Here is a 70,503-nt window from a genome sequence, read left to right as displayed (position 1 = left end):
TCACTCTTTCATGCTATTCTTTTCCTTCTCCACCTCCTCCACCCCTCTCCCACTACCCCCCCACTCTTTCATGCTATTCTTTTCCTTCTCCACCTCCCCCACCCCCTCACTCTTTCATGCTATTCTTTTCCTTCCCCAACTCCTCCATCCCCCTCTCGCTTCCCCACTTACTCTTTCATGCTATTCTTTTCCTTCTCCACCTCCTCCATCCCCCTCTCGCTTCCCCCTCACTCTTTCATGCTATACTTTTCTTTCTCCACCTCCTCCATCCCCCTCTCGCTTCCCCCTCTCTTTCATGCTATTCTTTTCCTTCTCCACCTCCTCCATCCCCCTTTCGCTTCCCCCCTCACTCTTTCATGCTATTCTTTTCCTTCTCCACCTCCTCCATCCCCCTCTCGCTTCCCCCTCACTGTTTCATGCTATTCTTTTCCTTCTCCACCTCCTCCATCCCCCTCTCGCTTCCCCCTCACTCTTTCATGCTATTCTTTTCCTTCTCCACCTCCTCCATCCCCCTCTCGCTCCCCCCTCACTCTTTCATGCTATTCATTTCCTTCTCCACCTCCTCCATCCTCCTCCCGCTTCCCCCCTCGCTCTTTCATGCTATTCTTTTCCTTCTCCACCTCCTCCACCCCTCTCCCGCTTCCCCCCTCACTCTTTCATGCTATTCTTTTCCTTCTCCACCTCCTCATCCCCCTCTCGCTTCCCCCTCACTCTTTCATGCTATTCTTTTCCTTCTCCACCTCCTCCATCCCCCTCTCGCTTCCCCCCTCACTCTTTCATGCTATTCTTTTCCTTCTCCACCTCCTCCATCCCCCTTTCGCTTCCCCCCTCACTCTTTCATGCTATTCTTTTCCTTCTCCACCTCCTCCATCCCCCTCTCACTTCCCCCCCATTCTTTCATGCTATTCTTTTCCTTCTCCACCTCCCCCACCCCCTCCCGTTCCCCCCTCACTCTTTCATGCTATTCTTTTCCTTCTCCACCATCCCCCTCTCACTTCCCCCTTCTCTTTCATTCTATTCTTTTCCTTCTCCACCTCCTCCATCCCCCTCTCGCTTCCCCCCTCACTCTTTCATGCTATTCTTTTCCTTCTCCAACTCCTCCACCCCCTCCCGCTTCCCCCTCACTCTTTCATGCTATTCTTTCCCTTCTCCACCTCCTCCACCCCCTCCCGCTTCCCTCTCACTCTTTCATGCTATTCTTTTCCTTCTCCACCTCCTCCATCCCCCTCTCGCTTCCCCCCTCACTCTTTCATGCTATTCTTTTCCTTCTCCACCTCCTCCATACCACTCTCGCTTCCCCCTTCACTCTTTCATGCTATTCTTTTCCTTCTCCACCTCCTCCATCCCCCTCTCGCTTCCCCCCTCACTCATTCATGCTATTCTTTTCCTTCTCCAACTCCTCCACCCCCTCCCGCTTCCCTCTCACTCTTTCATGCTATTCTTTTCCTTCTCCACCTCCTCCATCCCCCTCCCGCTTCCCCCCTCACTCTTTCATGCTATTCTTTTCCTTCTCCACCTCCTCCATCGCCCTCCCGCTTCCCCCCTCACTCTTTCATGCTATTCTTTTCCTTCTCCACCTCCCCCACCCCCTCCGGCTTCCCCCCTCACTCTTTCATGCTATTCTTTTCCTTCTCCACCTCCTCCATCCCCTCTCACTTCCCCCTTCTCTTTCATGCTATTCTTTTCCTTCTCCACCTCCTCCATCCCCCTCCCGCTTCCCCCCTCACTCTTTCATGCTATTCTTTCCCTTCTCCACCTCCTCCACCCCTCTCCCGCTTCCCCCCTCACTCTTTCATGCTATTCTTTTCCTTCTCCACCTCCTCCATCGCCCTCCCGCTTCCCCCCTCACTCTTTCATGCTATTCTTTTCCTTCTCCACCTCCTCATCCCCCTCTTGCTTCCCCCTCACTCTTTCATGCTATTCTTTTCCTTCTCCACCTCCCCATCCCTCTCTCGTTTCCCCCCTCACTCTTTCATGCTATTCTTTTCCTTCTCCACCTCCTCCATCCCCCTCTCGCTTCCCCCCTCACTCTTTCATGCTATTCTTTTCCTTCTCCACCTCCTCCATCCCCCTCTCGCTTCCCCCTCACTCTTTCATGCTATTCTTTTCCTTCTCTACCTCCTCCATCCCCTTCTCGCTTCCCCCTCACTCTTTCATGCTATTCTTTTCCTTCTCCACCTCCCCATCCCCCTCTCGTTTCCCCCCTCACTCTTTCATGCTATTCTTTTCCTTCTCCACCTCCTCCATCCCCCTCTCGCTTCCCCCCTCACTCTTTCATGCTATTCTTTTCCTTCTCCATCTCCTCCACCCCTCTCCCGCTTCCCCCCTCACTCTTTCATGCTATTCTTTTCCTTCTCCACCTCCTCCATCCCCTTCTCGCTTCCCCCTCACTCTTTCATGCTATTCTTTTCCTTCTCCACCTCCCCATCCCCCTCTCGTTTCCCCCCTCACTCTTTCATGCTATTCTTTTCCTTCTCCACCTCCTCCATCCCCCTCTCGCTTCCCCCCTCACTCTTTCATGCTATTCTTTTCCTTCTCCATCTCCTCCATCCCTCTCCCGCTTCCCCCCTCACTCTTTCATGCTATTCTTTTCCTTCTCCACCTCCTCCATCCCCCTCTCGCTTCTCCCTTTACTCTTTCATGCTATTCTTTTCCTTCTCCACCTCCTCCATCTCCTCTCGCTTCCCCCCTCACTCTTTCATGCTATTCTTTTCCTTCTCCACCTCCTCCATCCCCCTCTCGCTTCCCCCCTCACTCTTTCATGCTATTCTTTTCCTTCTCGACCTCCTCCATCCCCCTCTCGCTTCCCCCCTCACTCTTTAATGTTATTCTTTTCCTTCTCCAACTCCTCCACCCCCTCCCGCTTCCCTCTCACTCTTTCATGCTATTCTTTTCCTTCTCCACCTCCTCCATCCCCCTCCCGCTTCCCCCCTCACTCTTTCATGCTATTCTTTTCCTTCTCCACCTCCTCCATCGCCCTCCCGCTTCCCCCCTCACTCTTTCATGCTATTCTTTTCCTTCTCCACCTCCCCCACCCCCTCCGGCTTCCCCCCTCACTCTTTCATGCTATTCTTTTCCTTCTCCACCTCCTCCATCCCCTCTCACTTCCCCCTTCTCTTTCATGCTATTCTTTTCCTTCTCCACCTCCTCCATCCCCCTCTCGCTTCCCCCCTCACTCTTTCATGCTATTCTTTTCCTTCTCCAACTCCTCCACCCCCTCCCGCTTCCCCCTCACTCTTTCATGCTATTCTTTCCCTTCTCCACCTCCTCCACCCCTCTCCCGCTTCCCCCTCACTCTTTCATGCTATTCTTTTCCTTCTCCACCTCCTCCACCCCTCTCCCGCTTCCCCCTCACTCTTTCATCCTATTCTTTTCCTTCTCCACCTCCTCCATCGCCCTCCCGCTTCCCCCCTCTCTCTTTCATGCTATTCTTTTCCTTCTCCACCTCCTCCACTCCCTCCCGCTTCCCCCCTCACTCTTTCATGCTATTCTTTTCCTCCTCCACCTCCTCCATCCCCCTCTCGCTTCCCCCTCACTCTTTCATGCTATTCTTTTCCTTCTCCACCTCCTCCACCCCTCTCCCGCTTCCCCCCTCACTCTTTCATGCTATTCTTTTCCTCCTCCACCTCCTCCATCCCCCTCTCGCTTCCCCCTCACTCTTTCATGCTATTCTTTTCCTTCTCCACCTCCTCCATCCCCCTCCCGCTTCCCCCCTCACTCTTTCATGCTATTCTTTTCCTTCTCCACCTCCTCCATCCCCCTTTCGCTTCCCCCCTCACTCTTTCATGCTATTCTTTTCCTTCTCCACCTCCTCCATCCCCCTCTCACTTCCCCCCCATTCTTTCATGCTATTCTTTTCCTTCTCCACCTCCCCCACCCCCTCCCGCTTCCCCCCTCACTCTTTCATGCTATTCTTTTCCTTCTCCACCTCCTCCATCCCCCTCTCGCTTCCCCCTTCTCTTTCATGCTATTCTTTTCCTTCGCCACCTCCTCCATCCCCCTCTCGCTTCCCCCCTCACTCTTTCATGCTATTCTTTTCCTTCTCCAACTCCTCCACCCCCTCCCACTTCCCCCTCACTCTTTCATGCTATTCCTTCCCTTCTCCACCTCCTCCACCCCTCTCCCGCTTCCCCCCTCACTCTTTCATGCTATTCTTTTCCTTCTCCACCTCCTCCATCACCCTCTCACTTCCCCCCTCACTCTTTCATGCTATTCTTTTCCTTCTCCACCTCCTCATCCCCCTCTTGCTTCCCCCTCACTCTTTCATGCTATTCTTTTCCTTCTCCACCTCCCCCATCCCCCTCTCGTTTCCCCCCTCACTCTTTCATGCTATTCTTTTCCTTCTCCACCTCCTCCATCCCCCTCTCGCTTCCCCCCTCACTCTTTCATGCTATTCTTTTCCTTCTCCACCTCCTCCATCCCCCTCTCGCTTCCCCCTCACTCTTTCATGCTATTCTTTTCCTTCTCCACCTCCTCCATCCCCCTCTCGCTTCCCCCTCACTCTTTCATGCTATTCTTTTCCTTCTCCACCTCCCCCATCCCCCTCTCGTTTCCCCCCTCACTCTTTCATGCTATTCTTTTCCTTCTCCACCTCCCCCATCCCCCTCTCGCTTCCCCCCTCACTCTTTCATGCTACTCTTTTCCTTCTCCACCTCCTCCACCCCCCTCTCGCTTCCCCCCTCACTCTTTCATGCTATTCTTTTCCTTCTCCACCTCCTCCACCCCCTCTCGCTTCCCCCCTCACTCTTTCATGCTATTCTTTTCCTTCTCCACCTCCCCCACCCCCTCACTCTTTCATGCTATTCTTTTCCTTCTCCACCTCCCCCACCCCCTCACTCTTTCATGCTATTCTTTTCCTTCTCCACTTCCTCCATCCCCCTCTCGCTTCCCCCCCACTCTTTCATGCTATTCTTTTCCTTCTCCACCTCCTCCATCCCCCTCTCGCTTCCCCCTCACTCTTTCATGCTATTCTTTTCCTTCTCTACCTCCTCCATCCCCCTCTCGCTTCCCCCTCACTCTTTCATGCTATTCCTTTCCTTCTCCACCTCCTCCACCCCTCTCCCACTACCCCCCCACTCTTTCATGCTATTCTTTTCCTTCTCCACCTCCCCCACCCCCTCACTCTTTCATGCTATTCTTTTCCTTCCCCACCTCCTCCATCCCCCTCTCGCTTCCCCACTTACTCTTTCATGCTATTCTTTTCCTTCTCCACCTCCTCCATCGCCCTCCCGCTTCCCCCCTCACTCTTTCATGCTATTCTTTTCCTTCTCCACCTCCCCCACCCCCTCCGGCTTCCCCCCTCACTCTTTCATGCTATTCTTTTCCTTCTCCACCTCCTCCATCCCCTCCCGCTTCCCCCTTCTCTTTCATGCTATTCTTTTCCTTCTCCACCTCCTCCATCCCCCTCTCGCTTCCCCCCTCACTCTTTCATGCTATTCTTTTCCTTCTCCAACTCCTCCACCCCCTCCCGCTTCCCCCTCACTCTTTCATGCTATTCTTTCCCTTCTCCACCTCCTCCACCCCTCTCCCGCTTCCCCCTCACTCTTTCATGCTATTCTTTTCCTTCTCCACCTCCTCCACCCCTCTCCCGCTTCCCCCTCACTCTTTCATCCTATTCTTTTCCTTCTCCACCTCCTCCATCGCCCTCCCGCTTCCCCCCTCTCTCTTTCATGCTATTCTTTTCCTTCTCCACCTCCTCCACTCCCTCCCGCTTCCCCCCTCACTCTTTCATGCTATTCTTTTCCTCCTCCACCTCCTCCATCCCCCTCTCGCTTCCCCCTCACTCTTTCATGCTATTCTTTTCCTTCTCCACCTCCTCCACCCCTCTCCCGCTTCCCCCCTCACTCTTTCATGCTATTCTTTTCCTCCTCCACCTCCTCCATCCCCCTCTCGCTTCCCCCTCACTCTTTCATGCTATTCTTTTCCTTCTCCACCTCCTCCATCCCCCTCCCGCTTCCCCCCTCACTCTTTCATGCTATTCTTTTCCTTCTCCACCTCCTCCATCCCCCTTTCGCTTCCCCCCTCACTCTTTCATGCTATTCTTTTCCTTCTCCACCTCCTCCATCCCCCTCTCACTTCCCCCCCATTCTTTCATGCTATTCTTTTCCTTCTCCACCTCCCCCACCCCCTCCCGCTTCCCCCCTCACTCTTTCATGCTATTCTTTTCCTTCTCCACCTCCTCCATCCCCCTCTCGCTTCCCCCTTCTCTTTCATGCTATTCTTTTCCTTCGCCACCTCCTCCATCCCCCTCTCGCTTCCCCCCTCACTCTTTCATGCTATTCTTTTCCTTCTCCAACTCCTCCACCCCCTCCCACTTCCCCCTCACTCTTTCATGCTATTCCTTCCCTTCTCCACCTCCTCCACCCCTCTCCCGCTTCCCCCCTCACTCTTTCATGCTATTCTTTTCCTTCTCCACCTCCTCCATCACCCTCTCACTTCCCCCCTCACTCTTTCATGCTATTCTTTTCCTTCTCCACCTCCTCATCCCCCTCTTGCTTCCCCCTCACTCTTTCATGCTATTCTTTTCCTTCTCCACCTCCCCCATCCCCCTCTCGTTTCCCCCCTCACTCTTTCATGCTATTCTTTTCCTTCTCCACCTCCTCCATCCCCCTCTCGCTTCCCCCCTCACTCTTTCATGCTATTCTTTTCCTTCTCCACCTCCTCCATCCCCCTCTCGCTTCCCCCCTCACTCTTTCATGCTATTCTTTTCCTTCTCCACCTCCTCCATCCCCCTCTCGCTTCCCCCTCACTCTTTCATGCTATTCTTTTCCTTCTCCACCTCCCCCATCCCCCTCTCGTTTCCCCCCTCACTCTTTCATGCTATTCTTTTCCTTCTCCACCTCCCCCATCCCCCTCTCGCTTCCCCCCTCACTCTTTCATGCTACTCTTTTCCTTCTCCACCTCCTCCACCCCCCTCTCGCTTCCCCCCTCACTCTTTCATGCTATTCTTTTCCTTCTCCACCTCCTCCACCCCCTCTCGCTTCCCCCCTCACTCTTTCATGCTATTCTTTTCCTTCTCCACCTCCCCCACCCCCTCACTCTTTCATGCTATTCTTTTCCTTCTCCACTTCCTCCATCCCCCTCTCGCTTCCCCCCCACTCTTTCATGCTATTCTTTTCCTTCTCCACTTCCTCCACCCCCCTCTCGCTTCCCCCCTCACTCTTTCATGCTATTCTTTTCCTTCTCCACCTCCTCCACCCCCTCTCGCTTCCCCCCTCACTCTTTCATGCTATTCTTTTCCTTCTCCACCTCCCCCACCCCCTCACTCTTTCATGCTATTCTTTTCCTTCTCCACTTCCTCCATCCCCCTCTCGCTTCCCCCCCACTCTTTCATGCTATTCTTTTCCTTCTCCACTTCCTCCATCCCCCTCTCGCTTCCCCCCTCACTCTTTCATGCTATTCTTTTCCTTCTCCACCTCCCCCACCCCCTCACTCTTTCATGCTATTCTTTTCCTTCTCCACCTCCCCCACCCCCTCACTCTTTCATGCTATTCTTTTCCTTCTCCACTTCCTCCATCCCCCTCTCGCTTCCCCCTCACTCTTTCATGCTATTCTTTTCCTTCTCCAACTCCTCCACCCCCTCCCGCTTCCCCCTCACTCTTTCATGCTATTCTTTCCCTTCTCCACCTCCTCCACCCCTCTCCCGCTTCCCCCCTCACTCTTTCATGCTATTCTTTTCCTTCTCCACCTCCTCCACCCCTCTCCCGCTTCCCCCCTCACTCTTTCATGCTATTCTTTTCCTTCTCCACCTCCTCCATCGCCCTCCCGCTTCCCCCCTCACTCTTTCATGCTATTCTTTTCCTTCTCCACCTCCTCCACCCCCTCCCGCTTCCCCCTCACTCTTTCATGCTATTCTTTTCCTCCTCCACCTCCTCCATCCCCCTCTCGCTTCCCCCTCACTCTTTCATGCTATTCTTTTCCTTCTCCACCTCCTCCACCCCTCTCCCGCTTCCCCCCTCACTCTTTCATGCTATTCTTTTCCTCCTCCACCTCCTCCATCCCCCTCTCGCTTCCCCCTCACTCTTTCATGCTATTCTTTTCCTTCTCCACCTCCTCCATCCCCCTCCCGCTTCCCCCCTCACTCTTTCATGCTATTCCTTTCCTTCTCCACCTCCTCCATCCCCCTTTCGCTTCCCCCCTCACTCTTTCATGCTATTCTTTTCCTTCTCCACCTCCTCCATCCCCCTCTCACTTCCCCCCCATTCTTTCATGCTATTCTTTTCCTTCTCCACCTCCCCCACCCCCTCCCGCTTCCCCCCTCACTCTTTCATGCTATTCTTTTCCTTCTCCACCTCCTCCATCCCCCTCTCGCTTCCCCCTTCTCTTTCATGCTATTCTTTTCCTTCTCCACCTCCTCCATCCCCCTCTCGCTTCCCCCCTCACTCTTTCATGCTATTCTTTTCCTTCTCCAACTCCTCCACCCCCTCCCGCTTCCCCCTCACTCTTTCATGCTATTCTTTCCCTTCTCCACCTCCTCCACCCCTCTCCCGCTTCCCCCCTCACTCTTTCATGCTATTCTTTTCCTTCTCCACCTCCTCCATCGCCCTCCCGCTTCCCCCCTCACTCTTTCATGCTATTCTTTTCCTTCTCCACCTCCTCATCCCCCTCTTGCTTCCCCCTCACTCTTTCATGCTATTCTTTTCCTTCTCCACCTCCCCCATCCCCCTCTCGCTTCCCCCTCACTCTTTCATGCTATTCTTTTCCTTCTCCACCTCCTCCATCCCCCTCTCGCTTCCCCCCTCACTCTTTCATGCTATTCTTTTCCTTCTCCACCTCCTCCATCCCCCTCTCGCTTCCCCCCTCACTCTTTCATGCTATTCTTTTCCTTCTCCACCTCCTCCATCCCCCTCTCGCTTCCCCCTCACTCTTTCATGCTATTCTTTTCCTTCTCCACCTCCCCATCCCCCTCTCGTTTCCCCCCTCACTCTTTCATGCTATTCTTTTCCTTCTCCACCTCCTCCATCCCCCTCTCGCTTCCCCCTCACTCTTTCATGCTATTCTTTTCCTTCTCCACCTCCTCCACCCCCTCTCGCTTCCCCCCTCACTCTTTCATGCTATTCTTTTCCTTCTCCACCTCCCCCACCCCCTCACTCTTTCATGCTATTCTTTTCCTTCTCCACCTCCCCCACCCCCTCACTCTTTCATGCTATTCTTTTCCTTCTCCACCTCCCCCACCCCCTCACTCTTTCATGCTATTCTTTTCCTTCTCCACTTCCTCCATCCCCCTCTCGCTTCCCCCCCACTCTTTCATGCTATTCTTTTCCTTCTCCACCTCCTCCATCCCCCTCTCGCTTCCCCCTCACTCTTTCATGCTATTCTTTTCCTTCTCTACCTCCTCCATCCCCCTCTCGCTTCCCCCTCACTCTTTCATGCTATTCTTTTCCTTCTCCACCTCCTCCATCCCCCTCTTGCTCCCCCCTCACTCTTTCATGCTATTCTTTTCCTTCTCCACCTCCTCCACCCCTCTCCCACTACCCCCCCACTCTTTCATGCTATTCTTTTCCTTCTCCACCTCCCCCACCCCCTCACTCTTTCATGCTATTCTTTTCCTTCCCCAACTCCTCCATCCCCCTCTCGCTTCCCCACTTACTCTTTCATGCTATTCTTTTCCTTCTCCACCTCCTCCATCCCCCTCTCGCTTCCCCCTCACTCTTTCATGCTATTCTTTTCCATCTCCACCTCCTCCATCCCCCTCTCCCTTCCCCCTCACTCTTTCATGCTATTCTTTTCCTTCTCTTCCTCCTACATCCCCCTCTCGCTTCCCCCTCACTCTTTCATGCTATTCTTTTCCTTCACCTCCTCCATCGCCCTCTCGCTTCCCCCTCACTCTTTTATGCTATTCTTTTCCTTCTCCACCTCCTCCATCCCCCTCTCACTTCCCCTCACTCTTTTATGCTATTCTTTTCCTTCTCCACCTCCTCCATCCCCCTCTCGCTTCCCCCTCACTCTTTCATGCTATTCTTTTCCTTCACCTCCTCCATCGCCCTCTCGCTTCCCCCTCACTCGTTCATGCTATTCTTTTCCTTCTCCACCTCCTCCATCCCCCTCTCACTTCCCCTCACTCTTTCATGCTATTCTTTTCCTTCTCTTCCTCCTACATTCCCCTCTCGCTTCCCCCTCACTCTTTCATGCTATTCTTTTCCTTCACCTCCTCCATCCCCCTCTCGCTTCCCCCTCACTCTTTTATGCTATTCTTTTCCTTCTCCACCTCCTCCATCCCCCTCTCACTTCCCCTCACTCTTTCATGCTATTCTTTTCCTTCTCCACCTCCTCCATCCCCCTCTCGCTTCCCCCTCACTCTTTCATGCTATACTTTTCTTTCTCCACCTCCTCCATCCCCCTCTCGCTTCCCCCTCTCTTTCATGCTATTCTTTTCCTTCTCCACCTCCTCCATCCCCCTTTCGCTTCCCCCCTCACTCTTTCATGATATTCTTTTCCTTCTCCACCTCCTCCATCCCCCTCTCGCTTCCCCCTCACTGTTTCATGCTATTCTTTTCCTTCTCCACCTCCTCCATCCCCCTCTCGCTTCCCCCTCACTCTTTCATGCTATTCTTTTCCTTCTCCACCTCCTCCATCCCCCTCTCGCTTCCCCCTCACTCTTTCATGCTATTCATTTCCTTCTCCACCTCCTCCATCCTCCTCCCGCTTCCCCCCTCGCTCTTTCATGCTATTCTTTTCCTTCTCCACCTCCTCCACCCCTCTCCCGCTTCCCCCCTCACTCTTTCATGCTATTCTTTTCCTTCTCCACCTCCTCATCCCCCTCTCGCTTCCCCCTCACTCTTTCATGCTATTCTTTTCCTTCTCCACCTCCTCCATCCCCCTCTCGCTTCCCCCCTCACTCTTTCATGCTATTCTTTTCCTTCTCCACCTCCTCCATCCCCCTTTCGCTTCCCCCCTCACTCTTTCATGCTATTCTTTTCCTTCTCCACCTCCTCCATCCCCCTCTCACTTCCCCCCCATTCTTTCATGCTATTCTTTTCCTTCTCCACCTCCCCCACCCCCTCCCGTTCCCCCCTCACTCTTTCATGCTATTCTTTTCCTTCTCCACCATCCCCCTCTCACTTCCCCCTTCTCTTTCATTCTATTCTTTTCCTTCTCCACCTCCTCCATCCCCCTCTCGCTTCCCCCCTCACTCTTTCATGCTATTCTTTTCCTTCTCCAACTCCTCCACCCCCTCCCGCTTCCCCCTCACTCTTTCATGCTATTCTTTCCCTTCTCCACCTCCTCCACCCCCTCCCGCTTCCCTCTCACTCTTTCATGCTATTCTTTTCCTTCTCTACCTCCTCCATCCCCCTCTCGCTTCCCCCCTCACTCTTTCATGCTATTCTTTTCCTTCTCCACCTCCTCCATACCCCTCTCGCTTCCCCCCTCACTCTTTCATGCTATTCTTTTCCTTCTCCACCTCCTCCATCCCCCTCTCGCTTCTCCCCTCACTCATTCATGCTATTCTTTTCCTTCTCCAACTCCTCCACCCCCTCCCGCTTCCCTCTCACTCTTTCATGCTATTCTTTTCCTTCTCCACCTCCTCCATCCCCCTCCCGCTTCCCCCCTCACTCTTTCATGCTATTCTTTTCCTTCTCCACCTCCTCCATCGCCCTCCCGCTTCCCCCCTCACTCTTTCATGCTATTCTTTTCCTTCTCCACCTCCCCCACCCCCTCCGGCTTCCCCCCTCACTCTTTCATGCTATTCTTTTCCTTCTCCACCTCCTCCATCCCCTCTCACTTCCCCCTTCTCTTTCATGCTATTCTTTTCCTTCTCCACCTCCTCCATCCCCCTCTCGCTTCCCCCCTCACTCTTTCATGCTATTCTTTTCCTTCTCCACCTCCCTCACCCCCTCACTCTTTCATGCTATTCTTTTCCTTCCCCACCTCCTCCACCCCCTCCCGCTTCCCCCTCACTCTTTCATGCTATTCTTTTCCTTCCCCACCTCCTCCACCCCCTCCCGCTTCCCCCTCACTCTTTCATGCTATTCTTTTCATTCTCCACCTCCTCCATCCCCCTCTCGCTTCCCCCTCACTCTTTCATGCTATTCTTTTCCTTCTCCAACTCCTCCACCCCCTCCCGCTTCCCCCTCACTCTTTCATGCTATTCTTTCCCTTCTCCACCTCCTCCATCCCCCTCTCGCTTCCCCCTCACTCTTTCATGCTATTCTTTTCTTCTCCACCTCCTCCATCCCCCTCTCGCTTCCCCCTCACTCTTTCATGCTATTCTTTTCCTTCCCCACCTCCTCCACCCCCCTCCCGCTTCCCCCTCACTCTTTCATGCTATTCTTTTCCTTCTCCACCTCCTCCATCCCCCTCCCGCTTCCCCCCTCACTCTTTCATGCTATTCTTTTCCTTCTCCACCTCCTCCATCCCCCTCTCGCTTCCCCCTCACTCTTTCATGCTATTCTTTTCCTTCTCCACCTCCTCCATCCCCCTCTCACTTCCCCCTCACTCTTTCATGCTATTCTTTTCCTTCTCCACCTCCTACATCCCACTCTCGCCTCCCCCTCACTCTTTCATGCTATTCTTTTCCTTCTCCACCTCCTCCATCCCCCTCTCGCTTCCCCCTCACTGCTTCATGCTATTCTTTTCCTTTTCCACCTCCTCCATCCCCCTCTCGCTTCCCCCTCACTCTTTCATTCTATTCTTTTCCTTCTCCACCTCCTCCATCCCCCTCTCGCTTCCCCCTCACTCTTTCATGCTATTCTTTTACTTCTCCACCTCCTCCATCCCCCTCTCGCTTCCCCTTCACTCTTTCATGCTATTCTTTTCCTTCTCCACCTCCCCCCACCCCCTCACTCTTTCATGCTATTCTTTTCCTTCCCCACCTCCTCCACCCCCTCCCGCTTCCCCCTCACTCTTTCATGCTATTCTTTTCATTCTCCACCTCCTCCATCCCCCTCTCGCTTCCTCCTCACTCTTTCATGCTATTCTTTTCCTTCTCCACCTCCTCCCTCCCCCTCTCGCTTCCCCCTCACTCTTTCATGCTATTCTTTTCCTTCCCCACCTCCTCCACCCCCTCCCGCTTCCCCCTCACTCTTTCATGCTATTCTTTTCCTTCTCCACCTCCTCCATCCCCCTCTCGCTTCCCCCTCACTCTTTCATGCTATTCTTTTCCTTCTCCACCTCCTCCATCCCCCTCTCGCTTCCCCCTCACTCTTTCATGCTATTCTTTTCCTTCTCCACCTCCTCCACCCCCTCCCGCTTCCCCCTCACTCTTTCATGCTATTCTTTTCCTTCTCCACCTCCTCCATCCCCCTCTCGCTTCCCCCTCACTCTTTCATGCTATTCTTTTCCTTCTCCACCTCCTCCATCCCCCTCTCGCTTCCCCCTCACTCTTTCATGCTATTCTTTTCCTTCTCCACCTCCTCCATCCCCCTCTCGCTTCGCCCTCACTCTTTCATGCTATTCTTTTCCTTCTCCACCTCCTCCATCCCCCTCTCGCTTCCCCCTCACTCTTTCATGCTATTCTTTTCCTTCTCCACCTCCTCCATCCCCCTCTCGCTTCCCCCTCACTCTTTCATGCTATTCTTTTCCTTCTCCACCTCCTCCATCCCCCTCTCGCTTCCCCCTCACTCTTTCATGCTATTCTTTGCCTTCTCCACCTCCCCCCACCCCCTCACTCTTTCATGCTATTCTTTTCCTTCCCCACCTCCTCCACCCCTCCCGCTTCCCCCTCACTCTTTCATGCTATTCTTTTCATTCTCCACCTCCTCCATCCCCCTCTCGCTTCCCCCTCACTCTTTCATGCTATTCTTTTCCTTCTCCACCTCCTCCCTCCCCCTCTCGCTTCCCCCTCACTCTTTCATGCTATTCTTTTCCTTCCCCACCTCCTCCACCCCCTCCCGCTTCCCCCTCACTCTTTCATGCTATTCTTTTCATTCTCCACCTCCTCCACCCCCCTCCCGCTTCCCCCTCACTCTTTCATGCTATTCTTTTCATTCTCCACCTCCTCCATCCCCCTCTCGCTTCCCCCTCAATCTTTCATGCTATTCTTTTCTTTCTCCACCTCCTCCATCCCCCTCCCGCTTCCCCCTCACTCTTTCATGCTATTCTTTTCCTTCTCCACCTCCCCCCACCCCCTCACTCTTTCATGCTATTCTTTTCATTCTCCACCTCCTCCATCCCCCTCTCGCTTCCCCCTCACTCTTTCATGCTATTCTTTTCCTTCTCCACCTCCTCCATTCCCCTCCCGCTTCCCCCTCACTCTTTCATGCTATTCTTTTCCTTCTCCACCTCCTCCATCCCCCTCCCGCTTCCCCCCTCATTCTTTCATGCTATTCTTTTCCTTCTCCACCTTCTCCATCCCCCTCTCGCTTCCCCCCTCACTCTTTCATGCTATTCTTTTCCTTCTCCATCTCCCCCTTCCCCCTCCCCCATCCCCCTCTCGCTTCCCCCCTCACTCTTTCATGCTATTCTTCTCCTTCTCCACCTCCCCCACCCCCTCACTCTTTCATGCTATTCTTTTCCTTCTCCACCTCCTCCATCCCCCTCTCGCTTCCCCCTCACTCGTTCATGCTATTCTTTTCCTTCGCCACCTCCTCCACCCCCTCTCGCTTCCCCCCTCACTCTTTCATGCTATTCTTTTCCTTCTCCACCACCTCCATGCCCCTCTCGCTTCTCCCCTCACTCTTTCATGCTATGCTTTTCCTTCTCCACCTCCTTCATCCCCCTCTCGTTTCCCCCCTCACTCTTTCATGCTATTCTTTTCCTTCACCACCTCCCCCATCCCCCTCTCGTTTCCCCCCTCACTCTTTCATGCTATTCCTTTCCTTCTCCACCTCCCCCCACCCCCTCACTCTTTCATGCTATTCTTTTCCTTCTCCACCTCCTCCATCCCCCTCTTGCTTCCCCCTCACTCTTTCATGCTATTCTTTTCCTTCTCCACCTCCTCCATCCCCCTCTCGCTTCCACCCTCTTTCATGCTATTCTTTTCCTACTCCACCTCCTCCATCCCCCTCTCGCTTCCCCCCTCACTCTTTCATGCTATTCTTTTCCTTCTCCACCTCCTCCATCCCCCTCTCGCTTCCCCCCACACTCTTTCATGCTATTATTTTCTTCTCCACCTCCTCCATCCCCCTCTCGCTTCCCCGCTCACTCTTTCATGCTATACTTTTCCTTCTCCACCTCCCCCCACCCCCTCACTCTTTCATGCTATTCTTTTCCTTCTCCACCTCCTCCATCCCCCTCTCGCTTCCCCCTCACTCTTTCATGCTATTCTTTTCTTCTCCACCTCCTCCATCCCCCTCTCGCTTCCCCCTCACTCTTTCATGCTATTCTTTTCCTTCCCCACCTCCTCCACCCCCTCCCGCTTCCCCCCTCACTCTTTCATGCTATTCTTTTCCTTCTCCACCTCCTCCATCCCCCTCCCGCTTCCCCCCTCACTCTTTCATGCTATTCTTTTCCTTCTCCACCTCCTCCATCCCCCTCTCGCTTCCCCCTCACTCTTTCATGCTATTCTTTTCCTTCTCCACCTCCTCCATCCCCCTCTCACTTCCCCCTCACTCTTTCATGCTATTCTTTTCCTTCTCCACCTCCTCCATCCCACTCTCGCCTCCCCCCTCACTCTTTCATGCTATTCTTTTCCTTCTCCACCTCCTCCATCCCCCTCTCGCTTCCCCCTCACTCTTTCATGCTATTCTTTTCCTTCTCCACCTCCTCCATCCCCCTCTCGCTTCCCCCTCACTCTTTCATGCTATTCTTTTCCTTCTCCACCTCCTCCATCCCCCTCTCGCTTCCCCCCTCACTCTTTCATGCTATTCTTTTCCTTCTCCACCTCCTCCATCCCCCTCTCGTTTCCCCCCTCACTCTTTCATGCTATTTTTTTCCTTCCCCACCACCCCCCCACCCCCTCACTCTTTCATGCTATTCTTTTCCTTCTCCACCTCCTCCATCCCCCTCCCGCTTCCCCCTCACTCTTTCATGCTATTCTTTTCCTTCTCCACCTCCTCCATCCCCCTCTCGCTTCACCCTCACTCTTTCATGCTATTCTTTTCCTTCTCCACCTCCCCCATCCCCCTCTCGCTTCCCCCTCACCCTTTCATGCTATTCTTTTCCTTCCCCCTTCACTCTTTCATGCTATTCTTTTCCTTCTCCACCTCCTCCATCCCCCTCTCGCTTCCCCCTCACTCTTTCATGCTATTCTTTTCCTTCTCCACCTCCCCCACCCCCCTCCCCCATCCCCCTCTCGCTTCCCCCCTCACTCTTTCATGCTATTCTTTTCCTTCTCCACCTCCCCCCACCCCCTCACTCTTTCATGCTATTCTTTTCCTTCTCCACCTCCTCCATCCCCCTCTTGCTTCCCTCCTCACTCTTTCATGCTATTCTTTTCCTTCTCCACCTCCTCCATCCCCCTCTCGCTTCCCCCTCACTCTTTCATGCTATTCTTTTCCTTCCCCCCTCACTCTTTCATGCTATTCTTTTCCTTCTCCACCTCCCCCATCCCCCTCCCCCATCCCCCTCTCGCTTCCCCCCTCACTCTTTTATGCTATTCTTTTCCTTCTCCACCTCCCCCCACCCCTCACTCTTTCATGCTATTCTTTTCCTTCTCCACCTCCTCCATTCCCCTCTCGCTTCCCCCTCACTCGTTCATGCTATTCTTTTCCTTCTCCACCTCCTCCATCCCCCTCTCGCTTCCCCCTCACTCTTTCATGCTATTCTTTTCCTTCTCCACCTCCTCCATCCCCCTCTCGCTTCTCCCCTCACTCTTTCATGCTATTCTTTTCCTTCTCCACCTCCTCCATCCCCCTCTCGTTTCCCCCCTCACTCTTTCATGCTATTCTTTTCCTTCACCACCTCCCCCATCCCCCTCTCGTTTCCCCCCTCACTCTTTCATGCTATTCCTTTCCTTCTCAACCTCCCCCCACCCCCTCACTCTTTCATGCTATTCTTTTCCTTCTCCACCTCCTCCATCCCCCTCTCGCTTCCCCCCTCACTCTTTCATGCTATTCTTTTCCTTCCCCACCTCCTCCATCCCCCTCTCGCTTCTCCCCTCACTCTTTCATGCTATTCTTTTCCTTCTCCACCTCCTCCATCCCCCTCTCCTTTCCCCCCTCACTCTTTCATGCTATTCTTTTCCTTCACCACCTCCCCCATCCCCCTCTCGTTTCCCCCCTCACTCTTTCATACTATTCCTTTCCTTCTCCACCTCCCCCCACCCCCTCACTCTTTCATGCTATTCTTTTCCTTCTCCACCTCCTCCATCCCCTCTCGCTTCCCCCCTCACTCTTTCATGCTATTCTTTGCCTTCCCCACCTCCTCCACCCCCCTCCCACTTCCCCCTCACTCTTTCATGCTATTCTTTTCCTTCTCCACCTCCTCCATCACCCTCTCGCTTCCCCCTCACTCTTTCATACTATTCTTTTCCTTCTCCACCTCCTCCATCCCCCTCTCGCTTCCCCCTCACTCTTTCATACTATTCTTTTCCTTCTCCACCTCCTCCATCCCCCTCCCGCTTTCCCCTCACTCTTTCATGCTATTGTTTTCCTTCTCCACCTCCTCCATCCCCCTCTCGCTTCACCCTCACTCTTTCATGCTATTCTTTTCCTTCTCCACCTCCTCCATCCCCCTCTCGCTTCCCCCTCACTCTTTCATGCTATTCTTTTCCTTCTCCACCTCCTCCATCCCCCTCTCGCTTCCCCCTCACTCTTTCATGCTATTCTTTTCCTTCTCCACCTCCTCCATCCCCCTCTCACTTCCCCCTCACTCTTTCATGCTATTCTTTTCCTTCTCCACTTCCTCCATCCCCCTCTCGCTTCCCCCCCTTACTCTTTCATGCTATTCTTTTCCTTCTCCACCTCCCCCCACCCCCTCACTCTTTCATGCTATTCTTTTCCTTCTCCACCTCCTCCATCCCCCTCTCGCTTCCCCCCTTACTCTTTCATGCTATTCTTTTCCTTCTCCACCTCCCCCCACCCCCTCACTCTTTCATGCTATTCTTTTCCTTCTCCACCTCCTCCATCCCCCTCTCGCTTCCCCCTTACTCTTTCATGCTATTCTTTTCCTTCTCCACCTCCCCCCACCCCCTCACTCTTTCATGCTATTCTTTTCCTTCTCCACCTCCTCCATCCCCCTCTCGCTTCCCCCCTTACTCTTTCATGCTATTCTTTTCCTTCTCCACCTCCTCCATCCCCCTCTCGCTTCCCCCTCACTCTTTCATGCTATTCTTTTCCTTCTCCACCTCCTCCATCCCCCTCTCGCCTCCCCCCTCACTCTTTCATGCTATTCTTTTCCTTCTCCACCTCCTCCATCCCCCTCTCGCTTCCCCCCTTACTCTTTCATGCTATTCTTTTCTTTCTCCACCTCCTCCATCCCCCTCTCGCTTCCCCCTCACTCTTTCATGCTATTCTTTTCCTTCTCCACCTCCTCCATCCCCCTCTCGATTCCCCCTCACTCTTTCATGCTATTCTTTTCCTTCTCCACCTCCTCCATCCCCCTCTCGCTTCCCCCTCACTCTTTCATGCTATTCTTTTCCTTCCTCCTCACTCTTTCATGCTATTCTTTTCCTTCTCCACCTCCTCCATCCCCCTCTCGCTTCCCCCCTTACTCTTTCATGCTATTCTTTTCCTTCTCCACCTCCTCCATCCCCCTCTCGCTTCCCCCTCACTCTTTCATGCTATTCTTTTCCTTCTCCACCTCCTCCATCCCCCTCTCGCTTCCCCCCTTACTCTTTCATGCTATTCTTTTCCTTCCCCACCTCCTCCACCCCCTCCCGCTTCCCCCTCACTCTTTCATGCTATTCTTTTCCTTCTCCACCTCCTCCATCCCCCTCTCGCTTCCCCCTCACTCTTTCATGCTATTCTTTTCCTTCTCCACCTCCTCCATCCCCCTCTCGCTTCCCCCTCACTCTTTCATGCTATTCTTTTCCTTCTCCACCTCCTCCATCCCCCTCTCGCTTCCCCCCTTACTCTTTCATGCTATTCTTTTCCATCTCCACCTCCTCCATCCCCCTCTCGCTTCCCCCTCACTCTTTCATGCTATTCTTTTCCTTCTCCACCTCCCCCATCCCCCTCTCGCTTCCCCCTCACTCTTTCATGCTATTCTTTTCCTTACTCCTCACTCTTTCATGCTATTCTTTTCCTTCTCCACCTCCTCCATCCCCCTCTCGCTTCCCCCCTTACTCTTTCATGCTATTCTTTTCCTTCTCCACCTCCTCCATCCCCCTCTCGCTTCCCCCTTACTCTTTCATGCTATTCTTTTCCTTCTCCACCTCCCCCATCCCCCTCCCGCTTCCCCCTCACTCTTTCATGCTATTCTTTTCCTTCTCCACCTCCTCCATCCCCCTCTCGCTTCCCCCTCACTCTTTCATGCTATTCTTTTCCTTCTCCACCTCCTCCATCCCCCTCTCGCTTCCCCCTCACTCTTTCATACTATTCTTTTCCTTCTCCACCTCCTCCATCCCCCTCTCGCTTCCCCCCTTACTCTTTCATGCTATTCTTTTCCTTCTCCACCTCCCCCCACCCCCTCACGCTTTCATGCTATTCTTTTCCTTCTCCACCTCCTCCATCCCCCTCTCGCTTCCCCCCTTACTCTTTCATGCTATTCTTTTCCTTCTCCACCTCCCCCCACCCCCTCACTCTTTCATGCTATTCTTTTCCTTCTCCACCTCCTCCATCCCCCTCTCGCTTCCCCCCTTACTCTTTCATGCTATTCTTTTCCTTCTCCACCTCCCCCACCCCCTCACTCTTTCATGCTATTCTTTTCCTTCTCCACCTCCTCCATCCCCCTCCCGCTTCCCCCCTTACACTTTCATGCTATTCTTTTCCTTCTCCACCTCCCCCCACCCCCTCACTCTTTCATGCTATTCTTTTCCTTCCCCACCTCCTCCACCCCTCTCCCGCTTCCCCCCTCACTCTTTCATGCTATTCTTTTCCTTCCCCACCTCCTCCATCCCCCTCCCGCTTCCCCCCTCACTCTTTCATGCTATTCTTTTCCTTCTCCACCTCCTCCATCCTCCTCCCGCTTCCCCCCTCACTCTTTCATGCTATTCTTTTCCTTCTCCACCTCCTCCATCCCCCTCCCGCTTCCCCCCTCACTCTTTCATGCTATTCTTTTCCTTCTCCACCTCCTCCACCCCCCTCCCGCTTCCCCCTCACTCTTTCATGCTATTCTTTTCCTTCTCTACCTCCCCCCACCCCCTCACTCTTTCATGCTATTCTTTTCCTTCTCCACCTCCTCCACCCCTCTCCCGCTTCCCCCCTCACTCTTTCATGCTCTTCTTTTCCTTCCCCACCTCCTCCATCCCCCTCTCGCTTCCCCCTCGTTCTTTCATGCTATTTTTTTCCTTCTCCACTTCCTCCATCCCCCTCTCGCTTCCCCCTCACTCTTTCATGCTATTCTTTTCCTTCTCCACCTCCTCCATCCCCCTCTGGCTTCCCCCTCACTCTTTCATGCTATTCTTTTCCTTCGCTTCCTCCTCCATCCCCCTCTCGCTTCCCCCTCACTCTTTCATGCTATTCTTTTCCTTCCCCACCTCCTCCACCCCCCTCTCGCTTCCCCCCTTACTCTTTCATGCTATTCTTTTCCTTCCCCCCTCACTCTTTCATGCTATTCTTTTCCTTCCTCCTCACTCTTTCATGCTATTCTTTTCCTTCTCCACCTCCTTCATCCCCCTCTCGCTTCCCCCTTACTCTTTCATGCTATTCTTTTCCTTCCCCCCTCACTCTTTCATGCTATTCTTTTCCTTCTCCACCTCCTCCATCCCCCTCTCGCTTCCCCCTCACTCTTTCATGCTATTCTTTTCCTTCTCCACCTCCTCCATCCCCCTCTCGCTTCCCCCTCACTCTTTCATGCTATTCTTTTCCTTCTCCACCTCCTCCATCCCCCTCTCGCTTCCCCCTCACTCTTTCATGCTATTCTTTTCCTTCTCCACCTCCTCCATCCCCCTCTCACTTCCCCCTCACTCTTTCATGCTATTCTTTTCCTTCCTCCTCACTCTTTCATGCTATTCTTTTCCTTCTCCACCTCCTTCATCCCCCTCTCGCTTCCCCCTTACTCTTTCATGCTATTCTTTTCCCTCCACCCTCACTCTTTCATGCTATTCTTTTCCTTCTCCACCTCCTCCATCCCCCTCTCGCTTCCCCCTCACTCTTTCATGCTATTCTTTTCCTTCTCCACCTCCTCCATCCCCCTCTCGCTTCCCCCTTACTCTTTCATGCTATTCTTTTCCTTCCCCCCTCACTCTTTCATGCTATTCTTTTCCTTCTCCACCTCCTCCATCCCCCTCTCGCTTCCCCCTCACTCTTTCATGCTATTCTTTTCCTTCTCCACCTCCTCCATCCCCCTCTCGCTTCCCCCTCACTCTTTCATGCTATTCTTTTCCTTCTCCACCTCCTCCATCCCCCTCTCGCTTCCCCCTCACTCTTTCATGCTATTCTTTTCCTTCTCCACCTCCTCCATCCCCCTCTCGCTTCCCCCTCACTCTTTCATGCTATTCTTTTCCTTCTCCACCTCCTCCACCCCCCTCCCGCTTCCCCCTCACTCTTTGATGCTATTCTTTTCCTTCTCCACCTCCTCCATCCCCCTCTCGCTTCCCCCTCACTCTTTCATGCTATTCTTTTCCTTCTCCACCTCCTCCATCCCCCTCTCGCTTCCCCCTCACTCTTTCATGCTATTCTTTTCCTTCTCCACCTCCTCCACCCCCCTCCCGCTTCCCCCTCACTCTTTCATGCTATTCTTTTCCTTCTCCACCTCCTCCATCCCCCTCTCGCTTCCCCCTCACTCTTTCATGCTATTCTTTTCCTTCTCCACCTCCTCCATCCCCCTCTCGCTTCCCCCTCACTCTTTCATGCTATTCTTTTCCTTCTCCACCTCCTCCATCCCCCTCTCGCTTCCCCCTCACTCTTTCATGCTATTCTTTTCCTTCTCCACCTCCTCCATCCCCCTCTCGCTTCCCCTCTTACTCTTTCATGCTATTCTTTTCCTTCTCCACCTCCCCCCACCCCCTCACTCTTTCATGCTATTCTTTTCCTTCTCCACCTCCTCCATCCCCCTCTCGATTCCCCCCTTACTCTTTCATGCTATTCTTTTCCTTCTCCACCTTCCCCCCACCCCCTCACTCTTTCATGCTATTCTTTTCCTTCTCCACCTCCTCCATCCCCCTCTCGCTTCCCCCTTACTCTTTCATGCTATTCTTTTCCTTCTCCACCTCCCCCCACCCCCTCACTCTTTCATGCTATTCTTTTCCTTCTCCACCTCCTCCATCCCCCTCCCGCTTCCCCCCTTACTCTTTCATGCTATTCTTTTCCTTCTCCACCTCCCCCCACCCCCTCACTCTTTCATGCTATTCTTTTCCTTCCCCACCTCCTCCACCCCTCTCCCGCTTCCCCCCTCACTCTTTCATGCTATTCTTTTCCTTCCCCACCTCCTCCATCCCCCTCCCGCTTCCCCCCTCACTCTTTCATGCTATTCTTTTCCTTCTCCACCTCCTCCATCCCCCTCTCGCTTCCCCGTCACTCTTTCATGCTATTCTTTTCCTTCTCCACCTCCTCCATCACCCTCTCGCTTCCCCGTCACTCTTTCATGCTATTCTTTTCCTTCTCCACCTCCTCCACCCCCCTCTCGCTTCCCCCTCACTCTTTCATGCTATTCTTTTCCTTCTCCACCTCCTCCATCCCCCTCTCGCTTCCCCCTCACTCTTTCATGCTATTCTTTTCCTTCTCCACCTCCTCCATCCCCCTCTCGCTTCCCCCTCACTCTTTCATGCTATTCTTTTCCTTCCTCCTCACTCTTTCATGCTATTCTTTTCCTTCTCCACCTCCTTCATCCCCCTCTCGCTTCCCCCCTTACTCTTTCATGCTATTCTTTTCCTTCCCCCCTCACTCTTTCATGCTATTCTTTTCCTTCTCCACCTCCTCCATCCCCCTCTCGCTTCCCCCTCACTCTTTCATGCTATTCTTTTCCTTCTCCACCTCCTCCATCCCCCTCTCGCTTCCCCCTTACTCTTTCATGCTATTCTTTTCCTTCCCCCCTCACTCTTTCATGCTATTCTTTTCCTTCTCCACCTCCTCCATCCCCCTCTCGCTTCCCCCTCACTCTTTCATGCTATTCTTTTCCTTCTCCACCTCCTCCATCCCCCTCTCGCTTCCCCCTCACTCTTTCATGCTATTCTTTTCCTTCTCCACCTCCTCCATCCCCCTCTCGCTTCCCCCTCACTCTTTCATGCTATTCTTTTCCTTCTCTACCTCCTCCATCCCCCTCTCGCTTCCCCCTCACTCTTTCATGCTATTCTTTTCCTTCTCCACCTCCTCCACCCCCCTCCCGCTTCCCCCTCACTCTTTCATGCTATTCTTTTCCTTCTCCACCTCCTCCACCCCCCTCCCGCTTCCCCCCTCACTCTTTCATGCTATTCTTTTCCTTCTCCACCTCCTCCATCCCCCTCTCGCTTCCCCCCTCACTCTTTCATGCTATTCTTTTCCTTCTCCACCTCCTCCACCCCCTCCCGCTTCCCCCTCACTCTTTCATGCTATTCTTTTCCTTCTCCACCTCCACCCACCCCCTCACTCTTTCATGCTATTCTTTTCCTTCTCCACCTCCTCCATCCCCCTCTCGCTTCCCCCTCACTCTTTCATGCTATTCTTTTCCTTCTCCACCTCCTCCACCCCCCTCCCGCTTCCCCCTCACTCTTTCATGCTATTCTTTTCCTTCTCCACCTCCTCCACCCCCCTCCCGCTTCCCCCCTCACTCTTTCATGCTCTTCTTTTCCTTCCCCACCTCCTCCATACCCCTCTCGCTTCCCCCTCGTTCTTTCATGCTATATTTTTCCTTCTCCACTTCCTCCATCCCCCTCTCGCTTCCCCCTCACTCTTTCATGCTATTCTTTTCCTTCTCCACCTCCTCCATCCCCCTCTGGCTTCCCCCTCACTCTTTCATGCTATTCTTTTCCTTCGCTTCCTCCTCCATCCCCCTCTCGCTTCCCCCTCACTCTTTCATGCTATTCTTTTCCTTCCCCACCTCCTCCACCCCCCTCTCGCTTCCCCCTTACTCTTTCATGCTATTCTTTTCCTTCCTCCTCACTCTTTCATGCTATTCTTTTCCTTCTCCACCTCCTTCATCCCCCTCTCGCTTCCCCCTTACTCTTTCATGCTATTCTTTTCCTTCCCCCCTCACTCTTTCATGCTATTCTTTTCCTTCTCCACCTCCTCCATCCCCCTCTCGCTTCCCCCTCACTCTTTCATGCTATTCTTTTCCTTCTCCACCTCCTCCACCCCCCTCTCGCTTCCCCCTCACTCTTTCATGCTATTCTTTTCCTTCTCCACCTCCTCCATCCCCCTCTCGCTTCCCCCTCACTCTTTCATGCTATTCTTTTCCTTCTCCACCTCCTCCATCCCCCTCTCGCTTCCCCCTTACTCTTTCATGCTATTCTTTTCCTTCCCCCCTCACTCTTTCATGCTATTCTTTTCCTTCTCCACCTCCTCCATCCCCCTCTCGCTTCCCCCTCACTCTTTCATGCTATTCTTTTCCTTCTCCACCTCCTCATCCCCCTCTCGCTTCCCCCTCACTCTTTCATGCTATTCTTTTCCTTCTCCACCTCCTCCATCCCCCTCTCGCTTCCCCCTCACTCTTTCATGCTATTCTTTTCCTTCTCCACCTCCTCCATCCCCCTCTCGCTTCCCCCTCACTCTTTCATGCTATTCTTTTCCTTCTCCACCTCCTCCACCCCCCTCCCGCTTCCCCCGCACTCTTTCATGCTATTCTTTTCCTTCTCCACCTCCTCCACCCCCCTCCCGCTTCCCCCCTCACTCTTTCATGCTATTCTTTTCCTTCTCCACCTCCTCCATCCCCCTCTCGCTTCCCCCCTTACTCTTTCATGCTATTCTTTTCCTTCTCCACCTCCTCCATCCCCCTCTCGCTTCCCCCTCACTCTTTCATGCTATTCTTTTCCTTCTCCACCTCCTCCATCCCCCTCTCGCTTCCCCCTCACTCTTTCATGCTATTCTTTTCCTTCTCCACCTCCTCCATCCCCCTCTCGCTTCCCCCTTACTCTTTCATGCTATTCTTTTCTTTCTCCACCTCCTCCATCCCCCTCTCGCTTCCCCCTCACTCTTTCATTCTATTCTTTTCCTTCTCCACCTGCTCCATCCCCCTCTCGCTTCCCCCCTTACTCTTTCATGCTATTCTTTTCCTTCTCCACCTCCTCCATCCCCCTCTCGCTTCCCCCTCACTCTTTCATGCTATTCTTTTCCTTCTCCACCTCCTCCATCCCCCTCTCGCCTCCCCCCTCACTCTTTCATGCTATTCTTTTCCTTCTCCACCTCCTCCATCCCCCTCTCGCTTCCCCACTTACTCTTTCATGCTATTCTTTTCCTTCTCCACCTCCTCCATCCCCCTCTCGCTTCCCCCTCACTCTTTCATGCTATTCTTTTCCTTCTCCACCTCCTCCATCCCCCTCTCGCTTCCCCCTCACTCTTTCATGCTATTCTTTTCCTTCTCCACCTCCTCCATCCCCCTCTCGCTTCCCCCCTTACTCTTTCATGCTATTCTTTTCATTCTCCACCTCCTCCATCCCCCTCTCGCTTCCCCCCTTACTCTTTCATGCTATTCTTTTCCTTCTCCACCTCCTCCATCCCCCTCTCGCTTCACCCTCACTCTTTCATGCTATTCTTTTCCTTCCTCCTCACTCTTTCATGCTATTCTTTTCCTTCTCCACCTCCTACATCCCCCTCTCGCTTCCCCCCTTACTCTTTCATGCTATTCTTTTCCTTCTCCACCTCCTCCATCCCCCTCTCGCTTCCCCCTCACTCTTTCATGCTATTCTTTTCCTTCTCCACCTCCTCCATCCCCCTCTCGCTTCCCCCCTTACTCTTTCATGCTATTCTTTTCCTTCCCCACCTCCTCCACCCCCCTCCCGCTTCCCCCTCACTCTTTCATGCTATTCTTTTCCTTCTCCACCTCCTCCATCCCCCTCTCGCTTCCCCCTCACTCTTTCATGCTATTCTTTTCCTTCTCCACCTCCTCCATCCCCCTCTCGCTTCCCCCTCACTCTTTCATGCTATTCTTTTCCTTCTCCACCTCCTCCATCCCCCTCTCGCTTCCCCCCTTACTCTTTCATGCTATTCTTTTCCTTCTCCACCTCCTCCATCCCCCTCTCGCTTCCCTCTCACTCTTTCATGCTATTCTTTTCCTTCCTCCTCAATCTTTCATGCTATTCTTTTCCTTCTCCACCTCCTCCATCCCCCTCTCGCTTCCCCCCTTACTCTTTCATGCTATTCTTTTCCTTCTCCACCTCCTCCATCCCCCTCTCGCTTCCCCCTCACTCTTTCATGCTATTCTTTTCCTTCTCCACCTCCTCCATCCCCCTCTCGCTTCCCCCTTACTCTTTCATGCTATTCTTTTCCTTCCCCACCTCCTCCACCCCCTCCCGCTTCACCCTCACTCTTTCATGCTATTCTTTTCCTTCTCCACCTCCTCCACCCCCCTCTCGCTTCCCCCTCACTCTTTCATGCTATTCTTTTCCTTCTCCACCTCCTCCCTCCCCCTCTTGCTTCCCCCTCACTCTTTCATGCTATTCTTTTCCTTCTCCACCTCCTCCATCTCCCTCTCGCTTCCCCCTCACTCTTTCATGCTATTCTTTTCCTTCCTCCTCACTCTTTCATGCTATTATTTTCCTTCTCCACCTCCTCCATCCCCCTCTCGCTTCCCCCTTACTCTTTCATGCTATTCTTTTCCTTCTCCACCTCCTCCATCCCCCTCTCGCTTCCCCCTCACTCTTTCATGCTATTGTTTCCTTCACCTCCCCCATCCCCCTCTCGCTTCCCCCCTTACTCTTTCATGCTATTCTTTTCCTTCTCCACCTCCCCCCACCCCCTCACTCTTTCATGCTATTCTTTTCCTTCTCCACCTCCTCCATCCCCCTCTCGCTTCCCCCCTTACTCTTTCATGCTATTCTTTTCCTTCTCCACCTCCCCCCACCCCCTCACTCTTTCATGCTATTCTTTTCCTTCTCCACCTCCTCCATCCCCCTCTCGCTTCCCCCCTTACTCTTTCATGCTATTCTTTTCCTTCTCCACCTCCCCCCACCCCCTCACTCTTTCATGCTATTCTTTTCCTTCTCCACCTCCTCCATCCCCCTCTCGCTTCCCCCCTTACTCTTTCATGCTATTCTTTTCCTTCTCCACCTCCCCCCACCCCCTCACTCTTTCATGCTATTCTTTTCCTTCCCCACCTCCTCCACCCCTCTCCCGCTTCCCCCCTCACTCTTTCATGCTATTCTTTTCCTTCCCCACCTCCTCCATCCCCCTCCCGCTTCCCCCCTCACTCTTTCATGCTATTCTTTTCCTTCTCCACCTCCTCCATCCTCCTCCCGCTTCCCCCTCACTCTTTCATGCTATTCTTTTCCTTCTCCACCTCCTCCATCCCCCTCCCGCTTCCCCCCTCACTCTTTCATGCTATTCTTTTCCTTCTCCACCTCCTCCACCCCCCTCCCGCTTCCCCCTCACTCTTTCATGCTATTCTTTTCCTTCTCCACCTCCCCCCACCCCCTCACTCTTTCATGCTATTCTTTTCCTTCTCCACCTCCTCCACCCCTCTCCCGCTTCCCCCTCACTCTTTCATGCTATTCTTTTCCTTCCCCACCTCCTCCATCCCCCTCTCGCTTCCCCCTCGTTCTTTCATGCTATTCTTTTCCTTCTCCACTTCGTCCATCCCCCTCTCGCTTCCCCCTCACTCTTTCATGCTATTCTTTTCCTTCTCCACCTCCTCCATCCCCCTCTGGCTTCCCCCTCACTCTTTCATGCTATTCTTTTCCTTCGCTTCCTCCTCCATCCCCCTCTCGCTTCCCCCTCACTCTTTCATGCTATTCTTTTCCTTCCCCACCTCCTCCATCCCCCTCTCGCTTCCCCCCCTACTCTTTCATGCTATTCTTTTCCTTCCCCCATCACTCTTTCATGCTATTCTTTTCCTTCCTCCTCACTCTTTCACGCTATTCTTTTCCTTCTCCACCTCCTTCATCCCCCTCTCGCTTCCCCCCTTACTCTTTCATGCTATTCTTTTCCTTCCCCCCTCACTCTTTCATGCTATTCTTTTCCTTCTCCACCTCCTCCATCCCCCTCTCGCTTCCCCCTCACTCTTTCATGCTATTCTTTTCCTTCTCCACCTCCTCCATCCCCCTCTTGCTTCCCCCTCACTCTTTCATGCTATTCTTTTCCTTCTCCCACCTCCTCCATCCCCCTCTCGCTTCCCCCTCACTCTTTCATGCTATTCTTTTCCTTCTCCACCTCCTCCATCCCCCTCTCGCTTCCCCCTCACTCTTTCATGCTATTCTTTTCCTTCCTCCTCACTCTTTCATGCTTTTCTTTTCCTTCTCCACCTCCTCCATCCCCCTCTCGCTTCCCCCTCACTCTTTCATGCTATTCTTTTCCTTCTCCACCTCCTCCATCCCCCTCTCGCTTCCCCCTCACTCTTTCATGCTATTCTTTTCTTTCTCCACCTCCTCCATCCCCCTCTCGCTTTCCCCCTCACTCTTTCATGCTATTCTTTTCCTTCTCCACCTCCTCCATCCCCCTCTCGCTTCCCCCTCGCTCTTTCATGCTATTCTTTTCTTTCTCCACCTCCTCCATCCCCCTCTCGCTTTCCCCCTCACTCTTTCATGCTATTCTTTTCCTTCTCCACCTCCTCCCTCCCCCTCTCGCTTCCCCCTCACTCTTTCATGCTATTCTTTTCCTTCTCCAACTCCTCCACCCCTCTCCCGCTTCCCCCTCACTCTTTCATGCTATTCTTTTCCTTCTCCACCTCCTCATCCCCCTCTCGCTTCCCCCTCACTCTTTCATGCTATTCTTTTCCTTCTCCACCTCCTCCATCCTCCTCTCGCTTTCCCCCTCACTCTTTCATGCTATTCTTTTCCTTCTCCACCTCCTCCATCCCCCTCTCGCTTCCCCCTCACTCTTTCATGCTATTCTTTTCCTTCTCCACCTCCTCCATCCTCCTCTCGCTTCCCCCCTCACTCTTTCATGCTATTCTTTTCCTTCTCCACCTCCTCCATCCCCCTCTCGCTTCCCCCTCACTCTTTCATGCTATTCTTTTCCTTCTCCACCTCCTCCATCCCCCTCTCGCTTCCCCCTCACTCTTTCATGCTATTCTTTTCTTTCTCCACCTCCTCCATCCCCCTCTTGCTTTCCCCCTCACTCTTTCATGCTATTCTTTTCCTTCTCCACCTCCTCCATCCCCTCTCGCTTCCCCCCTCACTCTTTCATGCTATTCTTTTCCTTCTCCACCTCCTCCATCCTCCTCTCGCTTCCCCCCTCACTCTTTCATGCTATTCTTTTCCTTCTCCACCTCCTCCATCCCCCTCTCGCTTCCCCCTCACTCTTTCATGCTATTCTTTTCTTTCTCCACCTCCTCCATCCCCCTCTCGCTTTCCCCCTCACTCTTTCATGCTATTCTTTTCCTTCTCCACCTCCTCCATCTCCTCTCGCTTCCCCCCTCACTCTTTCATGCTATTCTTTTCTTTCTTCACCTCCTCCATCCCCCTCTCGCTTCCCCCCTCACTCTTTCATGCTATTCTTTTCCTTCTCCACCTCCTCCATCCCCCTCTCGCTTCCCCCTCACTCTTTCATGCTATTCTTTTCCTTCTCCACCTCCTCCATCCCCCTCTCGCTTCCCCCCTCACTCTTTCATGCTATTCTTTTCCTTCTCCACCTCCTCCATCCCCCTCTCGCTTTCCCCCTCACTCTTTCATGCTATTCTTTTCCTTCTCCACCTCCTCCATCCCCCTCTCGCTTCCCCCTCACTCTTTCATGCTATTCTTTTCCTTCTCCACCTCCTCCATCCCCCTCTCGCTTCCCCCCTCACTCTTTCATGCTATTCTTTTCCTTCTCCACCTCCTCAATCCCCCTCTCGCTTCCCCCCTCACTCTTTCATGCTATTCTTTTCCTTCGCCACCTCCTCCATCCCCCTCTCGCCTCCCCCTCACTCTTTCATGCTATTCTTTTCCTTCTCCACCTCCTCCGTCCCCTCTCGCTTCCCCCCTCACTCTTTCATGCTATTCTTTTCCTTCTCCACCTCCTCCATCCCCCTCTCGCTTCCCCCTCACTCTTTCATGCTATTCGTTTCTTTCTCCACCTCCTCCATCCCCCTCTCGCTTCCCCCTCACTCTTTCATGCTATTCTTTTCCTTCTCCACCTCCTCCATCCCCCTCTCGCCTCCCCCCTCACTCTTTCATGCCATTCTTTTCCTTCTCCACCTCCTCCATCCTCCTCCCGCTTCCCCCTCACTCTTTCATGCTATTCTTTTCCTTCTCCACCTCCTCCATCCCCCTTTTGCTCCCCCCTCACTCTTTCATGCTATTCTTTTCCTTCTCCACCTCCTCCATCCCCCTCTCGCTTCCCCTTCACTCTTTCATGCTATTCTTTTCCTTCTCCACCTCCTCCATCCCCCTCTCGTTTCCCCCTTCACTCTTTCATGCTATTCTTTTCCTTCTCCACCTCCTCCATCCCCCTCTCGCTTCCCCCTCACTCTTTCATGCTATTCTTTTCCTTCTCCACCTCCTCCATCCCCCTCTCGCTTCCCCCTCACTCTTTCATGCTATTCTTTTCCTTCTCCACCTCCTCCATCCCCCTCTCGCTTCCCCCCTTACTCTTTCATGCTATTCTTTTCCTTCTCCACCTCCTCCATCCCCCTCTCGCTTCCCTCTCACTCTTTCATGCTATTCTTTTCCTTCCTCCTCACTCTTTCATGCTATTCTTTTCCTTCCTCCTCACTCTTTCATGCTATTATTTTCCTTCTCCACCTCCTCCATCCCCCTCTCGCTTCCCCCCTTACTCTTTCATGCTATTCTTTTCCTTCTCCACCTCCTCCATCCCCCTCTCGCTTCCCCCTTACTCTTTCATGCTATTCTTTTCCTTCTCCACCTCCCCCCACCCCCTCACTCTTTCATGCTATTCTTTTCCTTCTCCACCTCCTCCATCCCCCTCTCGCTTCCCCCCTTACTCTTTCATGCTATTCTTTTCCTTCTCCACCTCCCCCCACCCCCTCACTCTTTCATGCTATTCTTTTCCTTCTCCACCTCCTCCATCCCCCTCTCGCTTCCCCCCTTACTCCTTCATGCTATTCTTTTCCTTATCCACCTCCCCCCACCCCCTCACTCTTTCATGCTATTCTTTTCCTTCTCCACCTCCTCCATCCCCCTCTCGCTTCCCCCCTTACTCTTTCATGCTATTCTTTTCCTTCTCCACCTCCCCCCACCCCCTCACTCTTTCATGCTATTCTTTTCCTTCCCCACCTCCTCCACCCCTCTCCCGCTTCCCCCCTCACTCTTTCATGCTATTCTTTTCCTTCCCCACCTCCTCCATCCCCCTCCCGCTTCCCCCCTCACTCTTTCATGCTATTCTTTTCCTTCTCCACCTCCTCCATCCTCCTCCCGCTTCCCCCTCACTCTTTCATGCTATTCTTTTCCTTCTCCACCTCCTCCATCCCCCTCCCGCTTCCCCCCTCACTCTTTCATGCTATTCTTTTCCTTCTCCACCTCCTCCACCCCCCTCCCGCTTCCCCCTCACTCTTTCATGCTATTCTTTTCCTTCTCCACCTCCCCCCACCCCCTCACTCTTTCATGCTATTCTTTTCCTTCTCCACCTCCTCCACCCCTCTCCCGCTTCCCCCTCACTCTTTCATGCTATTCTTTTCCTTCCCCACCTCCTCCATCCCCCTCTCGCTTCCCCCTCGTTCTTTCATGCTATTCTTTTCCTTCTCCACTTTGTCCATCCCCCTCTCGCTTCCCCCTCACTCTTTCATGCTATTCTTTTCCTTCTCCACCTCCTCCATCCCCCTCTTGCTTCCCCCTCACTCTTTCATGCTATTCTTTTCCTTCGCTTCCTCCTCCATCCCCCTCTCGCTTCCCCCTTACTCTTTCATGCTATTCTTTTCCTTCCCCACCTCCTCCATCCCCCTCTCGCTTCCCCCCTTACTCTTTCATGCTATTCTTTTCCTTCCCCCATCACTCTTTCATGCTATTCTTTTCCTTCCTCCTCACTCTTTCACGCTATTCTTTTCCTTCTCCACCTCCTTCATCCCCCTCTCGCTTCCCCCCTTACTCTTTCATGCTATTCTTTTCCTTCCCCCCTCACTCTTTCATGCTATTCTTTTCCTTCTCCACCTCCTCCATCCCCCTCTCGCTTCCCCCTCACTCTTTCATGCTATTCTTTTCCTTCTCCACCTCCTCCATCCCCCTCTTGCTTCCCCCTCACTCTTTCATGCTATTCTTTTCCTTCTCCACCTCCTCCATCCCCCTCTCGCTTCCCCCTCACTCTTTCATGCTATTCTTTTCCTTCTCCACCTCCTCCATCCCCCTCTCGCTTCCCCCTCACTCTTTCATGCTATTCTTTTCCTTCCTCCTCACTCTTTCATGCTATTCTTTTCCTTCTCCACCTCCTCCATCCCCCTCTCGCTTCCCCCTCACTCTTTCATGCTATTCTTTTCCTTCCTCCTCACTCTTTCATGCTTTTCTTTTCCTTCTCCACCTCCTCCATCCCCCTCTCGCTTCCCCCTCACTCTTTCATGCTATTCTTTTCCTTCTCCACCTCCTCCATCCCCCTCTCGCTTCCTCTCACTCTTTCATGCTATTCTTTTCTTTCTCCACCTCCTCCATCCCCCTCTCGCTTTCCCCCTCACTCTTTCATGCTATTCTTTTCCTTCTCCACCTCCTCCATCCCCCTCTCGCTTCCCCCTCGCTCTTTCATGCTATTCTTTTCTTTCTCCACCTCCTCCATCCCCCTCTCGCTTTCCCCCTCACTCTTTCATGCTATTCTTTTCCTTCTCCACCTCCTCCCTCCCCCTCTCGCTTCCCCCTCACTCTTTCATGCTATTCTTTTCCTTCTCCAACTCCTCCACCCCTCTCCCGCTTCCCCCCTCACTCTTTCATGCTATTCTTTTCCTTCTCCACCTCTTCATCCCCCTCTCGCTTCCCCCTCACTCTTTCATGCTATTCTTTTCCTTCTCCACCTCCTCCATCCTCCTCTCGCTTTCCCCCTCACTCTTTCATGCTATTCTTTTCCTTCTCCACCTCCTCCATCCCCCTCTCGCTTCCCCCCTCACTCTTTCCTGCTATTCTTTTCCTTCTCCACCTCCTCCATCCTCCTCTCGCTTCCCCCCTCACTCTTTCATGCTATTCTTTTCCTTCTCCACCTCCTCCATCCCCCTCTCGCTTCCCCCTCACTCTTTCATGCTATTCTTTTCCTTCTCCACCTCCTCCATCCCCCTCTCGCTTCCCCCTCACTCTTTCATGCTATTCTTTTCCTTCTCCACCTCCTCCATCCTCCTCTCGCTTCCCCCCTCACTCTTTCATGCTATTCTTTTCCTTCTCCACCTCCTCCATCCCCCTCTCGCTTCCCCCTCACTCTTTCATGCTATTCTTTTCCTTCTCCACCTCCTCCATCCCCCTCTCGCTTCCCCCTCACTCTTTCATGCTATTCTTTTCTTTCTCCACCTCCTCCATCCCCCTCTTGCTTTCCCCCTCACTCTTTCATGCTATTCTTTTCCTTCTCCACCTCCTCCATCCCCTCTCGCTTCCCCCCTCACTCTTTCATGCTATTCTTTTCCTTCTCCACCTCCTCCATCCTCCTCTCGCTTCCCCCCTCACTCTTTCATGCTATTCTTTTCCTTCTCCACCTCCTCCATCCCCCTCTCGCTTCCCCCTCACTCTTTCATGCTATTCTTTTCTTTCTCCACCTCCTCCATCCCCCTCTCGCTTTCCCCCTCACTCTTTCATGCTATTCTTTTCCTTCTCCACCTCCTCCATCTCCTCTCGCTTCCCCCCTCACTCTTTCATGCTATTCTTTTCCTTCGCCACCTCCTCCATCCCCCTCTCGCCTCCCCCTCACTCTTTCATGCTATTCTTTTCCTTCTCCACCTCCTCCGTCCCCTCTCGCTTCCCCCCTCACTCTTTCATGCTATTCTTTTCCTTCTCCACCTCCTCCATCCCCCTCTCGCTTCCCCCTCACTCTTTCATGCTATTCGTTTCTTTCTCCACCTCCTCCATCCCCCTCTCGCTTCCCCCTCACTCTTTCATGCTATTCTTTTCCTTCTCCACCTCCTCCATCCCCCTCTCGCCTCCCCCCTCACTCTTTCATGCCATTCTTTTCCTTCTCCACCTCCTCCATCCTCCTCCCGCTTCCCCCTCACTCTTTCATGCTATTCTTTTCCTTCTCCACCTCCTCCATCCCCCTTTTGCTCCCCCCTCACTCTTTCATGCTATTCTTTTCCTTCTCCACCTCCTCCATCCCCCTCTCGCTTCCCCTTCACTCTTTCATGCTATTCTTTTCCTTCTCCACCTCCTCCATCCCCCTCTCGTTTCCCCCTTCACTCTTTCATGCTATTCTTTTCCTTCTCCACCTCCTCCATCCCCCTCTCGCTTCCCCCTCACTCTTTCATGCTATTCTTTTCCTTCTCCACCTCCTCCATCCCCCTCTCGCTTCCCCCTCACTCTTTCATGCTATTCTTTTCCTTCTCCACCTCCTCCATCCCCCTCTCGCTTCCCCCTTACTCTTTCATGCTATTCTTTTCCTTCTCCACCTCCTCCATCCCCCTCTCGCTTCCCTCTCACTCTTTCATGCTATTCTTTTCCTTCCTCCTCACTCTTTCATGCTATTCTTTTCCTTCCTCCTCACTCTTTCATGCTATTATTTTCCTTCTCCACCTCCTCCATCCCCCTCTCGCTTCCCCCCTTACTCTTTCATGCTATTCTTTTCCTTCTCCACCTCCTCCATCCCCCTCTCGCTTCCCCCTTACTCTTTCATGCTATTCTTTTCCTTCTCCACCTCCCCCCACCCCCTCACTCTTTCATGCTATTCTTTTCCTTCTCCACCTCCTCCATCCCCCTCTCGCTTCCCCCCTTACTCTTTCATGCTATTCTTTTCCTTCTCCACCTCCCCCCACCCCCTCACTCTTTCATGCTATTCTTTTCCTTCTCCACCTCCTCCATCCCCCTCTCGCTTCCCCCCTTACTCCTTCATGCTATTCTTTTCCTTATCCACCTCCCCCCACCCCCTCACTCTTTCATGCTATTCTTTTCCTTCTCCACCTCCTCCATCCCCCTCTCGCTTCCCCCCTTACTCTTTCATGCTATTCTTTTCCTTCTCCACCTCCCCCCACCCCCTCACTCTTTCATGCTATTCTTTTCCTTCCCCACCTCCTCCACCCCTCTCCCGCTTCCCCCCTCACTCTTTCATGCTATTCTTTTCCTTCCCCACCTCCTCCATCCCCCTCCCGCTTCCCCCCTCACTCTTTCATGCTATTCTTTTCCTTCTCCACCTCCTCCATCCTCCTCCCGCTTCCCCCTCACTCTTTCATGCTATTCTTTTCCTTCTCCACCTCCTCCATCCCCCTCCCGCTTCCCCCCTCACTCTTTCATGCTATTCTTTTCCTTCTCCACCTCCTCCACCCCCCTCCCGCTTCCCCCTCACTCTTTCATGCTATTCTTTTCCTTCTCCACCTCCCCCCACCCCCTCACTCTTTCATGCTATTCTTTTCCTTCTCCACCTCCTCCACCCCTCTCCCGCTTCCCCCTCACTCTTTCATGCTATTCTTTTCCTTCCCCACCTCCTCCATCCCCCTCTCGCTTCCCCCTCGTTCTTTCATGCTATTCTTTTCCTTCTCCACTTTGTCCATCCCCCTCTCGCTTCCCCCTCACTCTTTCATGCTATTCTTTTCCTTCTCCACCTCCTCCATCCCCCTCTGGCTTCCCCCTCACTCTTTCATGCTATTCTTTTCCTTCGCTTCCTCCTCCATCCCCCTCTCGCTTCCCCCTCACTCTTTCATGCTATTCTTTTCCTTCCCCACCTCCTCCATCCCCCTCTCGCTTCCCCCCTTACTCTTTCATGCTATTCTTTTCCTTCCCCCATCACTCTTTCATGCTATTCTTTTCCTTCCTCCTCACTCTTTCACGCTATTCTTTTCCTTCTCCACCTCCTTCATCCCCCTCTCGCTTCCCCCCTTACTCTTTCATGCTATTCTTTTCCTTCCCCCCTCACTCTTTCATGCTATTCTTTTCCTTCTCCACCTCCTCCATCCCCCTCTCGCTTCCCCCTCACTCTTTCATGCTATTCTTTTCCTTCTCCACCTCCTCCATCCCCCTCTTGCTTCCCCCTCACTCTTTCATGCTATTCTTTTCCTTCTCCACCTCCTCCATCCCCCTCTCGCTTCCCCCTCACTCTTTCATGCTATTCTTTTCCTTCTCCACCTCCTCCATCCCCCTCTCGCTTCCCCCTCACTCTTTCATGCTATTCTTTTCCTTCCTCCTCACTCTTTCATGCTATTCTTTTCCTTCTCCACCTCCTCCATCCCCCTCTCGCTTCCCCCTCACTCTTTCATGCTATTCTTTTCCTTCCTCCTCACTCTTTCATGCTTTTCTTTTCCTTCTCCACCTCCTCCATCCCCCTCTCGCTTCCCCCTCACTCTTTCATGCTATTCTTTTCCTTCTCCACCTCCTCCATCCCCCTCTCGCTTCCCCCTCACTCTTTCATGCTATTCTTTTCTTTCTCCACCTCCTCCATCCCCCTCTCGCTTTCCCCCTCACTCTTTCATGCTATTCTTTTCCTTCTCCACCTCCTCCATCCCCCTCTCGCTTCCCCCTCGCTCTTTCATGCTATTCTTTTCTTTCTCCACCTCCTCCATCCCCCTCTCGCTTTCCCCCTCACTCTTTCATGCTATTCTTTTCCTTCTCCACCTCCTCCCTCCCCCTCTCGCTTCCCCCTCACTCTTTCATGCTATTCTTTTCCTTCTCCAACTCCTCCACCCCTCTCCCGCTTCCCCCCTCACTCTTTCATGCTATTCTTTTCCTTCTCCACCTCTTCATCCCCCTCTCGCTTCCCCCTCACTCTTTCATGCTATTCTTTTCCTTCTCCACCTCCTCCATCCTCCTCTCGCTTTCCCCCTCACTCTTTCATGCTATTCTTTTCCTTCTCCACCTCCTCCATCCCCCTCTCGCTTCCCCCCTCACTCTTTCCTGCTATTCTTTTCCTTCTCCACCTCCTCCATCCTCCTCTCGCTTCCCCCCTCACTCTTTCATGCTATTCTTTTCCTTCTCCACCTCCTCCATCCCCCTCTCGCTTCCCCCTCACTCTTTCATGCTATTCTTTTCCTTCTCCACCTCCTCCATCCCCCTCTCACTTCCCCCTCACTCTTTCATGCTATTCTTTTCTTTCTCCACCTCCTCCATCCCCCTCTTGCTTTCCCCCTCACTCTTTCATGCTATTCTTTTCCTTCTCCACCTCCTCCATCCCCTCTCGCTTCCCCCCTCACTCATTCATGCTATTCTTTTCCTTCTCCACCTCCTCCATCCTCCTCTCGCTTCCCCCCTCACTCTTTCATGCTATTCTTTTCCTTCTCCACCTCCTCCATCCCCCTCTCGCTTCCCCCTCACTCTTTCATGCTATTCTTTTCTTTCTCCACCTCCTCCATCCCCCTCTCGCTTTCCCCCTCACTCTTTCATGCTATTCTTTTCCTTCTCCACCTCCTCCATCTCCTCTCGCTTCCCCCCTCACTCTTTCATGCTATTCTTTTCTTTCTTCACCTCCTCCATCCCCCTCTCGCTTCCCCCCTCACTCTTTCATGCTATTCTTTTCCTTCTCCACCTCCTCCATCCCCCTCTCGCTTCCCCCTCACTCTTTCATGCTATTCTTTTCCTTCTCCACCTCCTCCATCCCCCTCTCGCTTCCCCCTCACTCTTTCATGCTATTCTTTTCCTTCTCCACCTCCTCCATCCCCCTCTCGCTTTCCCCCTCACTCTTTCATGCTATTCTTTTCCTTCTCCACCTCCTCCATCCCCCTCTCGCTTCCCCCTCACTCTTTCATGCTATTCTTTTCCTTCTCCACCTCCTCAATCCCCCTCTCGCTTCCCCCCTCACTCTTTCATGCTATTCTTTTCCTTCGCCACCTCCTCCATCCCCCTCTCGCCTCCCCCTCACTCTTTCATGCTATTCTTTTCCTTCTCCACCTCCTCCATCCCCTCTCGCTTCCCCCCTCACTCTTTCATGCTATTCTTTTCCTTCTCCACCTCCTCCATCCCCCTCTCGCTTCCCCCCTCACTCTTTCATGCTATTCGTTTCTTTCTCCACCTCCTCCATCCCCCTCTCGCTTCCCCCTCACTCTTTCATGCTATTCTTTTCCTTCTCCACCTCCTCCATCCCCCTCTCGCCTCCCCCCTCACTCTTTCATGCCATTCTTTTCCTTCTCCACCTCCTCCATCCTCCTCCCGCTTTCCCCTCACTCTTTCATGCTATTCTTTTCCTTCTCCACCTCCTCCATCCCCCTTTTGCTCCCCCCTCACTCTTTCATGCTATTCTTTTCCTTCTCCACCTCCTCCATCCCCCTCTCGCTTCCCCTTCACTCTTTCATGCTATTCTTTTCCTTCTCCACCTCCTCCATCCCCCTCTCGTTTCCCCCTTCACTCTTTCATGCTATTCTTTTCCTTCTCCACCTCCTCCATCCCCCTCTCGCTTCCCCCTCACTCTTTCATGCTATTCTTTTCCTTCTCCACCTCCTCCATCCCCCTCTCGCTTCCCCCTCACTCTTTCATGCTATTCTTTTCCTTCTCCACCTCCTCCATCCCCCTCTCGCTTCCCCCTCACTCTTTCATGCTATTCTTTTCCTTCCTCCTCACTCTTTCATGCTATTCTTTTCCTTCTCCACCTCCTCCATCCCCCTCTCGCTTCCCCCTCACTCTTTCATGCTATTCTTTTCCTTCCTCCTCACTCTTTCATGCTTTTCTTTTCCTTCTCCACCTCCTCCATCCCCCTCTCGCTTCCCCCTCACTCTTTCATGCTATTCTTTTCCTTCTCCACCTCCTCCATCCCCCTCTCGCTTCCCCCTCACTCTTTCATGCTATTCTTTTCTTTCTCCACCTCCTCCATCCCCCTCTCGCTTTCCCCCTCACTCTTTCATGCTATTCTTTTCCTTCTCCACCTCCTCCCTCCCCCTCTCGCTTCCCCCTCACTCTTTCATGCTATTCTTTTCCTTCTCCAACTCCTCCACCCCTCTCCCGCTTCCCCCCTCACTCTTTCATGCTATTCTTTTCCTTCTCCACCTCCTCATCCCCCTCTCGCTTCCCCCTCACTCTTTCATGCTATTCTTTTCCTTCTCCACCTCCTCCATCCTCCTCTCGCTTCCCCCCTCACTCTTTCATGCTATTCTTTTCCTTCTCCACCTCCTCCATCCTCCTCTCGCTTCCCCCCTCACTCTTTCATGCTATTCTTTTCCTTCTCCACCTCCTCCATCCCCCTCTCGCTTCCCCCTCACTCTTTCATGCTATTCTTTTCCTTCTCCACCTCCTCCATCCCCCTCTCGCTTCCCCCTCACTCTTTCATGCTATTCTTTTCTTTCTCCACCTCCTCCATCCCCCTCTTGCTTTCCCCCTCACTCTTTCATGCTATTCTTTTCCTTCTCCACCTCCTCCATCCCCTCTCGCTTCCCCCCTCACTCTTTCATGCTATTCTTTTCCTTCTCCACCTCCTCCATCCCCCTCCCGCTTCCCCCCTCACTCTTTCATGCTATTCTTTTCCTTCTCCACCTCCTCCATCCCCCTCTCGCTTCCCCCTCACTCTTTCATGCTATTCTTTTCTTTCTCCACCTCCTCCATCCCCCTCTCGCTTTCCCCCTCACTCTTTCATGCTATTCTTTTCCTTCTCCACCTCCTCCATCTCCTCTCGCTTCCCCCCTCACTCTTTCATGCTATTCTTTTCTTTCTCCACCTCCTCCATCCCCCTCTCGCTTCCCCCCTCACTCTTTCATGCTATTCTTTTCCTTCTCCACCTCCTCCATCCCCCTCTCGCTTCCCCCTCACTCTTTCATGCTATTCTTTTCCTTCTCCACCTCCTCCATCCCCCTCTCGCTTCCCCCCTCACTCTTTCATGCTATTCTTTTCCTTCTCCACCTCCTCCATCCCCCTCTCGCTTTCCCCCTCACTCTTTCATGCTATTCTTTTCCTTCTCCACCTCCTCCATCCCCCTCTCGCTTCCCCCTCACTCTTTCATGCTATTCTTTTCCTTCTCCACCTCCTCCATCCCCCTCTCGCTTCCCCCCTCACTCTTTCATGCTATTCTTTTCCTTCTCCACCTCCTCAATCCCCCTCTCGCTTCGACCCTCACTCTTTCATGCTATTCTTTTCCTTCGCCACCTCCTCCATCCCCCTCTCGCCTCCCCCTCACTCTTTCATGCTATTCTTTTCCTTCTCCACCTCCTCCATCCCCTCTCGCTTCCCCCCTCACTCTTTCATGCTATTCTTTTCCTTCTCCACCTCCTCCATCCCCCTCTCGCTTCCCCCCTCACTCTTTCATGCTATTCGTTTCTTTCTCCACCTCCTCCATCCCCCTCTCGCTTCCCCCTCACTCTTTCATGCTATTCTTTTCCTTCTCCACCTCCTCCATCCCCCTCTCGCCTCCCCCCTCACTCTTTCATGCCATTCTTTTCCTTCTCCACCTCCTCCATCCTCCTCCCGCTTCCCCCTCACTCTTTCATGCTATTCTTTTCCTTCTCCACCTCCTCCATCCCCCTTTTGCTCCCCCCTCACTCTTTCATGCTATTCTTTTCCTTCTCCACCTCCTCCATCCCCCACTCGCTTCCCCTTCACTCTTTCATGCTATTCTTTTCCTTCTCCACCTCCTCCATCCCCCTCTCGTTTCCCCCTTCACTCTTTCATGCTATTCTTTTCCTTCTCCACCTCCTCCATTCTCCTCCCGCTTCCCCCTCTCTCTTTCATGCTATTCCTTTCCTTCTCCACCTCCTCCATCCCCCTCTCGCTTCCCCCTCACTCTTTCATGCTATTCTTTTCCTTCTCCACCTCCTCCATCCCCCTCTCGCTTCCCCCTCACTCTTTCATGCTATTCTTTTCTTTCTCCACCTCCTCCATCCCCCTCTCGCTTCCCCCCTCACTCTTTCATGCTATTCTTTTCCTTCTCCACCTCCTCCATCCCCCTCTCGCTTCCCCCTCACTCTTTCATGCTATTCTTTTCTTTCTCCACCTCCTCCATCCCCCTCTCGCTTCCCCCCTCACTGTTTCATGCTATTCTTTTCCTTCTCCACCTTCTCCATCCCCCTCTCGCCTCCCCCTCACTCTTTCATGCTATTCTTTTCCTTCTCCACCTTCTCCATCCCCCTCTCGCCTCCCCCTCACTCTTTCATGCTATTCTTTTCCTTCTCCACCTCCTCCATCCCCCTCTCGCTTCCCCCTTACTCTTTCATGCTATTCTCTTCCTTCACCTCCTCCATCCCCCTCTCGCTTTCCCCCTCACTCTTTCATGCTATTCTTTTCCTTCTCCACCTCCTCCATCCCCCTCTTGCTTCCCCCTCACTGTTTCATGCTATTCTTTTCCTTCTCCACCTCCTCCATCCCCCTCTTGCTTTCCCCCTCACTCTTTCATGCTATTCTTTTCCTTCTCCACCTCCTCCATCCCCCTCTCACTTCCCCCCTCACTCTTTCATGCTATTCTTTTCCTTCTCCACCTCCTCCATCCCCGTCTCACTTCCCCCTCACTGTTTCATGCTATTCTTTTCCTTCTCCACCTCCTCCATCCCCCTCTCGCTTCCCCCTCACTGTTTCATGCTATTCTTTTCCTTCTCCACCTCCTCCATCCCCCTCTTGCTTTCCCCCTCACTCTTTCATGCTATTCTTTTCCTTCTCCACCTCCTCCATCCCCCTCTCGCTTCCCCCCTCACTCTTTCATGCTATTCTTTTCCTTCACCTCCTCCATCCCCCTCTCGCTTCCCCCTCACTCTTTCATGCTATTCTTTTCTTTCTCCACCTCCTCCATCCTCCTCCCGCTTCCCCCTCACTCTTTCATGCTATTCTTTTCCTTCTCCACCTCCTCCATCCCCGTCTCGCTTCCCCCTCACTGTTTCATGCTATTCTTTTCCTTCTCCACCTCCTCCATCCCCCTCTCGCTTCCCCCCTCACTCTTTCATGCTATTCTTTTCCTTCACCACCTCCCCCCACCCCCTCACTCTTTCATGCTATTCTTTTCCTTCTCCACCTCCTCCATCCCCCTCTCGCTTCCCCCCTCACTCTTTCATGCTATTCTTTTCCTTCTCCACCTCCCCCACCCCCTCACTCTTTCATGCTATTCTTTTCCTTCTCCACCTCCTCCATCCCCCTCTCGCTTCCCCCTCACTCTTTCATGCTATTCTTTTCCTTCTCCACCTCCTCCATCCCCCTCTCGCCCCCCTCACTCTTTCATGCTATTCTTTTCCTTCTCCACCTCCTCCATCCCCCCTCGCTTCCCCCTCACTCTTTCATGCTATTCTTTTCCTTCTCCACCTCCTCCATCCCCCTCTCGCTTCCCCCTCACTCTTTCATGCTATTCTTTTCCTTCTCCACCTCCTTCATCCCCGTCTCACTTCCCCCTCACTCTTTCATGCTATTCTTTTCCTTCTCCACCTCCTCCATCCCCCTCTCGCTTCCCCCCTCACTCTTTCATGCTATTCTTTTCCTTCTCCACCTCCTCCATCCCCCTCTCGCTTCCCCCCTTACTCTTTCATGCTATTCTTTTCCTTCTCATCCTCCTCCATCCCCCTCTCGCTTCCCCCTCACTCTTTCATGCTATTCTTTTCCTTCTCCACCTCCTCCATCCCCCTCTCGCTTCCCCCTCACTCTTTCATGCTATTCTTTTCCTTCTCCACCTCCTCCATCCCCCTCTCGCCCCCTCACTCTTTCGTGCTATTCTTTTCCTTCTCCACCTCCTCCATCCCCCTCTCGCTTCCCCCTCACTCTTTCATGCTATTCTTTTCCTTCTCCACCTCCTCCATCCCCCTCTCGCTTCCCCCTCACTCTTTCATGCTATTCTTTTCCTTCTCCACCTCCTTCATCCCCGTCTCACTTCCCCCTCACTCTTTCATGCTATTCTTTTCCTTCTCCACCTCCTCCATCCCCCTCTCGCTTCCCCCCTCACTCTTTCATGCTATTCTTTTCCTTCTCCACCTCCTCCATCCCCCTCTCGCTTCCCCCATTACTCTTTCATGCTATTCTTTTCCTTCTCATCCTCCTCCATCCCCCTCTCGCTTCCCCCTCACTCTTTCATGCTATTCTTTTCCTTCTCCACCTCCTCCATCCCCCTCTCGCTTCCCCCTCACTCTTTCATGCTATTCTTTTCCTTCTCCACCTCCTTCATCCCTGTCTCACTTCCCCCTCACTCTTTCATGCTATTCTTTTCCTTTTCCACCTCCTCCATCCCCCTCTCGCTTCCCCCTCACTGTTTCATGCTATTCTTTTCCTTCTCCACCTCCTCCATCCCCCTCTTGCTTTCCCCCTCACTCTTTCATGCTATTCTTTTCCTTCTCCACCTCCTCCATCCCCCTCTCGCTTCCCCCCTCACTCTTTCATGCTATTCTTTTCCTTTTCCACCTCCTCCATCCCCCTCTCGCTTCCCCCTCAATCTTTCATGCTATTCTTTTCCTTCCTCCTCACTCTTTCATGCTATTCTTTTCCTTCTCCACCTCCTCCATCCCCCTCTCGCTTCCCCCTTACTCTTTCATGCTTTTCTTTTCCTTCTCCACCTCCTCCATCCCCCTCTCGCCTCCCCCTCACTCTTTCATGCTATTCTTTTCCTTCTCCACCTCCTCCATCCCCCTCTCGCTTCCCCCTTACTCTTTCATGCTATTCTTTTCCTTCTCCACCTCCTCCATCCCCCTCTCGCTTCCCCCTCACTCTTTCATGCTATTCTTTTCCTTCTCCACCTCCTCCATCCCCCTCTCGCTTCCCCCTCACTCTTTCATGCTATTCTTTTCCTTCTCCACCTCCTCCACCCCCCTCTCGCTTCCCCCTTACTCTTTCATGCTATTCTTTTCTTTCTCCACCTCCTCCATCCCCCTCTCGCTTCCCCCTCACTCTTTCATGCTATTCTTTTCCTTCTCCACCTCCTCCATCCCCCTCTCGCTTCCCCCCTTACTCTTTCATGCTATTCTTTTCCTTCTCCACCTCCTCCATCCCCCTCTCGCTTCCCCCTCACTCTTTCATGCTATTCTTTTCCTTTTCCACCTCCTCCATCCCCCTCTCGCTTCCCCCTCACTCTTTCATGCTATTCTTTTCCTTCCTCCTCACTCTTTCATGCTATTCTTTTCCTTCTCCACCTCCTCCATCCCCCTCTCGCTTCCCCCTTACTCTTTCATGCTTTTCTTTTCCTTCTCCACCTCCTCCATCCCCCTCTCGCCTCCCCCTCACTCTTTCATGCTATTCTTTTCCTTCTCCACCTCCTCCATCCCCCTCTCGCTTCCCCCCTTACTCTTTCATGCTATTCTTTTCCTTCTCCACCTCCTCCATCCCCCTCTCGCTTCCCCCTCACTCTTTCATGCTATTCTTTTCCTTCTCCACCTCCTCCATCCCCCTCTCGCTTCCCCCTCACTGTTTCATGCTATTCTTTTCCTTCTCCACCTCCTCCATCCCCCTCTTGCTTTCCCCCTCACTCTTTCATGCTATTCTTTTTCTTCTCCACCTCCTCCATCCCCCTCTCGCTTCCCCCCTCACTCTTTCATGCTATTCTTTTCCTTTTCCACCTCCTCCATCCCCCTCTCGCTTCCCCCTCACTCTTTCATGCTATTCTTTTCCTTCCCCCTTACTCTTTCATGCTTTTCTTTTCCTTCTCCACCTCCTCCATCCCCCTCTCGCCTCCCCCTCACTCTTTCATGCTATTCTTTTCCTTCTCCACCTCCTCCATCCCCCTCTCGCTTCCCCCCTTACTCTTTCATGCTATTCTTTTCCTTCTCCACCTCCTCCATCCCCCTCTCGCTTCCCCCTCACTCTTTCATGCTATTCTTTTCCTTCTCCACCTCCTCCATCCCCCTCTCGCTTCCCCCTCACTCTTTCATGCTATTCTTTTCCTTCTCCACCTCCTCCACCCCCCTCTCGCTTCCCCCTTACTCTTTCATGCTATTCTTTTCCTTCTCCACCTCCTCCACCCCCCTCTCGCTTCCCCCTTACTCTTTCATGCTATTCTTTTCCTTCTCCACCTCCTCCATCCCCCTCTCGCTTCCCCCCTTACTCTTTCATGCTATTCTTTTCCTTCTCCACCTCCTCCATCCCCCTCTCGCTTCCCCCTCACTCTTTCATGCTATTCTTTTCCTTCTCCACCTCCTCCATCCCCCTCTCGCTTCCCCCTCACTCTTTCATGCTATTCTTTTCCTTCTCCACCTCCTCCATCCCCCTCTCGCTTTCCCCCTCACTCTTTCATGCTATTCTTTTCCTTCTCCACCTCCTCCATCCCCCTCTCGCTTCCCCCTCACTCTTTCATGCTATTCTTTTCCTTCTCCACCTCCTCCATCCCCCTCTCGCTTCCCCCCTCACTCTTTCATGCTATTCTTTTCCTTCTCCACCTCCTCAATCCCCCTCTCGCTTCGACCCTCACTCTTTCATGCTATTCTTTTCCTTCGCCACCTCCTCCATCCCCCTCTCGCCTCCCCCTCACTCTTTCATGCTATTCTTTTCCTTCTCCACCTCCTCCATCCCCTCTCGCTTCCCCCCTCACTCTTTCATGCTATTCTTTTCCTTCTCCACCTCCTCCATCCCCCTCTCGCTTCCCCCCTCACTCTTTCATGCTATTCGTTTCTTTCTCCACCTCCTCCATCCCCCTCTCGCTTCCCCCTCACTCTTTCATGCTATTCTTTTCCTTCTCCACCTCCTCCATCCCCCTCTCGCCTCCCCCCTCACTCTTTCATGCCATTCTTTTCCTTCTCCACCTCCTCCATCCTCCTCCCGCTTCCCCCTCACTCTTTCATGCTATTCTTTTCCTTCTCCACCTCCTCCATCCCCCTTTTGCTCCCCCCTCACTCTTTCATGCTATTCTTTTCCTTCTCCACCTCCTCCATCCCCCACTCGCTTCCCCTTCACTCTTTCATGCTATTCTTTTCCTTCTCCACCTCCTCCATCCCCCTCTCGTTTCCCCCTTCACTCTTTCATGCTATTCTTTTCCTTCTCCACCTCCTCCATTCTCCTCCCGCTTCCCCCTCTCTCTTTCATGCTATTCCTTTCCTTCTCCACCTCCTCCATCCCCCTCTCGCTTCCCCCTCACTCTTTCATGCTATTCTTTTCCTTCTCCACCTCCTCCATCCCCCTCTCGCTTCCCCCTCACTCTTTCATGCTATTCTTTTCTTTCTCCACCTCCTCCATCCCCCTCTCGCTTCCCCCCTCACTCTTTCATGCTATTCTTTTCCTTCTCCACCTCCTCCATCCCCCTCTCGCTTCCCCCTCACTCTTTCATGCTATTCTTTTCTTTCTCCACCTCCTCCATCCCCCTCTCGCTTCCCCCCTCACTGTTTCATGCTATTCTTTTCCTTCTCCACCTTCTCCATCCCCCTCTCGCCTCCCCCTCACTCTTTCATGCTATTCTTTTCCTTCTCCACCTTCTCCATCCCCCTCTCGCCTCCCCCTCACTCTTTCATGCTATTCTTTTCCTTCTCCACCTCCTCCATCCCCCTCTCGCTTCCCCCTTACTCTTTCATGCTATTCTCTTCCTTCACCTCCTCCATCCCCCTCTCGCTTTCCCCCTCACTCTTTCATGCTATTCTTTTCCTTCTCCACCTCCTCCATCCCCCTCTTGCTTCCCCCTCACTGTTTCATGCTATTCTTTTCCTTCTCCACCTCCTCCATCCCCCTCTTGCTTTCCCCCTCACTCTTTCATGCTATTCTTTTCCTTCTCCACCTCCTCCATCCCCCTCTCACTTCCCCCCTCACTCTTTCATGCTATTCTTTTCCTTCTCCACCTCCTCCATCCCCGTCTCACTTCCCCCTCACTGTTTCATGCTATTCTTTTCCTTCTCCACCTCCTCCATCCCCCTCTCGCTTCCCCCTCACTGTTTCATGCTATTCTTTTCCTTCTCCACCTCCTCCATCCCCCTCTTGCTTTCCCCCTCACTCTTTCATGCTATTCTTTTCCTTCTCCACCTCCTCCATCCCCCTCTCGCTTCCCCCCTCACTCTTTCATGCTATTCTTTTCCTTCACCTCCTCCATCCCCCTCTCGCTTCCCCCTCACTCTTTCATGCTATTCTTTTCTTTCTCCACCTCCTCCATCCTCCTCCCGCTTCCCCCCTCACTCTTTCATGCTATTCTTTTCCTTCTCCACCTCCTCCATCCCCGTCTCGCTTCCCCCTCACTGTTTCATGCTATTCTTTTCCTTCTCCACCTCCTCCATCCCCCTCTCGCTTCCCCCTCACTCTTTCATGCTATTCTTTTCCTTCACCACCTCCCCCCACCCCCTCACTCTTTCATGCTATTCTTTTCCTTCTCCACCTCCTCCATCCCCCTCTCGCTTCCCCCCTCACTCTTTCATGCTATTCTTTTCCTTCTCCACCTCCCCCACCCCCTCACTCTTTCATGCTATTCTTTTCCTTCTCCACCTCCTCCATCCCCCTCTCGCTTCCCCCTCACTCTTTCATGCTATTCTTTTCCTTCTCCACCTCCTCCATCCCCCTCTCGCCCCCCTCACTCTTTCATGCTATTCTTTTCCTTCTCCACCTCCTCCATCCCCCCTCGCTTCCCCCTCACTCTTTCATGCTATTCTTTTCCTTCTCCACCTCCTCCATCCCCCTCTCGCTTCCCCCTCACTCTTTCATGCTATTCTTTTCCTTCTCCACCTCCTTCATCCCCGTCTCACTTCCCCCTCACTCTTTCATGCTATTCTTTTCCTTCTCCACCTCCTCCATCCCCCTCTCGCTTCCCCCCTCACTCTTTCATGCTATTCTTTTCCTTCTCCACCTCCTCCATCCCCCTCTCGCTTCCCCCCTTACTCTTTCATGCTATTCTTTTCCTTCTCATCCTCCTCCATCCCCCTCTCGCTTCCCCCTCACTCTTTCATGCTATTCTTTTCCTTCTCCACCTCCTCCATCCCCCTCTCGCTTCCCCCTCACTCTTTCATGCTATTCTTTTCCTTCTCCACCTCCTCCATCCCCCTCTCGCCCCCTCACTCTTTCGTGCTATTCTTTTCCTTCTCCACCTCCTCCATCCCCCTCTCGCTTCCCCCTCACTCTTTCATGCTATTCTTTTCCTTCTCCACCTCCTCCATCCCCCTCTCGCTTCCCCCTCACTCTTTCATGCTATTCTTTTCCTTCTCCACCTCCTTCATCCCCGTCTCACTTCCCCCTCACTCTTTCATGCTATTCTTTTCCTTCTCCACCTCCTCCATCCCCCTCTCGCTTCCCCCCTCACTCTTTCATGCTATTCTTTTCCTTCTCCACCTCCTCCATCCCCCTCTCGCTTCCCCCCTTACTCTTTCATGCTATTCTTTTCCTTCTCATCCTCCTCCATCCCCCTCTCGCTTCCCCCTCACTCTTTCATGCTATTCTTTTCTTTCTCCACCTCCTCCATCCCCCTCTCGCTTCCCCCTCACTCTTTCATGCTATTCTTTTCCTTCTCCACCTCCTTCATCCCTGTCTCACTTCCCCCTCACTCTTTCATGCTATTCTTTTCCTTTTCCACCTCCTCCATCCCCCTCTCGCTTCCCCCTCACTGTTTCATGCTATTCTTTTCCTTCTCCACCTCCTCCATCCCCCTCTTGCTTTCCCCCTCACTCTTTCATGCTATTCTTTTCCTTCTCCACCTCCTCCATCCCCCTCTCGCTTCCCCCCTCACTCTTTCATGCTATTCTTTTCCTTTTCCACCTCCTCCATCCCCCTCTCGCTTCCCCCTCAATCTTTCATGCTATTCTTTTCCTTCCTCCTCACTCTTTCATGCTATTCTTTTCCTTCTCCACCTCCTCCATCCCCCTCTCGCTTCCCCCTTACTCTTTCATGCTTTTCTTTTCCTTCTCCACCTCCTCCATCCCCCTCTCGCCTCCCCCTCACTCTTTCATGCTATTCTTTTCCTTCTCCACCTCCTCCATCCCCCTCTCGCTTCCCCCTTACTCTTTCATGCTATTCTTTTCCTTCTCCACCTCCTCCATCCCCCTCTCGCTTCCCCCTCACTCTTTCATGCTATTCTTTTCCTTCTCCACCTCCTCCATCCCCCTCTCGCTTCCCCCTCACTCTTTCATGCTATTCTTTTCCTTCTCCACCTCCTCCACCCCCCTCTTGCTTCCCCCTTACTCTTTCATGCTATTCTTTTCTTTCTCCACCTCCTCCATCCCCCTCTCGCTTCCCCCTCACTCTTTCATGCTATTCTTTTCCTTCTCCACCTCCTCCATCCCCCTCTCGCTTCCCCCCTTACTCTTTCATGCTATTCTTTTCCTTCTCCACCTCCTCCATCCCCCTCTCGCTTCCCCCTCACTCTTTCATGCTATTCTTTTCCTTTTCCACCTCCTCCATCCCCCTCTCGCTTCCCCCTCACTCTTTCATGCTATTCTTTTCCTTCCTCCTCACTCTTTCATGCTATTCTTTTCCTTCTCCACCTCCTCCATCCCCCTCTCGCTTCCCCCTTACTCTTTCATGCTTTTCTTTTCCTTCTCCACCTCCTCCATCCCCCTCTCGCCTCCCCCTCACTCTTTCATGCTATTCTTTTCCTTCTCCACCTCCTCCATCCCCCTCTCGCTTCCCCCCTTACTCTTTCATGCTATTCTTTTCCTTCTCCACCTCCTCCATCCCCCTCTCGCTTCCCCCTCACTCTTTCATGCTATTCTTTTCCTTCTCCACCTCCTCCATCCCCCTCTCGCTTCCCCCTCACTGTTTCATGCTATTCTTTTCCTTCTCCACCTCCTCCATCCCCCTCTTGCTTTCCCCCTCACTCTTTCATGCTATTCTTTTCCTTCTCCACCTCCTCCATCCCCCTCTCGCTTCCCCCCTCACTCTTTCATGCTATTCTTTTCCTTTTCCACCTCCTCCATCCCCCTCTCGCTTCCCCCTCACTCTTTCATGCTATTCTTTTCCTTCCTCCTCACTCTTTCATGCTATTCTTTTCCTTCTCCACCTCCTCCATCCCCCTCTCGCTTCCCCCTTACTCTTTCATGCTTTTCTTTTCCTTCTCCACCTCCTCCATCCCCCTCTCGCCTCCCCCTCACTCTTTCATGCTATTCTTTTCCTTCTCCACCTCCTCCATCCCCCTCTCGCTTCCCCCCTTACTCTTTCATGCTATTCTTTTCCTTCTCCACCTCCTCCATCCCCCTCTCGCTTCCCCCTCACTCTTTCATGCTATTCTTTTCCTTCTCCACCTCCTCCACCCCCCTCTCGCTTCCCCCTTACTCTTTCATGCTATTCTTTTCCTTCTCCACCTCCTCCACCCCCCTCTCGCTTCCCCCTTACTCTTTCATGCTATTCTTTTCTTTCTCCACCTCCTCCATCCCCCTCTCGCTTCCCCCTCACTCTTTCATGCTATTCTTTTCCTTCTCCACCTCCTCCATCCCCCTCTCGCTTCCCCCCTTACTCTTTCATGCTATTCTTTTCCTTCTCCACCTCCTCCATCCCCCTCTCGCTTCCCCCTCACTCTTTCATGCTATTCTTTTCCTTTTCCACCTCCTCCATCCCCCTCTCGCTTCCCCCTCACTCTTTCATGCTATTCTTTTCCTTCCTCCTCACTCTTTCATGCTATTCTTTTCCTTCTCCACCTCCTCCATCCCCCTCTCGCTTCCCCCTTACTCTTTCATGCTTTTCTTTTCCTTCTCCACCTCCTCCATCCCCCTCTCGCCTCCCCATCACTCTTTCATGCTATTCTTTTCCTTCTCCACCTCCTCCATCCCCCTCTCGCTTCCCCCCTTACTCTTTCATGCTATTCTTTTCCTTCTCCACCTCCTCCATCCCCCTCTCGCTTCCCCCTCACTCTTTCATGCTATTCTTTTCCTTCTCCACCTCCTCCATCCCCCTCTCGCTTCCCCCTCACTGTTTCATGCTATTCTTTTCCTTCTCCACCTCCTCCATCCCCCTCTTGCTTTCCCCCTCACTCTTTCATGCTATTCTTTTCCTTCTCCACCTCCTCCATCCCCCTCTCGCTTCCCCCCTCACTCTTTCATGCTATTCTTTTCCTTTTCCACCTCCTCCATCCCCCTCTCGCTTCCCCCTTACTCTTTCATGCTTTTCTTTTCCTTCTCCACCTCCTCCATCCCCCTCTCGCCTCCCCCTCACTCTTTCATGCTATTCTTTTCCTTCCTCCTCACTCTTTCATGCTATTCTTTTCCTTCTCCACCTCCTCCATCCCCCTCTCGCTTCCCCCTTACTCTTTCATGCTTTTCTTTTCCTTCTCCACCTCCTCCATCCCCCTCTCGCCTCCCCCTCACTCTTTCATGCTATTCTTTTCCTTCTCCACCTCCTCCATCCCCCTCTCGCTTCCCCCCCTTACTCTTTCATGCTATTCTTTTCCTTCTCCACCTCCTCCATCCCCCTCTCGCTTCCCCCTCACTCTTTCATGCTATTCTTTTCCTTCTCCACCTCCTCCATCCCCCTCTCGCTTCCCCCTCACTCTTTCATGCTATTCTTTTCCTTCTCCACCTCCTCCATCCCCCTCTCGCTTCCCCCCTTACTCTTTCATGCTATTCTTTTCCTTCTCCACCTCCTCCATCCCCCTCTCGCTTCCCCCTCACTCTTTCATGCTATTCTTTTCCTTCTCCACCTCCTCCATCCCCCTCTCGCCTCCCCCCTCACTCTTTCATGCTATTCTTTTCCTTCTCCACCTCCTCCATCCCCCTCTCGCTTCCCCCCTTACTCTTTCATGCTATTCTTTTCTTTCTCCACCTCCTCCATCCCCCTCTCGCTTCCCCCTCACTCTTTCATGCTATTCTTTTCCTTCTCCACCTCCTCCATCCCCCTCTCGCTTCCCCCTCACTCTTTCATGCTATTCTTTTCCTTCTCCACCTCCTCCATCCCCCTCTCGCTTCCCCCTCACTCTTTCATGCTATTCTTTTCCTTCCTCCTCACTCTTTCATGCCATTCTTTTCCTTCTCCACCTCCTCCATCCCCCTCTCGCTTCCCCCCTTACTCTTTCATGCTATTATTTTCCTTCTCCACCTCCTCCATCCCCCTCTCGCTTCCCCCTCACTCTTTCATGCTATTCTTTTCCTTCTCCACCTCCTCCATCCCCCTCTCGCTTCCCCCCTTACTCTTTCATGCTATTCTTTTCCTTCCCCACCTCCTCCACCCCCCTCCCGCTTCCCCCTCACTCTTTCATGCTATTCGTTTCCTTCTCCACCTCCTCCATCCCCCTCTCGCTTCCCCCTCACTCTTTCATGCTATTCTTTTCCTTCTCCACCTCCTCCATCCCCCTCTCGCTTCCCCCTCACTCTTTCATGCTATTCTTTTCCTTCTCCACCTCCTCCATCCCCCTCTCGCTCCCCCCCTTACTCTTTCATGCTATTCTTTTCCTTCTCCACCTCCTCCATCCCCCTCTCGCTTCCCCCTCACTCTTTCATGCTATTCTTTTCCTTCTCCACCTCCCCCATCCCCCTCTCGCTTCCCCCTCACTCTTTCATGCTATTCTTTTCCTTACTCCTCACTCTTTCATGCTATTCTTTTCCTTCTCCACCTCCTCCATCCCTCTCTCGCTTCCCCCCTTACTCTTTCATGCTATTCTTTTCCTTCTCCACCTCCTCCATCCCCCTCTCGCTTCCCCCTCACTCTTTCATGCTATTCTTTTCCTTCACCACCTCCTCCATCCCCCTCTCGCTTCCCACTCACTCTTTCATGCTATTCTTTTCCTTCTCCACCTCCTCCATCCCCCTCTCGCTTCCCCCTCACTCTTTCATGCTATTCTTTTCCTTCTCCACCTCCTCCATCCCCCTCTCGCTTCCCCCTTACTCTTTCATGCTATTCTTTTCCTTCTCCACCTCCCCCCACCCCCTCACTCTTTCATGCTATTCTTTTCCTTCGCCACCTCCTCCATCCCCCTCTCGCTTCCCCCCTTACTCTTTCATGCTATTCTTTTCCTTCTCCACCTCCCCCCACCCCCTCACTCTTTCATGCTATTCTTTTCCTTCTCCACCTCTTCCATCCCCCTCTCGCTTCCCCCCTTACTCTTTCATGCTATTCTTTTCCTTCTCCACCTCCCCCCACCCCCTCACTCTTTCATGCTATTCTTTTCCTTCTCCACCTCCTCCATCCCCCTCTCGCTTCCCCCCTTACTCTTTCATGCTATTCTTTTCCTTCTCCACCTCCCCCCACCCCCTCACTCTTTCATGCTATTCTTTTCCTTCCCCACCTCCTCCACCCCTCTCCCGCTTCCCCCCTCACTCTTTCATGCTATTCTTTTCCTTCCCCACCTCCTCCATCCCCCTCCCGCTTCCCCCCTCACTCTTTCATGCTATTCTTTTCCTTCTCCACCTCCTCCATCCTCCTCCCGCTTCCCCCCTCACTCTTTCATGCTATTCTTTTCCTTCTCCACCTCCTCCATCCCCCTCCCGCTTCCCCCCTCACTCTTTCATGCTATTCTTTTCCTTCTCCACCTCCTCCACCCCCCTCCCGCTTCCCCCTCACTCTTTCATGCTATTCTTTTCCTTCTCCACCTCCCCCCACCCCCTCACTCTTTCATGCTATTCTTTTCCTTCTCCACCTCCTCCACCCCTCTCCCGCTTCCCCCTCACTCTTTCATGCTCTTCTTTTCCTTCCCCACCTCCTCCATCCCCCTCTCGCTTCCCCCTCGTTCTTTCATGCTATTTTTTCCTTCTCCACTTCCTCCATCCCCCTCTCGCTTCCCCCTCACTCTTTCATGCTATTCTTTTCCTTCTCCACCTCCTCCATCCCCCTCTGGCTTCCCCCTCACTCTTTCATGCTATTCTTTTCCTTCGCTTCCTCCTCCATCCCCCTCTCGCTTCCCCCTCACTCTTTCATGCTATTCTTTTCCTTCCCCACCTCCTCCACCCCCCTCTCGCTTCCCCCCTCACTCTTTCATGCTATTCTTTTCCTTCCCCCCTCACTCTTTCATGCTATTCTTTTCCTTCCTCCTCACTCTTTCATGCTATTATTTTCCTTCTCCACCTCCTTCATCCCCCTCTCGCTTCCCCCCTTACTCTTTCATGCTATTCTTTTCCTTCCCCCCTCACTCTTTCATGCTATTCTTTTCCTTCTCCACCTCCTCCATCCCCCTCTCGCTTCCCCCTCACTCTTTCATGCTATTCTTTTCCTTCTCCACCTCCTCCATCCCCCTCTCGCTTCCCCCTCACTCTTTCATGCTATTATTTTCCTTCTCCACCTCCTCCATCCCCCTCTCGCTTCCCCCTCACTCTTTCATGCTATTCTTTTCCTTCTCCACCTCCTCCATCCCCCTCTCGCTTCCCCCTCACTCTTTCATGCTATTCTTTTCTTTCTCCACATCCTCCATCGCCCTCTCGCTTCCCCCCTCACTGTTTCATGCTATTCTTTTCCTTCTCCACCTTCTCCATCCCCCTCTCGCCTCCCCCTCACTCTTTCATGCTATTCTTTTCCTTCTCCACCTTCTCCATCCCCCTCTCGCCTCCCCCTCACTCTTTCATGCTATTCTTTTCCTTCTCCACCTCCTCCATCCCCCTCTCGCTTCCCCCTTACTCTTTCATGCTATTCTTTTCCTTCTCCACCTCCTCCATCCCCTCTCCCGCTTCCCCCCTCACTCTTTCATGCTATTCTTTTCCTTCACCTCCTCCATCCCCCTCTCGCTTTCCCCCTCACTCTTTCATGCTATTCTTTTCCTTCTCCACCTCCTCCATCCCCCTCTCGCTTCCCCCTCACTTCATGCTATTCTTTTCCTTCTCCACCTCCTCCATCCCCGTCTCACTTCCCCCTCACTGATTCATGCTATTCTTTTCCTTCTCCACCTCCTCCATCCCCCTCTCGCTTCCCCCTCACTGTTTCATGCTATTCTTTTCCTTCTCTACCTCCTCCATCCCCCTCTTGCTTTCCCCCTCACTCTTTCATGCTATTCTTTTCCTTCTCCACCTCCTCCATCCCCCTCTCGCTTCCCCCCTCACTCTTTCATGCTATTCTTTTCCTTCACCTCCTTCATCCCCCTCTCGCTTCCCCCTCACTCTTTCATGCTATTCTTTTCTTTCTCCACCTCCTCCATCCTCCTCCCGCTTCCCCCCTCACTCTTTCATGCTATTCTTTTCCTTCTCCACCTCCTCCATCCCCGTCTCGCTTCCCCCTCACTGTTTCATGCTATTCTTTTCCTTCTCCACCTCCTCCATCCCCCTCTCGCTTCCCCCTCACTCTTTCATGCTATTCTTTTCCTTCACCACCTCCCCCCACCCCCTCACTCTTTCATGCTATTCTTTTCCTTCTCCACCTCCTCCATCCCCCTCTCGCTTCCCCCCTCACTCTTTCATGCTATTCTTTTCCTTCTCCACCTCCCCCACCCCCTCACTCTTTCATGCTATTCTTTTCCTTCTCCACCTCCTCCATCCCCCTCTCGCCCCCCTCACTCTTTCATGCTATTCTTTTCCTTCTCCACCTCCTCCATCCCCCTCTCGCTTCCCCCTCACTCTTTCATGCTATTCTTTTCCTTCTCCACCTCCTCCATCCCCCTCTCGCTTCCCCCTCACTCTTTCATGCTATTCTTTTCCTTCTCCACCTCCTTCATCCCCGTCTCACTTCCCCCTCACTCTTTCATGCTATTCTTTTCCTTCTCCACCTCCTCCATCCCCCTCTCGCTTCCCCCCTCACTCTTTCATGCTATTCTTTTCCTTCTCCACCTCCTCCATCCCCCTCTCGCTTCCCCCCTTACTCTTTCATGCTATTCTTTTCCTTCTCATCCTCCTCCATCCCCTCTCGCTTCCCCCTCACTCTTTCATGCTATTCTTTTCCTTCTCCACCTCCTCCATCCCCCTCTCGCTTCCCCCTCACTCTTTCATGCTATTCTTTTCCTTCTCCACCTCCTCCATCCCCCTCTCGCCCCCCTCACTCTTTCATGCTATTCTTTTCCTTCTCCACCTCCTCCATCCCCCTCTCGCTTCCCCCTCACTCTTTCATGCTATTCTTTTCCTTCTCCACCTCCTCCATCCCCCTCTCGCTTCCCCCTCACTCTTTCATGCTATTCTTTTCCTTCTCCACCTCCTTCATCCCCGTCTCACTTCCCCCTCACTCTTTCATGCTATTCTTTTCCTTCTCCACCTCCTCCATCCCCCTCTCGCTTCCCCCCTCACTCTTTCATGCTATTCTTTTCCTTCTCCACCTCCTCCATCCCCCTCTCGCTTCCCCCCTTACTCTTTCATGCTATTCTTTTCCTTCTCATCCTCCTCCATCCCCCTCTCGCTTCCCCCTCACTCTTTCATGCTATTCTTTTCCTTTTCCACCTCCTCCATCCCCCTCTCGCTTCCCCCTCACTGTTTCATGCTATTCTTTTCCTTCTCCACCTCCTCCATCCCCCTCTTGCTTTCCCCCTCACTCTTTCATGCTATTCTTTTCCTTCTCCACCTCCTCCATCCCCCTCTCGCTTCCCCCCTCACTCTTTCATGCTATTCTTTTCCTTCTCCACCTCCTCCATCCCCCTCTCGCTTCCCCCTCACTCTTTCATGCTATTCTTTTCCTTCCTCCTCACTCTTTCATGCTATTCTTTTCCTTCTCCACCTCCTCCATCCCCCTCTCGCTTCCCCCTTACTCTTTCATGCTTTTCTTTTCCTTCTCCACCTCCTCCATCCCCCTCTCGCCTCCCCCTCACTCTTTCATGCTATTCTTTTCCTTCTCCACCTCCTCCATCCCCTCTCGCTTCCCCCCTTACTCTTTCATGCTATTCTTTTCCTTCTCCACCTCCTCCATCCCCCTCTCGCTTCCCCCTCACTCTTTCATGCTATTCTTTTCCTTCTCCACCTCCTCCATCCCCCTCTCGCTTCCCCCTCACTCTTTCATGCTATTCTTTTCCTTCTCCACCTCCTCCATCCCCCTCTCGCTTCCCCCTTACTCTTTCATGCTATTCTTTTCTTTCTCCACCTCCTCCATCCCCCTCTCGCTTCCCCCTCACTCTTTCATGCTATTCTTTTCCTTCTCCACCTCCTCCATCCCCCTCTCGCTTCCCCCCTTACTCTTTCATGCTATTCTTTTCCTTCTCCACCTCCTCCATCCCCCTCCCGCTTCCCCCTCACTCTTTCATGCTATTCTTTTCCTTCTCCACCTCCTCCATCCCCCTCTCGCCTCCCCCCTCACTCTTTCATGCTATTCTTTTCCTTCTCCACCTCCTCCATCCCCCTCTCGCTTCCCCCTTACTCTTTCATGCTATTCTTTTCTTTCTCCACCTCCTCCATCCCCCTCTCGCTTCCCCCTCACTCTTTCATGCTATTCTTTTCCTTCTCCACCTCCTCCATCCCCCTCTCGCTTCCCCCTCACTCTTTCATGCTATTCTTTTCCTTCTCCACCTCCTCCATCCCCCTCTCGCTTCCCCCTCACTCTTTCATGCTATTCTTTTCCTTCCTCCTCACTCTTTCATGCTATTCTTTTCCTTCTCCACCTCCTCCATCCCCCTCTCGCTTCAACCCTTACTCTTTCATGCTATTCTTTTCCTTCTCCACCTCCTCCATCCCCCTCTCGCTTCCCCCTCACTCTTTCATGCTATTCTTTTCCTTCTCCACCTCCTCCATCCCCCTCTCGCTTCCCCCTTACTCTTTCATGCTATTCTTTTCCTTCCCCACCTCCTCCACCCCCCTCCCGCTTCCCCATCACTCTTTCATGCTATTCTTTTCCTTCTCCACCTCCTCCATCCCCCTCTTGCTTCCCCCTCACTCTTTCATGCTATTCTTTTCCTTCTCCACCTCCTCCATCCCCCTCTCGCTTCCCCCTCACTCTTTCATGCTATTCTTTTCCTTCTCCACCTCCTCCATCCCCCTCTCGCTTCCCCCTTACTCTTTCATGCTATTCTTTTCCTTCTCCACCTCCCCCATCCCCCTCTCGCTTCCCCCTCACTCTTTCATGCTATTCTTTTCCTTACTCCTCACTCTTTCATGCTATTCTTTTCCTTCCCCACCTCCTCCATCCCCCTCTCGCTTCCCCCCTTACTCTTTCATGCTATTCTTTTCCTTCTCCACCTCCTCCATCCCCCTCTCGCTTCCCCCCTTACTCTTTCATGCTATTCTTTTCCTTCTCCACCTCCTCCATCCCCCTCTCGCTTCCCCCTCACTCTTTCATGCTATTCTTTTCCTTCACCACCTCCTCCATCCCCCTCTCGCTTCCCCCTCACTCTTTCATGCTATTCTTTTCCTTCTCCACCTCCTCCATCCCCCTCTCGCTTCCCCCTCACTCTTTCATGCTATTCTTTTCCTTCTCCACCTCCTCCATCCCCCTCTCGCTTCCCCCCTTACTCTTTCATGCTATTTTTTTCCTTCTCCACCTCCCCCCACCCCCTCACTCTTTCATGCTATTCTTTTCCTTCGCCACCTCCTCCATCCCCCTCTCGCTTCCCCCCTTACTCTTTCATGCTATTCTTTTCCTTCTCCACCTCCCCCCACCCCCTCACTCTTTCATGCTATTCTTTTCCTTCTCCACCTCCTCCATCCCCCTCTCGCTTCCCCCCTCACTCTTTCATGCTATTCTTTTCCTTCTCCACCTCCTCCATCCCCCTCTCGCTTCCCCCCTTACTCTTTCATGCTATTCTTTTCCTTCTCCACCTCCCCCCACCCCCTCACTCTTTCATGCTATTCTTTTCCTTCCCCACCTCCTCCACCCCTCTCCCGCTTCCCCCCTCACTCTTTCATGCTATTCTTTTCCTTCCCCACCTCCTCCATCCCCCTCCGCTTCCCCCCTCACTCTTTCATGCTATTCTTTTCCTTCTCCACCTCCTCCATCCTCCTCCCGCTTCCCCCCTCACTCTTTCATGCTATTCTTTTCCTTCTCCACCTCCTCCATCCCCCTCCCGCTTCCCCCTCACTCTTTCATGCTATTCTTTTCCTTCTCCACCTCCTCCACCCCCCTCTCGCTTCCCCCTCACTCTTTCATGCTATTCTTTTCCTTCTCCACCTCCCCCCACCCCCTCACTCTTTCATGCTATTCTTTTCCTTCTCCACCTCCTCCACCCCTCTCCCGCTTCCCCCCTCACTCTTTCATGCTCTTCTTTTCCTTCCCCACCTCCTCCATCCCCCTCTCGCTTCCCCCTCGTTCTTTCATGCTATTTTTTTCCTTCTCCACTTCCTCCATCCCCCTCTCGCTTCCCCCTCACTCTTTCATGCTATTCTTTTCCTTCTCCACCTCCTCCATCCCCCTCTGGCTTCCCCCTCACTCTTTCATGCTATTCTCTTCCTTCGCTTCCTCCTCCATCCCGCTCTCGCTTCCCCCTCACTCTTTCATGCTATTATTTTCCTTCCCCACCTCCTCCACCCCCCTCTCGCTTCCCCCCTTACTCTTTCATGCTATTCTTTTCCTTCCCCCCTCACTCTTTCATGCTATTCTTTTCCTTCCTCCTCACTCTTTCATGCTATTCTTTTCCTTCTCCACCTCCTTCATCCCCCTCTCGCTTCCCCCCTTACTCTTTCATGCTATTCTTTTCCTTCCCCCCTCACTCTTTCATGCTATTCTTTTCCTTCTCCACCTCCTCCATCCCCCTCTCGCTTCCCCCTCACTCTTTCATGCTATTCTTTTCCTTCTCCACCTCCTCCATCCCCCTCTCACTTCCCCCTCACTCTTTCATGCTATTATTTTCCTTCTCCACCTCCTCCATCCCCCTCTCGCTTCCCCCTCACTCTTTCATGCTATTCCTTTCCTTCCTCCTCACTCTTTCATGCTATTCTTTTCCTTCTCCACCTCCTTCATCCCCCTCTCGCTTCCCCCTTACTCTTTCATGCTATTCTTTTCCTTCCCCCCTCACTCTTTCATGCTATTCTTTTCCTTCTCCACCTCCTCCATCCCCCTCTCGCTTCCCCCTCACTCTTTCATGCTATTCTTTTCCTTCTCCACCTCCTCCATCCCCCTCCCGCTTCCCCCTCACTCTTTCATGCTATTCTTTTCCTTCTCCACCTCCTCCACCCCCCTCCCGCTTCCCCCTCACTCTTTCATGCTATTCTTTTCCTTCTCCACCTCCCCCCACCCCCTCACTCTTTCATGCTATTCTTTTCCTTCTCCACCTCCTCCACCCCTCTCCCGCTTCCCCCCTCACTCTTTCATGCTCTTCTTTTCCTTCCCCACCTCCTCCATCCCCCTCTCGCTTCCCCCTCGTTCTTTCATGCTATTTTTTTCCTTCTCCACTTCCTCCATCCCCCTCTCGCTTCCCCCTCACTCTTTCATGCTATTCTTTTCCTTCTCCACCTCCTCCATCCCCCTCTGGCTTCCCCCTCACTCTTTCATGCTATTCTTTTCCTTCGCTTCCTCCTCCATCCCCCTCTCGCTTCCCCCTCACTCTTTCATGCTATTCTTTTCCTTCCCCACCTCCTCCACCCCCCTCTCGCTTCCCCCCTTACTCTTTCATGCTATTCTTTTCCTTCCCCCCTCACTCTTTCATGCTATTCTTTTCCTTCCTCCTCACTCTTTCATGCTATTCTTTTCCTTCTCCACCTCCTTCATCCCCCTCTCGCTTCCCCCCTTACTCTTTCATGCTATTCTTTTCCTTCCCCCCTCACTCTTTCATGCTATTCTTTTCCTTCTCCACCTCCTCCATCCCCCTCTCGCTTCCCCCTCACTCTTTCATGCTATTCTTTTCCTTCTCCACCTCCTCCATCCCCCTCTCGCTTCCCCCTCACTCTTTCATGCTATTCTTTTCCTTCTCCACCTCCTCCATCCCCCTCTCACTTCCCCCTCACTCTTTCATGCTATTATTTTCCTTCTCCACCTCCTCCATCCCCCTCTCGCTTCCCCCTCACTCTTTCATGCTATTCCTTTCCTTCCTCCTCACTCTTTCATGCTATTCTTTTCCTTCTCCACCTCCTTCATCCCCCTCTCGCTTCCCCCTTACTCTTTCATGCTATTCTTTTCCTTCCCCCTCACTCTTTCATGCTATTCTTTTCCTTCTCCACCTCCTCCATCCCCCTCTCGCTTCCCCCTCACTCTTTCATGCTATTCTTTTCCTTCTCAACCTCCTCCATCCCCCTCTCGCTTCCCCCTTACTCTTTCATGCTATTCTTTTCCTTCACCCCCTCACTCATTCATGCTATTCTTTTCCTTCTCCACCTCCTCCATCCCCCTCTCGCTTCCCCCTCACTCTTTCATGCTATTCTTTTCCTTCTCCACCTCCTCCATCCCCCTCTCGCTTCCCCCTCACTCTTTCATGCTATTCTTTTCCTTCTCCACCTCCTCCATCCCCCTCTCGCTTCCCCCTCACTCTTTCATGCTATTCTTTTCCTTCTCCACCTCCTCCATCCCCCTCTCGCTTCCCCCTCACTCTTTCATGCTATTCTTTTCCTTCTCCACCTCCTCCACCCCCCTCCTGCTTCCCCCTCACTCTTTCATGCTGTTCTTTTCCTTCTCCACCTCCTCCACCCCCCTCCCGCTTCCCCCCTTACTCTTTCATGCTATTCTTTTCCTTCTCCACCTCCTCCATCCCCCTCTCGCTTCCCCCTCACTCTTTCATGCTATTCTTTTCCTTCTCCACCTCCTCCATCCCCCTCTCGTTTCCCCCTCACTCTTTCATGCTATTCCTTTCCTTCTCCACCTCCTCCACCCCTCTCCCGCTTCCCCCCTCACTCTTTCATGCTATTCTTTTCCTTCTCCACCTCCTCCATCCCCCTCTCGCTTCTCCCCTCACTCTTTCATGCTATTCTTTCCCTTCTCCACCTCCTCCATCCCCCTCTCGTTTCCCCCTCACTCTTTCATGCTATTATTTTCCTTCTCCACCTCCTCCATCCCCCTCTCGTTTCCCCCTCACTCTTTCATGCTATTCTTTTCCTTCTCCACCTCCTCCACCCCCCTCCCGCTTCCCCCTCACTCTTTCATGCTATTCTTTTAATTCTCTACCTCCTCCATCCCCCTCTCGCTTCCCCCTCACTATTTCATGCTATTCTTTTCCTTCTCCACCTCCCCCCACCCCCTCACTCTTTCATGCTATTCCTTCCCTTCTCCACCTCCTCCATCCCCCTCTCGCTTCCCCCCTCACTCTTTCATGCTATTCTTTTCCTTCTCCACCTCCTCCATCCCCCTCCCGCTTCCCCCTCACTCTTTCATGCTATTCCTTTCCTTCCCCCCTCACTCTTTCATGCTATTCTTTTCCTTCCCCACCTCCTCCACCCCCCTCTCGCTTCCCCCTCACTCTTTCATGCTATTCTTTTCCTTCCCCACCTCCTCCACCCCCCTCTCGCTTCCCCCTCACTCTTTCATGCTATTCCTTTCCTTCTCCACCTCCTCCATCCCCCTCTCGCTTCCCCCTCACTCTTTCATGCTATTCTTTTCCTTCTCCACCTCCTCCATCCCCCTCTCGCTTCCCCCCTCACTCTTTCATGCTATTCTTTTCCTTCTCCACCTCCTCCATCCCCCTCTCGCTTCCCCCCTTACTCTTTCATGCTATTCTTTTCCTTCTCCACCTCCTCCATCCCCCTCTCGCTTCCCCCTCACTCTTTCATGCTATTCTTTTCCTTCTCCACCTCCTCCACCCCCCTCTCGCTTCCCCCTCACTCTTTCATGCTATTCTTTTCCTTCTCCACCTCCTCCATCCCCCTCTCGCTTCCCCCTTACTCTTTCATGCTATTCTTTTCTTTCTCCACCTCCTCCATCCCCCTCTCGCTTCCCCCTCACTCTTTCATGCTATTCTTTTCCTTCTCCACCTCCTCCATCCCCCTCTCGCTTCCCCCCTTACTCTTTCATGCTATTCTTTTCCTTCTCCACCTCCTCCATCCCCCTCTCGCTTCCCCCTCACTCTTTCATGCTATTCTTTTCCTTCTCCACCTCCTCCATCCCCCTCTCGCCTCCCCCCTCACTCTTTCATGCTATTCTTTTCCTTCTCCACCTCCTTCATCCCCCTCTCGCTTCCCCCCTTACTCTTTCATGCTATTCTTTTCTTTCTCCACCTCCTCCATCCCCCTCTCGCTTCCCCCTCACTCTTTCATGCTATTCTTTTCCTTCTCCACCTCCTCCATCCCCCTCTCGCTTCCCCCTCACTCTTTCATGCTATTCTTTTCCTTCTCCACCTCCTCCATCCCCCTCTCGCTTCCCCCTCACTCTTTCATGCTATTCTTTTCCTTCCTCCTCACTCTTTCATGCTATTCTTTTCCTTCTCCACCTCCTCCATCCCCCTCTCGCTTCCCCCCTTACTCTTTCATGCTATTCTTTTCCTTCTCCACCTCCTCCATCCCCCTCTCGCTTCCCCCTCACTCTTTCATGCTATTATTTTCCTTCTCCACCTCCTCCATCCCCCTCTTGCTTCCCCCCTTACTCTTTCATGCTATTCTTTTCCTTCCCCACCTCCTCCACCCCCCTCCCGCTTCCCCATCACTCTTTCATGCTATTCTTTTCCTTCTCCACCTCCTCCATCCCCCTCTTGCTTCCCCCTCACTCTTTCATGCTATTCTTTTCCTTCTCCACCTCCTCCATCCCCCTCTCGCTTCCCCCTCACTCTTTCATGCTATTCTTTTCCTTCTCCACCTCCTCCATCCCCCTCTCGCTTCCCCCCTTACTCTTTCATGCTATTCTTTTCCTTCTCCACCTCCTCCATCCCCCTCTCGCTTCCCCCTCACTCTTTCATGCTATTCTTTTCCTTCTCCACCTCCCCCATCCCCCTCTCGCTTCCCCCTCACTCTTTCATGCTATTCTTTTCCTTACTCCTCACTCTTTCATGCTATTCTTTTCCTTCTCCACCTCCTCCATCCCCCTCTCGCTTCCCCCCTTACTCTTTCATGCTATTCTTTTCCTTCTCCACCTCCTCCATCCCCCTCTCGCTTCCCCCTTACTCTTTCATGCTATTCTTTTCCTTCTCCACCTCCTCCATCCCCCTCTCGCTTCCCCCTCACTCTTTCATGCTATTCTTTTCCTTCACCACCTCCTCCATCCCCCTCTCGCTTCCCCCTCACTCTTTCATGCTATTCTTTTCCTTCTCCACCTCCTCCATCCCCCTCTCGCTTCCCCCTCACTCTTTCATGCTATTCTTTTCCTTCTCCACCTCCTCCATCCCCCTCTCGCTTCCCCCCTTACTCTTTCATGCTATTTTTTTCCTTCTCCACCTCCCCCCACCCCCTCACTCTTTCATGCTATTCTTTTCCTTCGCCACCTCCTCCATCCCCCTCTCGCTTCCCCCCTTACTCTTTCATGCTATTCTTTTACTTCTCCACCTCCCCCCACCCCCTCACTCTTTCATGCTATTCTTTTCCTTCTCCACCTCCTCCATCCCCCTCTCGCTTCCCCCCTTACTCTTTCATGCTATTCTTTTCCTTCTCCACCTCCCCCCACCCCCTCACTCTTTCATGCTATTCTTTTCCTTCTCCACCTCCTCCATCCCCCTCTCGCTTCCCCCCTTACTCTTTCATGCTATTCTTTTCCTTCTCCACCTCCCCCCACCCCCTCACTCTTTCATGCTATTCTTTTCCTTCCCCACCTCCTCCACCCCTCTCCCGCTTCCCCCCTCACTCTTTCATGCTATTCTTTTCCTTCCCCACCTCCTCCATCCCCCTCCCGCTTCCCCCCTCACTCTTTCATGCTATTCTTTTCCTTCTCCACCTCCTCCATCCTCCTCCCGCTTCCCCCTCACTCTTTCATGCTATTCTTTTCCTTCTCCACCTCCTCCATCCCCCTCCCGCTTCCCCCTCACTCTTTCATGCTATTCTTTTCCTTCTCCACCTCCTCCACCCCCCTCCCGCTTCCCCCTCACTCTTTCATGCTATTCTTTTCCTTCTCCACCTCCCCCCACCCCCTCACTCTTTCATGCTATTCTTTTCCTTCTCCACCTCCTCCACCCCTCTCCCGCTTCCCCCCTCACTCTTTCATGCTCTTCTTTTCCTTCCCCACCTCCTCCATCCCCCTCTCTCTTCCCCCTCGTTCTTTCATGCTATTTTTTTCCTTCTCCACTTCCTCCATCCCCCTCTCGCTTCCCCCTCACTCTTTCATGCTATTCTTTTCCTTCTCCACCTCCTCCATCCCCCTCTGGCTTCCCCCTCACTCTTTCATGCTATTCTTTTCCTTCGCTTCCTCCTCCATCCCCCTCTCGCTTCCCCCTCACTCTTTCATGCTATTCTTTTCCTTCCCCACCTCCTCCACCCCCCTCTCGCTTCCCCCCTTACTCTTTCATGCTATTCTTTTCCTTCCCCCCTCACTCTTTCATGCTATTCTTTTCCTTCCTCCTCACTCTTTCATGCTATTCTTTTCCTTCTCCACCTCCTTCATCCCCCTCTCGCTTCCCCCCTTACTCTTTCATGCTATTCTTTTCCTTCCCCCCTCACTCTTTCATGCTATTCTTTTCCTTCTCCACCTCCTCCATCCCCCTCTCGCTTCCCCCTCACTCTTTCATGCTATTCTTTTCCTTCTCCACCTCCTCCATCCCCCTCTCGCTTCCCCCTCACTCTTTCATGCTATTCTTTTCCTTCTCCACCTCCTCCATCCCCCTCTCACTTCCCCCTCACTCTTTCATGCTATTCTTTTCCTTCTCCACCTCCTCCATCCCCCTCTCGCTTCCCCCTCACTCTTTCATGCTATTCCTTTCCTTCCTCCTCACTCTTTCATGCTATTCTTTTCCTTCTCCACCTCCTTCATCCCCCTCTCGCTTCCCCCTTACTCTTTCATGCTATTCTTTTCCTTCCCCCCTCACTCTTTCATGCTATTCTTTTCCTTCTCCACCTCCTCCATCCCCCTCTCGCTTCCCCCTCACTCTTTCATGCTATTCTTTTCCTTCTCAACCTCCTCCATCCCCCTCTCGCTTCCCCCTTACTCTTTCATGCTATTCTTTTCCTTCACCCCCTCACTCATTCATGCTATTCTTTTCCTTCTCCACCTCCTCCATCCCCCTCTCGCTTCCCCCTCACTCTTTCATGCTATTCTTTTCCTTCTCCACCTCCTCCATCCCCCTCTCGCTTCCCCCTCACTCTTTCATGCTATTCTTTTCCTTCTCCACCTCCTCCATCCCCCTCTCGCTTCCCCCTCACTCTTTCATGCTATTCTTTTCCTTCTCCACCTCCTCCATCCCCCTCTCGCTTCCCCCTCACTCTTTCATGCTATTCTTTTCCTTCTCCACCTCCTCCACCCCCCTCCTGCTTCCCCCTCACTCTTTCATGCTATTCTTTTCCTTCTCCACCTCCTCCACCCCCCTCCCGCTTCCCCCTTACTCTTTCATGCTATTCTTTTCCTTCTCCACCTCCTCCATCCCCCTCTCCCTTCCCCCTCACTCTTTCATGCTATTCTTTTCCTTCTCCACCTCCTCCATCCCCCTCTCGTTTCCCCCTCACTCTTTCATGCTATTCCTTTCCTTCTCCACCTCCTCCACCCCTCTCCCGCTTCCCCCCTCACTCTTTCATGCTATTCTTTTCCTTCTCCACCTCCTCCATCCCCCTCTCGCTTCTCCCCTCACTCTTTCATGCTATTCTTTCCCTTCTCCACCTCCTCCATCCCCCTCTCGTTTCCCCCTCACTCTTTCATGCTATTCTTTTCCTTCTCCACCTCCTCCATCCCCCTCTCGTTTCCCCCTCACTCTTTCATGCTATTCTTTTCCTTCTCCACCTCCTCCACCCCCCTCCCGCTTCCCCCTCACTCTTTCATGCTATTCTTTTAATTCTCTACCTCCTCCATCCCCCTCTCGCTTCCCCCTCACTATTTCATGCTATTCTTTTCCTTCTCCACCTCCCCCCACCCCCTCACTCTTTCATGCTATTCCTTCCCTTCTCCACCTCCTCCATCCCCCTCTCGCTTCCCCCCTCACTCTTTCATGCTATTCTTTTCCTTCTCCACCTCCTCCATCCCCCTCCCGCTTCCCCCTCACTCTTTCATGCTATTCCTTTCCTTCCCCCCTCACTCTTTCATGCTATTCTTTTCCTTCCCCACCTCCTCCACCCCCCTCTCGCTTCCCCCTCACTCTTTCATGCTATTCTTTTCCTTCCCCACCTCCTCCACCCCCCTCTCGCTTCCCCCTCACTCTTTCATGCTATTCCTTTCCTTCTCCACCTCCTCCATCCCCCTCTCGCTTCCCCCTCACTCTTTCATGCTATTCTTTTCCTTCTCCACCTCCTCCATCCCCCTCTCGCTTCCCCCCTCACTCTTTCATGCTATTCTTTTCCTTCTCCACCTCCTCCATCCCCCTCTCGCTTCCCCCCTTACTCTTTCATGCTATTCTTTTCCTTCTCCACCTCCTACATCCCCCTCTCGCTTCCCCCTCACTCTTTCATGCTATTCTTTTCCTTCTCCACCTCCTCCATCCCCCTCTCGCTTCCCCCTCACTCTTTCATGCTATTCTTTTCCTTCTCCACCTCCTCCATCCCCCTCTCGCTTCCCCCTTACACTTTCATGCTATTCTTTTCTTTCTCCACCTCCTCCATCCCCCTCTCGCTTCCCCCTCACTCTTTCATGCTATTCTTTTCCTTCTCCACCTCCTCCATCCCCCTCTCGCTTCCCCCCTTACTCTTTCATGCTATTCTTTTCCTTCTCCACCTCCTCCATCCCCCTCTCGCTTCTCCCTCACTCTTTCATGCTATTCTTTTCCTTCTCCACCTCCTCCATCCCCCTCTCGCCTCCCCCCTCACTCTTTCATGCTATTCTTTTCCTTCTCCACCTCCTCCATCCCCCTCTCGCTTCCCCCCTTACTCTTTCATGCTATTCTTTTCTTTCTCCACCTCCTCCATCCCCCTCTCGCTTCCCCCTCACTCTTTCATGCTATTCTTTTCCTTCTCCACCTCCTCCATCCCCCTCTCGCTTCCCCCTCACTCTTTCATGCTATTCTTTTCCTTCTCCACCTCCTCCATCCCCCTCTCGCTTCCCCCTCACTCTTTCATGCTATTCTTTTCCTTCCTCCTCACTCTTTCATGCTATTCTTTTCCTTCTCCACCTCCTCCATCCCCCTCTCGCTTCCCCCCTTACTCTTTCATGCTATTCTTTTCCTTCTCCACCTCCTCCATCCCCCTCTCGCTTCCCCCTCACTCTTTCATGCTATTCTTTTCCTTCTCCACCTCCTCCATCCCCCTCTCGCTTCCCCCCTTACTCTTTCATGCTATTCTTTTCCTTCCCCACCTCCTCCACCCCCCTCCCGCTTCCCCCTCACTCTTTCATGCTATTCTTTTCCTTCTCCACCTCCTCCATCCCCCTCTTGCTTCCCCCTCACTCTTTCATGCTATTTTTTTCCTTCTCCACCTCCTCCATCCCCCTCTCGCTTCACCCTCACTCTTTCATGCTATTCGTTTCCTTCTCCACCTCCTCCATCCCCCTCTCGCTTCCCCCCTTACTCTTTCATGCTATTCTTTTCCTTCTCCACCTCCTCCATCCCCCTCTCGCTTCCCCCTCACTCTTTCATGCTATTCTTTTCCTTCTCCACCTCCCCCATCCCCCTCTCGCTTCCCCCTCACTCTTTCATGCTATTCTTTTCCTTACTCCTCACTCTTTCATGCTATTCTTTTCCTTCTCCACCTCCTCCATCCCCCTCTCGCTTCCCCCTTACTCTTTCATGCTATTCTTTTTCTTCTCCACCTCCTCCATCCCCCTCTCGCTTCCCCCTCACTCTTTCATGCTATTCTTTTCCTTCACCACCTCCTCCATCCCCCTCTCGCTTCCCCCTCACTCTTTCATGCTATTCTTTTCCTTCTCCACCTCCTCCATCCCCCTCTCGCTTCCCCCTCACTCTTTCATGCTATTCTTTTCCTTCTCCACCTCCTCCATCCCCCTCTCGCTTCCCCCCTTACTCTTTCATGCTATTTTTTTCCTTCTCCACCTCCCCCCACCCCCTCACTCTTTCATGCTATTCTTTTCCTTCGCCACCTCCTCCATCCCCCTCTCGCTTCCCCCCTTACTCTTTCATGCTATTCTTTTCCTTCTCCACCTCCCCCCACCCCCTCACTCTTTCATGCTATTCTTTTCCTTCTCCACCTCCTCCATCCCCCTCTCGCTTCCCCCCTTACTCTTTCATGCTATTCTTTTCCTTCTCCACCTCCCCCCACCCCCTCACTCTTTCATGCTATTCTTTTCCTTCTCCACCTCCTCCATCCCCCTCTCGCTTCCCCCCTTACTCTTTCATGCTATTCTTTTCCTTCTCCATCTCCCCCCACCCCCTCACTCTTTCATGCTATTCTTTTCCTTCCCCACCTCCTCCACCCCTCTCCCGCTTCCCCCTCACTCTTTCATGCTATTCTTTTACTTCTCCACCTCCTCCATCCCCCTCCCGCTTCCCCCTCACTCTTTCATGCTATTCTTTTCCTTCTCCACCTCCTCCACCCCCTCCCGCTTCCCCCTCACTCTTTCATGCTATTCTTTTCCTTCTCCACCTCCCCCCACCCCCTCACTCTTTCATGCTATTCTTTTCCTTCTCCACCTCCTCCACCCCTCTCCCGCTTCCCCCCTCACTCTTTCATGCTCTTCTTTTCCTTCCCCACCTCCTCCATCCCCCTCTCGCTTCCCCCTCGTTCTTTCATGCTATTTTTTTCCTTCTCCACTTCCTCCATCCCCCTCTCGCTTCCCCCTCACTCTTTCATGCTATTCTTTTCCTTCTCCACCTCCTCCATCCCCCTCTGGCTTCCCCCTCACTCTTTCATGCTATTCTTTTCCTTCGCTTCCTCCTCCATCCCCCTCTCGCTTCCCCCTCACTCTTTCATGCTATTCTTTTCCTTCCCCACCTCCTCCACCCCCTCACTCTTTCATGCTATTCTTTTCCTTCTCCACCTCCTCCACCCCTCTCCTGCTTCCCCCCTCACTCTTTCATGCTCTTCTTTTCCTTCCCCACCTCCTCCATCCCCCTCTCGCTTCCCCCTCGTTCTTTCATGCTATTTTTTTCCTTCTCCACTTCCTCCATCCCCCTCTCGCTTCCCCCTCACTCTTTCATGCTATTCTTTTCCTTCTCCACCTCCTCCATCCCCCTCTGGCTTCCCCCTCACTCTTTCATGCTATTCTTTTCCTTCGCTTCCTCCTCCATCCCCCTCTCGCTTCCCCCTCACTCTTTCATGCTATTCTTTTCCTTCCCCCCTCACTCTTTCATGCTATTCTTTTCCTTCCTCCTCACTCTTTCATGCTATTCTTTTCCTTCTCCACCTCCTCCATCCCCCTCTCGCTTCCCCCTCACTATTTCATGCTATTCTTTTCCTTCTCCACCTCCCCCATCCCCCTCTCGCTTCCCCCTCACTCTTTCATGCTATTCTTTTCCTTCTCCACCTCCTCCATCCCCCTCTCGCTTCCCCCCTTACTCTTTCATGCTATTCTTTTTCTTCTCCACCTCCTCCATCCCCCTCTCGCTTCCCCCTCACTCTTTCATGCTATTCTTTTCCTTCACCACCTCCTCCATCCCCCTCTTGCTCCCCCCTCACTCTTTCATGCTATTCTTTTCCTTCTCCACCTCCTCCATCCCCCTCTCGCTTCCCCCTCACTCTTTCATGCTATTCTTTTCCTTCTCCACCTCCTCCATCCCCCTCTCGCTTCCCCCCTTACTCTTTCATGCTATTTTTTTCCTTCTCCACCTCCCCCCTCCCCCTCACTCTTTCATGCTATTCTTTTCCTTCGCCACCTCCTCCATCCCCCTCTCGCTTCCCCCCTTACTCTTTCATGCTATTCTTTTCCTTCTCCACCTCCCCCACCCCCTCACTCTTTCATGCTATTCTTTTCCTTCTCCACCTCCTCCATCCCCCTCTCGCTTCCCCCCTTACTCTTTCATGCTATTCTTTTCCTTCTCCACCTCCCCCCACCCCCTCACTCTTTCATGCTATTCTTTTCCTTCTCCACCTCCTCCA

This window comes from Ambystoma mexicanum, chromosome 3q, assembly GCF_040938575.1.
Source record: "Ambystoma mexicanum isolate Mex_15411 chromosome 3q, UKY_AmexF1_1, whole genome shotgun sequence".
Classification (NCBI taxonomy): domain Eukaryota; kingdom Metazoa; phylum Chordata; class Amphibia; order Caudata; family Ambystomatidae; genus Ambystoma; species Ambystoma mexicanum.
Note: the sequence above shows the minus strand (reverse complement) of the source record.